General features: G+C 48.0%; 4 protein-coding genes across 4 annotated transcripts in view; all 4 read right to left on the reverse strand.

Moving 5' to 3' along the window:
* Window positions 1-10,956: 10,956 nt before the first annotated feature.
* Window positions 10,957-19,163, reverse strand: CEACAM16 (CEA cell adhesion molecule 16, tectorial membrane component). The gene is made up of 7 exons (XM_021003910.1): window positions 18,862-19,163; window positions 18,652-18,725; window positions 17,018-17,377; window positions 16,314-16,589; window positions 15,277-15,555; window positions 11,542-11,868; window positions 10,957-11,084 (listed from the first exon to the last, which is right to left on the reverse strand). The coding sequence occupies exons 1-7, from the start codon at window positions 19,161-19,163 to the stop codon at window positions 10,957-10,959; spliced, it is 1,746 nt and encodes a 581-aa protein (XP_020859569.1).
* Window positions 19,164-23,722: 4,559 nt separating this feature from the next.
* CEACAM19 (CEA cell adhesion molecule 19) lies at window positions 23,723-29,545 on the reverse strand. Its single transcript, XM_078146245.1, has 5 exons — window positions 29,494-29,545; window positions 27,849-28,265; window positions 25,750-25,995; window positions 24,832-24,929; window positions 23,723-23,776 (listed from the first exon to the last, which is right to left on the reverse strand). The coding sequence occupies exons 1-5, from the start codon at window positions 29,543-29,545 to the stop codon at window positions 23,723-23,725; spliced, it is 867 nt and encodes a 288-aa protein (XP_078002371.1).
* Window positions 29,546-39,951: 10,406 nt separating this feature from the next.
* LOC110219715 (nectin-2-like) lies at window positions 39,952-51,293 on the reverse strand. Its single transcript, XM_021003302.2, has 8 exons — window positions 51,040-51,293; window positions 49,118-49,495; window positions 48,117-48,413; window positions 45,313-45,430; window positions 44,514-44,662; window positions 44,066-44,182; window positions 42,845-42,876; window positions 39,952-42,363 (listed from the first exon to the last, which is right to left on the reverse strand). Exons 1-8 carry the CDS (start codon window positions 51,110-51,112, stop codon window positions 42,259-42,261), a joined length of 1,269 nt encoding a protein of 422 aa, XP_020858961.1. The 5' UTR covers window positions 51,113-51,293; the 3' UTR covers window positions 39,952-42,258.
* Window positions 51,294-66,281: 14,988 nt separating this feature from the next.
* Window positions 66,282-69,467, reverse strand: part of IGSF23 (immunoglobulin superfamily member 23) — a 10,233-nt gene continuing 7,047 nt past the window's right edge. Inside the window, 2 exon segments of the mRNA XM_078145892.1 lie at window positions 66,282-68,458; window positions 68,945-69,104. Of these exon segments, the coding sequence (XP_078002018.1) occupies window positions 68,425-68,458; window positions 68,945-69,104 (194 nt within the window). The 3' untranslated portion in view covers window positions 66,282-68,424.

Raw genomic sequence — 69,467 nt, forward strand, 5'->3', positions numbered from 1 at the left:
CAATTGGGGTTAAGTGACTTGCCCAGGGTCACACAGCTAGTAAGTGTCAAGTGTTTAGTCTGAGGCTGGATTTGAACTCAGGTCCTCCTGACTTCAGGGCCAGTGCTCTATCCACTGTGCCACCTAGCTTCTCCCTCCCATCTTCTCTTGAAGCAACATTTTCCTCTTCTGTAAAGTGGTTGACCTTCAAGGTCACTCCCAACCGTAAAATCTGTGCTCCTTGGGGCTTCTGTTTCCTTCTGGGCAAAATGAGAGTCAGCCTCGGTCTCTCAGTTTCAATGTTCTCTGACATTTGCTTGGGTTCAAGATGTGGGGTGTCAAGGGAGCAATGTGGATGGGGTGGTCTCTTCTACTGAGGCGCTCTCCAAGGTCCCTCTTGGATCACATGTTCTTTGGACTTGGGAGCTTTCCATTCTTGGCATTGTGTGTTCACAGAATCATGAAAGCTCAGAATAGGGAAGGACCTAAGTAGTTCTCATTCAATCCAGCCCTGGCTAAGAATCCACTCTGCTAAAGACCCAAGAACTGGGCCTCTAGCCTTTCCTGCAAGACTTCCTCTACCTCCAGACAAAATCCACTCCATTTCTGGCTAACTCCAGTTGTTACAAAGGTTCTTCATATATCTAGGTGGCACAGTGGATAGAGTGCCCAGCCTGGAGTCAGGAGTTCAAATCTGGTCTCAGATACTCACTATCTGTGTGATCCTGGGCAAGTCACTTCACCCTGTTTGCCTCAGTTTCCTCATTTGTCAGATAAGCTGGAGAAGGAAATGGCAAACTACTCCAGTATCTCTGTCAAGAAAACCCCACAAGGGGTCAGGAAGAGTTGGACAGGACTGAATAACAACAACAACAACAACCATATATTAGCTGAAATTGGTTTCTAGGCAACTTTCCTCCTTGTGGCTAGTTCTGCCTTCAAGGGCCAAGCAAACCAGGGCTGATCTTTCTTCTATTTCACAGCCCTTGAGATACTTTGAGGCAGCAATCAGCATGGAGAGGTGGCCTGGTGTGGAAGACAGGGAGCTGGCCTGAAAGCCAGGAAGACCTGTGTTCTGATACAGTCTGGTCTTGAGACCTTAGATATATCATTGGACTTCTTCATATTCTAGGAAACTCTAAGACTAGGTTTCAGAGAAGGTGCCAATCTGCGTTGGCAGAGAGAGTTTCCTCACTAGGGATTCCCTCTAGACACATGGTCTACACAGCCTTCTTCTAGTTCCTTCAACTAATACTAATATGATTTGGGTCTCGGTCCTTTCACCATGCCGGCTACCCTCCAGTTAATTAATGTCTGCATTTGAAGATGTGGTGCCCATGCCTGAACGCAGCATGGCAGCATGTCAGATTGGGGTTTGGCCAGGGTAAAACACAACAGGACTGTGGCCTGCAAAGTCCTGATTACCACCCTCCCTTTCAAGCTTGTGTTGACTTTCTTGATTGCCTTTCTCATGGTTGACTCATACTGATCTTGTGGTCTACTTAAATCCCCAGATCTTTTTCAGTCAAACAAATTGTTGTCTAGCAATACTTCTCCCATCTGGCCCTCTGTAAAATTTAAAGACTCAAGTCTAAGTCTTGCAATGGGGTTTTCTTGGCAAAGATATTGGAGCAGTTTGTATTTCCTTCTCCAATTTGTTTTACAGATGAAGAAACTGAGGCAAGCAGGGTGAAGTGACTTGTCCACGGTCACCCAGCTAATAAGAGTCGGAGACCAGATTTGAACTTAGGGAGATGAGTCTTGCTGACTCTAGGCCTTGGTGCTCTGTGCACTATGGCGCCCCCAGCTGCCCTAATTAAATCTTATCAGATTTGTTGTAGCCTTCTAGGCTGCAAAAATCTTTTGGGATTCTGACTATATAATCCACCTCTATCCCTTCTAGCTTTGTGAAAATTTCACATTTGATCAATATGCTTTCTAAGCCTTTATCCAAATCATGGATAAAGCTGTTAAGCTGAGGAATCATGGTGTAAGGATAGAGAGCTGACTTCAGTGTTAGGAAGCCCTGAGCCAAGGACACATATTAGCTTTCTTTCCCTCTCCTCTTTCTCCCCCTCCCTCCCTTCCCCCCTCCCTCTCCCTATTCTTTCTCCCTCCTCTCTCTCTCCCTTTTGTCTTCCTCTTCTTTCTCTCATCTCTCTCTTCTCCCTCTCACCTCTCTCTCTCCCCCTCTTCCTCTTCTCTTTCATCTCTCTGTCTCTATCTCTCTCTCTCTCCTCTCTCTTTCTGTCTCTCTTTCTGTCTCTCTTTCTCTCCCTTTTGTCTTCTTTCTCTCTTTTCTCTCTTTCTTCTCTCTCTCTCTCTCTCTCTCTCTCTCTCTCTCTCTCTCTCTCTCCTCTCTCTCTCCCCTTCTTCTTCTCTTCCTCTTCTCTCTCATCATCTCTCTGTCTCTCTCTCTCTCTCTCCTCTGTCTCTTCTCTCTCCTCTCTGTCTCTTCTCTCTCCTCTCTCTGTCTCTCTTCTCTCTCCTCTCTCTGTCTCTTTCTCTCCTCTCTCTTTCTACTCTCTCTCTCTCTCCCCTCCTTCTTCTCTTCCTCTTCTCTCTCATCATCTCTCTGTCTCTCTCCTCTCTGTCTCTTCTCTCTCCTCTCTCCATCTCTGTCTCTCTATCTTTCTTTCTGTGTCTCCCATATGTGTCACTCAATCTTTCTGTGTTCTATTTAACTTTCTAAAATCAAGTTGCCAGTCTTCATTAGTAAAGGGAGTTTCTTACTCGTAGCTCTCTGTATTGATGAACTCACTGGTTCTCTCCCGCCCTCCCAGGACAGATTCCTGGGGCACTGGAGACCTTTATATCTGACCTCTAGCCATTAATATGTACTCTTCGAGCCCTGCCATCCTCTCAGTTCCCAATCCACTTTCACTCTACTGTTGTCTAGCCCACAACTCTTCCTTTTGTCACACCAGTAGCACAATCTTTGCTAACATCTGGGGAAGCCATATCTACAGCTAAGTGGCACAGCGGGCAGAGTGCTAGGTCTGAAATTAGGAAGACCTGAATTCAAATCGAGCCTCAAGCACTTACTTTGTGACCCTGGGCAAGTTGCATAATAATAATACTAGTGAAATGATAACTGTGAAGTGCTTACTGCATGGTAACTGCTATATAAATATGAGCTTTTATTATTTTTACTTAATATCTGTCTGCCTCAGTTTCCTCAACTATAAAATGGGGATAATAACAGAACCCCTATCCCATTGAAATTTTAATTTCTCTCCTTAACATCTCTGGACCCAAAGGGATTGCTGGTTCACCTGTGATTGAATGGGCCATTTAACAACCTAATTTTGCCCTTAACACTTCAGGGGCAGCAGCCCCACCCCTCCTGGGGAGATCTGAAATCTCCTGCCCCCCAAAACTTGTTCTAGCCTTGGTGTTTCTTGGAGGTGTCCGAATGCCTTTGAGAGAACTGCTCTCCTGTACCTTACTTTCAAGGTATCACGAAGGAAGAAAGAAATTGTCTGGCCACCATGCCTCATAGAGTTGTGAGGATCAAATGAGGTAATTGTGAAGTATTTAGCATAGTGTCTGGTACATAGCAGGTGCTATGTAAATGCTTAACTTAAAAACAACCACAACAAAACCTGAAGAAAAACTACACAGTCCCTTTTATGCACATGTTACTACCGGTCTAGTAACCCTGGCACCGGAGGGAACGAGGTTAGTCTGGCTTGACCTGTTCTTCCTGAAGCCACCAGGGTGTTTTACAACCGTGGCTTCCTTCTGGAGGTATTCATGCATGGTCACTATAACAATGTTGCAATGCTGGGTTGCAGCAACTTTTTGGAAATCACAAGCGGCTGGTGCTTCCCCTTTCATTTGCAGTAGTCACCCAGGAAAGACAGAGGCAGGGGACTGCTATCTTAGCCACACTTCCCCCATCCTGTACCCGTGAAGCTGGTTTTTGAACACAAGACTGAGACTATATCTATCCCTAATAAATTTCATCCTAACAGATTTGGCCTAAGCTTCTGGGCTGTCAAGATCTTTCTGGTTCCTGCTTCTGGAATCCAGCTCTGGCCAAAAATATTAAGCCCAGAGGCAATGTGGTGTAGGGAGAGAGAAGTTGGGAAGACCTGAGTTCAAGTCCCACTTTGGACATATGGTGTCTATGTGACCTTGGGCAAGTCACTTAACCTCGAACTCTTGGGCATCTGAGAATCAGACTTGGCAGCATGGATCCTTTGCAGGTTGTTTGAGTGGCCTCTGGCAGGCTGCCTGGAAGGGATTCTGGAGAAACATGCTGGAAACCTGTGAGAGAAAATGCAAGATGATACCCGATGCCATTTTCTGGGGCCGATGGCAGAGTAGCCAAGCTTGTGGCTTGGAGTGGCATGGTGGCAGGACAATTTCTTCCTTCCTCTACGATACCTTGAAAGTAAGGTACTGGAGAATGGTTCCCTCAAAAGGAATTTATTTGGGCACCTCCAAGAAACATCTGGGCTGGAGCAAGCGCTGGGGAGCAGGAGATTTCAGACCTCCCTAGGAGCACCCCGTTAAGGGCAAGATAATTTAGTTAAACAGTTCATTCAGTCACAGGTGAACCAGCAATCCTTTTGGGTCCGGAGATGTTGGGGAGAGAAATTACAATCTCAGTGGGATAGAGGTAAACACAAGTCAAATGCATTTTGGGAAAATGATCGTATCCAAGAGCAGTGGACGGAGGCATTGGGAGCGAAAAGGCAGGTCCCATCCATTCATATACAGAAAGTCTGAAAGACAGCTGCACTGTGAGGACCAACTCTGGCCAAAATGGAGGCAGCGCGCCATCTGGTGGCTTTTGCAGAGATTGCACTCAGACGGACAATCCCTCACATGGAGCGTGTGTCTGGACTCATGTGCTTTATCTGACTTTTAACACAACTACCTTCTTAGTTTTTAGTGCCAATGGGAAGCAGATGCTTCCGCGGCTTGGTGCGCCCCCTCCTTCCCTGGCTTCCTTCAAGTCCCAGCTAAAATGCCCCTTCTACAGGAAGCCTTTCTTCGTCTCCCTTAATACTAGTGCTCTACCTGTGCTGATTATTTACAGTTTATCTTGTTTGTCCACAGCTGTCTGTGTGTTGACTCCCCCATTAGACTGTGAGGTTCTTGAGAAAAGGGAATTTTTTTAACCTTTCTCTGAATCCCTAGCGTTTAGCACAGCCTGGCACATAGTCGATGCCCGACAAATGCTTATTATTAATTTGACCATACTCTAGAGTTTTCCCAGGAACTGAAATCTAGCTTACTGGTCTGTAGTTTGTAACTCTCTTTTCTTCTCTTTTTGTAAATCCACCTAACATTTACTCTCCTACAATCCTTCAGGTCACTGATGCTGTCAGCAGTCTCATCTGCTAGTATCTTTGGTACCCTAGGATGAAGTTAATTTGAGCCTGGTGACTTGAACTAACCAGGGGCAGGTAGGTGCTTTCTTACTAGGGCCCCACTTGTCCTTGAGTATCAACTTCCTATTAGCAATTTTTCTTCTGCCCTTCCCCGTCCAAAGGTGAACTTTGGCAGAGAAAACAAGCAAAATAAAAGTTGAGTAATTCTGCTTTCATTCTTTCTCCTCCCATGCCCTTTCGGTCACTCCTGGTAGGGTTCCCTTTCTTTCTTTGAGCCTTTTCTTTTCCTCAGGAGTAGCCAGTCTCTTTTAGTATAGTCAAAACACTCTGTAGTGAATGGGGGAGGGAGGGATATGGAAGCTATTGGATTGACCTTTGGGATGCTGATAATCCTTGGATGTGGCCATCCAGAGTGTAGCACCGCCTGGTGGCCAAATTATATACTGCATTTCCTGTTAGTTGATTCATTATATGACAGCCTGCTCCTCTGTAGAAAGCAAAGGAACCAGTCAGCTGTAGTAACACCACCAAGGATACACCCAGTTCACACAGCTCCTGTCACCCATGTCTTTTCATTCCCTTCACCCTGTGGCAGTGCTAATGTTGTCCACAGCTGCAAGGTTGACTTGACCTATGAGGGGTGGTGGGGGGGCGGGTGCCTAGTCTCTCAGAAGCCTCTCCTCTCCCATCAAGACTTTGAGTGCATATGGGAAGAATCACAGGACTGGAAGTCTTTCCCAAGGGAGCAAAAACTAGAGAGAGACTTGTAGGCCTGTCTACATGCAAAGTCTTCCCCCGTCTTCTGATCTCTACCCTGGTCTTGAACTACAGACCCTTTATCCTCATCCTATCTCCCCTATTTCTTCCTTGATTCTCCTTCCCCCAATATAGACACCTTGTTTTTTCTTTTCTTGGCCAATCTCAGCTTGTTGTGAGCCTCAGCTCTCCTAGTTCTATTTTTACAGGGCTTTGCCATGCATTTGTACTCATCCTCCATCACCTGCCCTCATTTCTTTCTTTTGTATGTGTCTTTTAAAAGTCAAAGCTGGTGATACTGTGATTGTGGTGCATCCAAATTCATCTCTTTAGACAATTGCCCTTTCTTCTGCTTCATATAGTTTCCCCTCCATCTTCGCCTTCAGAATTTCACTCCTGAGAGTTTCTCGTTACAACTGGGTTGAGTTCTCCCGTGGGATGTGAGTGCATGCGATCCTATTCTCTAATTAGCCCTTCTAGCCTTGACATTCTGGGTGGGTGAGCCTCTGCCAGTCCTGCGAGTTTGCTTGACTTCCCAGGGCCTGAGATACTTGAGCTGCCTGGCTCTGGAGACATGGAATCTGGCTTAACCTAGAAAACTGATCTGCTCCCCTCCCCCTCAGCTCTCTGCCCTCGATTCCTAGCCACACCTTCTGCCTGTGTACCTGGAACAAGTGAAAACAGAAGGAGGTCTGCCAACATCTAACCTAAAAACCTTTGGGTATGGCTCCAGATCCCTTTGTTGGGGGTTTCAGGATAGGGATTAGTCAGTATTTCCCAGGGAGGGTCTTTGCACAGGAAAGGAGGTGAAAGGTGGAAAAGTCACCCATTTTGTTGATGGGGTGGGGATGAAAGGACCCCTGGACTTGGAGGTAGGGGCCTGGGGTCTAGAGCCAGTTCTGCCCCCCTCCCTCTTCCTGTGTGACCTTGGACAAGTCTCTTTCCCTCTCTGAGGCCAGATGAAGAGTCAGATTCCATATCTGTGAAATGAAGGATTTGGGCCAGATGGTATATCAGGTTCCTTCCAGCTTTGGATAATTCAGGACCCTTGGATGTGAAGGCAGTTTGTAACACACCTGGTGTGGTGAATTTTAAGGAAGGAAAGTCTTAACAAAGTCCTCAAGGGCTTTGTGAAGCTTCAAAATGCCGTCACCTCCTACAACTCTGAAAGGTGGGTGACCCGGGTGAGTCTGATTGGGGATCATCTCCTCTCCGGGGCCCCCAGGGAACTCACCAAGGCTGTTAAGTGACAGGTGCTGTTCTGCCTTGGTAGAGAAAATTCCACACTGGAGGCTCATTCCACATGGATGAAATCATAGAACAAATCCAAAAAATAAAACACCCCAAAACAAAACCAACTTTGGAAGACTAAAGCGTTTATGTGAAGGCACAGCTTTGTAAAGCTATTCTAAAAGCCTTGTAAAACTATACACACTTCTAAACTTCTAGGATGTGGTAATTTGGCTGATGTGAGAATGCCTTCCTCTGAGGCAGATTGCAACCCCTCAGCAAGTTAGTAAAAGTTGTAACAGTCAAAAAAAAACCTCGTCTCTCTCAGGCTGACTGGGTAATGAGTTCTTCTCAGCTTCAGGTAGGTCCATGAAAACCAGACATACAGGACATCTCTGAGCCCATCCTTGGAAATTTTCCACTCTTGGTAATTCGGGCTCACCTACTTTCCCCACAATAAGGCATAGGAAGATGACTCCAGTGTTGGGAAATGTCAAAGCTTAGTGGTTGCTTGAAAGTTTTACAAACTATGAAGTCCTGTCAAAAGCTTTGTGGATGGTTAGAAAGAGCTTGGCCAAACTGTTGAATGCTCTGCGAATGTGAGGAATCACTGACTCCCAATCAAACTGACTCACACTTTCCCTCGAGCTGGGGATTGAGGGAAGCAAAGTGTCTAAAAGACTTCTTATTGAGATCACAGAGAGAATGGGAGGGAAGATCCAGCCCTGGCTGCCTGTTGTCTATGCCACTGGATGACCATTTTGTCTCTACCATTTTGTGACGTCGACGCAGAAGAAAAACCACGGATGATCCACTGTGCAGATAACTGATATCAACTGTATTTTTAAAATCCTACCCGGCCTGGCCAGAGTTAGCTCTAAAACTAGGTTGTAAGCTCTGGGAGAACAGGAGATTCCAAAGGCTCAAAGCCTCCCTGAGGGCCTGGCCTATTCTGCCCTTTTCCTGGACTGAGGGCCAGAGGGAGGCTGGGGGTGCTGCTGCCAAGGATGGATGTGCTGACTGAAGCCGTCTTTCTTTTTCTGCCTCCTCCATCTCCTCTGGGCGACTTAGTCTTGGGTGGAATGAGGTGGGAGTGGGTGGGGGTATAGGGGGAGGAAAAAGGGTGATCAGACACACAGAAAGAGGGCCACTCATCCAGCCTTGAACTGCAGGCCTCTCCCCATGCCCTCCCCTCCCCTCCCCATTCCCCAGCACTCCTTCCCACCTAAGTTTCAGGTCTGGGAATTAGGGTTGGAGTATTTTATGGGCAGTGTGATGTGCCTGGAAGAGCTTGGGACTTGGAATCTGAGTACCTGGGTTCAAATCCTGACACCTTTTTTCCTAGCTGTGTGACCTCAGACTTTCCCTTTGCCGAGCCTCTGTCTCTCTATCTGTAAAATGAGGAGTCTGGTCTAGATGAGTCATTTTCAGGGAGCCCCTGGCCAGATGCGGGGAGAAGACTCAGTTCTTTCCACTTTGGTAGCCTCTAGTGGGATGGAGGAGACGTGGAATACATCTTAAAGAAACCCCAGGGTGGTTGGGACTGATAGGAGTCTCCTCCATGGGAGTCTTGACTGGGAAGGGCTTCTCTGAATCTGGGACCTGGGTTCAAATTCTGTCTCTGCTGCTTCTTTGCCTTGCAACTGTGGTCTAATATCTTCTCTCTGAGCCCTAGCTTCATGAGCTCATGGATTTTGAGAGGGAAAGGAGTCTGGAGGCCATTAAATCCAGTCCCCTCATTTCATAGCTCATCAGAGTCACAGAGAGGCCAGGTGATTTCCTCAAGGTCTCTCATACAGCTAGTTAAGTGTCTGAGGCAGAATTTGAACCCTCAGCTTCCTGACTCTAAGTCTAGACTTCTTACCCATTGTACAACCTAGTGGTGAAAATGCATATCTACCTACCTGGGGAGACAGGAAGAAAGTGCTTTGATAAACCTTAATAGCCCTGGAAAACTGTAATAGAATTAACTATAATATATTATATATATTATATATATGTATATATATATAATGTAACTGTAATAGAATTAAGGATTATTATTAATTATAACTCAACAATAATAATAGTAACTTGATACCTTGGATACTTTGACGAATCTATGATCTCATTGGCTCATCTGATAGATCCCACTGGCCTTGCTTTCTTCCTTCCTTTCTTCCTTCCTTCCTTCCTTCCTTCCTTTCTTCCTTCCTCTTTTTTCTTTTTTTCTTTCTTTCTTTCTTTCTTTCTTTCTTTCTTTCTTTCTTTCTTTCTTTCTTTCTTTCTTTCTTTCTTTCTTTCTTTCTTTCTGTCTTTCTTTCCATCTATCCATCCACATTTCTCTCTGTCTTCTCTCTCTCTCTCTCCCTCTCCTCTCCCTCCCTCCCTCCCTCCCTCCCTCCCTCCCTCTCTCTCTCTCTCTCTCTCTCCTCTCTCTCTCTCTCTCTCTCTCTCTCTCTTTGACTAGACTTGTGATTTCACTGATGTAGGAAGACTTTCCAGGGGCGCTAAGAGATTAAATGACTCGCCCAGGGTCAGATGGCAAGTAAATGCCATAGGGAGGTCTTGAGCTTGACTCTGAGGCCGGCTCTTTGTCTGATATATCATGCTGCTTTTGACATTTGTTAAGACTAGTATCTTCTGTTCTTCTCATCTTTTTAGATTATGATTATTGTGACCATTGTTTGTGGTAGTTGGCATTACCATCATCATCGAGGCATACAGTGTGAGGTGGTGGCAAGAGCTCTGGGCTTGTAGATGTGAGACCAGAGCTTGATGTTTGCTGTATGACCTTGTGTGAGTCACTTAGCTTCAGTTTGCTCATCTGTAAGATGGGGCCAATCATACTGTCTCATGGAGTAGTGTTGACAGGGAAGTGTGTGGAAATGTAAGTTCTGGAGAAATGAAGGTGATGGAGGCAGCATGCTGAAGTAGACACACCAATGATGATGAAGATGATAGTAATGAGATATATTACTAGAACAGAGGAAGGGAAATGGGCTCTGAAAAAAGAGATGGCCCAAGAATGTACCCAAAGCCTTGGGGGGCATAACCAGTTTTGTGTCCCTGGTCTTCTCCAGGGACAAGGGCAGCCAGATGTTTATGCTAGGTTCTAGGTTAGTCTGGAGAGATGATTTATAAGCAGGGGATTCCATTGACTCTAATTTATCCTTTTCTCTCTCCTTGTTCCCCCTATCCAATGGGAGAATCCATAGCTGCCAGTCTTGGGGATCCCTTGGTCTGAGTGGGGGAGACCCAGTTCCCAACTTCAGGGAGCTCTGATGGAGGAGACACGGTTCCCATTTTTTAGGGAGCTCCCTGGAGGATGGGAGTGACAGGGTGCCTGAACTCAGGGAGTGCCCAGTTGTTCTTTGATGAGTCTGATGGGGGAGACACAGCTCTGATCTTTGAGGGGGCTCTCAGCTGGAGAAAGGAGGCATGATCCTCAGCTTTAAGAAGCTTTCCATGGGATGGGGTGGACTCCCCAGTGTGGCAGGGGAGACACGGCCCCCTACCTTCAGAGTGCTCCCAGACTGATGGAGGAAACATGGTCCCCATCCCTCAGAGAGCCCCCAGTCTGATAGGGGAGACACAGCCTTCATCTTTAGGGAGCCCACAGCCTGATGGGGGGAGACACAGTTTTTCTCCCTTAGGCAGCTCCTAGTCAGATGGGGGAGACATAGTACAAATCTTCAAGGAACTCCTGTTTGGTTGGGGCTGATAGGATTCTCCCACATGGGCTCCTCCAGTCTGATGGGGGAGACACGGTCCCCATGGTCAGGGAGCTCCATTCTGATGGGAGAAGACATGGTCCCCAGCCCTCCAGGAGTTCTCAGTTCAAGGACAAAATATTGTTCCTGCCCACTGGGATTCTGCCAGTCTGATGGGGGAGAAACTGTACCTATCTCTGGGCCTATATAGCTATGATGGAAACTCAGCACCATGAGTTTAATAATGACTGAATGAGATACTTCCCTCGCGTGGGACCCTAGTCTGAGGGGGGAAGACATGGTCCCACCCTCAGGGAACTTTTAATATAGAGAGACACGCTTTTGCTCCCAGGAACCATTGTGGTGAAAAAGGAGACATAGTTTGTCCTCAGGGAACTTCTGATCTGAGGGAGCGTGACATGGTTTCAGCGCTCAGTCTGAGGGACAGCCGAGATCACCATTGTTGAAGACAGGACAGACAGACAGATGCACAGAACACACCCCCAATGCGTTTGGGAAGAACGAGGTCGGTAACTTACTTGAGACCTGCAGTTGGACGTCCAGTGTCTCTGTCTTGCCCTGCAGGGTGACAGTCTTCAGGGTGTAGCGGCCGGTGTCTGTGAGGTTTAACTTCTGGATGAGCAATGAGCAATTGGCAAAACCTATCTCCCTCCCGGTATGGGCTGGCCCTGCAATCCAATTTCCAGAGGGCAGCTGGCTGAGCAGGCGATTGGGCTCAGAGGCTGTCCCTCGGTACCAGGCATAGACCAGAAGATCCTTGGGATAGCCTTGGACAGACAGGATGACATCCTTTCCCTCGGTGGGCTTGGCAGGAACAGGCACTATCGTCATGGCTGAAGTGGCAACTGAAATGAGAGGGGCATTGTAAGCTACTGGAGGGACAGAGATATGGTTTGTTTATCTTGGTGTTACTGCAATGGAGCCCAGTGTGGGGCTGGGCATGTTGGAAGAGCTTGGCAAAAATTTGTGAAAGGAAGGAAAGAAATGAGAGGGAGAGAGAGAGAGAGAGAGAGAGAGAGAGAGAGAGAGAGAGAGAGAGAGAGAGAGAGAGAGAGAGACAAGAGAGAGAGAGAGAAAGAGAGAGAGAGAGAGAGAGAGAGAGAGAGAGAGAGAGAGAGAGAGAGAGAGAGAGAGAGAAAGAAAGAGAGAGAGAAAGAGAGAGAGAGGGGGGAAAAGTGGAGGAAAGAAGGAAGGAAGAAGGCAGGAAGGCAGGAAGGAAAGAACAAAAGGAATAAGGGGAGGCAGGAAGAAAGGAAGGAAACATGAAAAGAAAGAGAGGGAAAGAGAAAGGGGAAAGAGAAAAAAGAAGGAAAAGACTAAAGGAAGAAAGAAAGAGAGGCAGGAAGAAAGGAAGGAATGAAGAAAAGAAAGGAGAGGAAAAGAGAGAGGGGAAAGAAAGGAAGGAAGGAAAGGACAAAAGGAAGGAAGACCCAAAAGAAATAAAGAATGACTCACTGAATGAATGAATGAATGTCAACGATTCTATTGCCACTTGGCCAGTCCATCCATTTGTTGATGCCCTGGACTGAGTGCCCACCCCATAGGCTGAGCCCTGTACTGGGCATGTGGAGGAGAAATGGAGGAAAGAGGAGACAGGCTGAGGAAGGGATGGTGCATCCCCTCTTAGAGACTGAGTTTCCCAAAGATGAGTATATATCTTATTGTTAGACCAGGGGCTCCCTGAGGATGGGGGCCGTTTCTCCTCCATTGGTCTGAGGGCTCCCTGAGGATGGGGGCCGTGTCCCCCCTTCAGTCTGGGAGCTCTCTGTGGGTGGGGACTCTTTTGTTCATTGGTCTGAGGGCTTCCTGAGGACAAGGGGGTGTCTTCCCCATCAGTCTGGGAGCTCCCTGAGGATGGGGGCCGTGTCCCCCCTTCAGTCTGGGAGCCCTCTGAGGATAGGGTCTGTGTCTCCCCTATGAGAATGGAGTCTTTCTTTTTGAAATGGGGAGACTGGGTTAGGGTCAGTAGTAGACCGAGGTCCCTCAGAGAAGGGCACTGTTTCCTCTTTCCTCTGTCTTTCCTCCTCAGACCCAGCACAAAGGGTACTGAGGCTTTAGGGGTGGTGGGGAGCAGCAAATCTCACGAACTAGATGGCTTTCCATGTACCTTGAACTCAACCAGATGGATTTTTGCCCATCTCTGTCAAGTTCTGCCTTAGCCAGGAGGGGACCTTTTGAGGACACAGGATCACAGGATTTCAAGCTGGAAGGGACTTTAGAGATCATTTGTCCAACCCCCTTATTTTACAGAGGAGGAAGCTGAGGCCGAGAGAGATAAGTGACTTGTCCAAGGTCACCCAAGCAGTAAAAGCCAGGATTTGAACCCAAGACCTCTGACTCCAAATCCAGTGCTTTCCCCACTAACCACCATGCCCACGCCATTGCTTCCAGGCAGGGTGGCTCCTAAGAGTGCGTCTCCAACTCTTTGTAGGACCACTTACTTACCTCTGGGAACCCTGCCCCCATGTGGGGGAGAAACAGGATCCACCTTTGGGACAAGACCCCTCAATTTAAGTGAGACAGTCCTGGCAGGTTTCCGCCTATGGTATCGTCCGACACTTCACCAGAGAGGTTTTCTTGGGAAGGAACTGATGGTGAATTAATGAGGTCTTGAGGTGCCAAACCATAGTCCCTGGGGGCCGGCCACTGTCCCCAGGGAGCCTGGGAATCTCTGAACCACGCCCATTCTGTCTGTGCGGGCGCCCAAACTCTAGTGTATCAGGCCAGAAGGATTCTAGCCGGCAACAAAAGAGTCGCTACTTTAAATGGCTGCGCTCATGTTTTCACAAAATCACAGTCATAGGTCTGGGGGCAGCCTTCGACCTCATGAATGGGGAATTTCTGAGCTGAAATTGGCCTCAGAACACAGAATGTCAGAGCTGGACAGGAACTTAGGACATGAATTTTCATCATAAATTCTAGAGCTAAGAAGGACCTGAGAACATGGGACATCAAAGGTAGAAGAAGTCTGAGGACATAAAATGCCAGGCCTGGAAGAGGCCTTAGAACATGGAATACTAGGCCAGAGCTAAAGGGAAGCCTGGAACATAGAATACCAGAAGAAGAAAGGACCTTAGAACATGGAATGCCAGGCCTGGAAGGGACCCTTGGACAATGCCTGAGCTAAAGGGATGACTAGAACATAGAATACCAGAAGAAGAAGGGACCTTAGAACATGGAATGCCAGGCTTGGAAGGGACTCTTGGACAATGCCTGAGCTAAAGGGATGATTAGAACATAGAATACCAGAAGAGGAAGGGACCTTAAAACATGGAATGCCAGGCCTGAAAGGGACCCTTGGACAATGCCTGAGCTAAAGGGAAGACTAAAACACAGAATACCAGAAGAAGAAGGGACCTTAGAACATGGAATGCCAGGCCTGGAAGGGACCCTCAGACAATGCCTGAGCTAAAGAGAAAATAGAACATAGAGTACCAGAAGAGGAAGGGAGCTTAGAACGTGGAATACCAGGCCTGGAAGGGATCCTAGGACACAGAATGCCAGAACTAAAAGGAAGCCTAGAACATAGAGTACCAGAGGAAGAAGGGACCTTAGAACATGAAATACCAGGCCTGGAAGGGAACTTAGAACATGGAATGTCAGAACTCAAGAACATAGAATGTTTGGAAGTCAAGGGCCTAGAACATAAGAGGCAGAAGGGAGTCTTCGAGGCTGTTCGGTTCATCCCCTTTCTTTTGCAGAGGAACAGATGAGGTCCAGAGAGGGGGCCTGGTCTCCCTCCTGCATCCTCTGAATGAAAGGACCAGGCCTTTTTTCTGAGCTCTATCTAGCACTCTACATGCGCACTGCACCAGGCTGCCTGCCATCCTTTTGACTGTGAATTACTGACTGATAGGCTTTGTCCCCAGCTGCGTGGCCTGGGCCAGACTCCCGCCAGTCTCCCCACTTGTGAGCCCTGGAATAGGTCATTGGGCAGCTGGTTCACAGACACCGAGCAGGGAGGCCTGTCGGATGTCACCTCGTCTGAATCCCTGCTCTGCAGCAGCAGCAGGAACAGAGGCAAGCTGAGGCCCAGATGGACTGGCCAGCTGGTTGACCATCACTTTGGCTCATGGGTGGAAGCTGACCCTGGTGAGATCTCGAGTGTCCATTGACTCTACGGCTACATCCCCCTAGGGAAGGACTGGGATCCCTCCCTCTGTCAGGTGTCCCCACGGCCCGGTCAACCCCCCTCATGCTCTTACTTACCCAATGGGGCAGGGCTGTGCTCGAGAGGTGAAGGGGCAACTCACCCGACATCTTGACCAAGACTGACGCCGAGCCCGAGAGCTCGGTCATAGGGTTTTTGGCAATGCAGGTATAGGTCCCTTCCTTGTCCTTGGTCATTCCACTGATGCTGAGGTAGCTGGTGGTGCTGTCATGGGGCCGCCCATTGACAGACCACATGTACTCCGGGTCTGGGCAGGACCTGGTCACGCACCAAAGTGTTAGAGACGCGTTGAATTCAGCTTCCACGGTGCAGCCCATCCGGAAGGCAGATTCCTGGACAATCGTTACCCGATCCGGGCCATCTTGGGAGAGAGCACAGGGAGAGGCCCGAAGGAGAGCAATGGGGCTGGGGGGAGGGGAGTTGAGGGCTTCATCGCCCCGGCAGCCCCGGCTCCTGGTGGGCCTTTGGGTATACGCCTGCTAGGCATGTTTGCCTATCTATAAAATAGATCTGACATTCTTTGTTTTAAGGTCCCTCCCAGCTCTGTCATTCTCAGTTCTAAGGCCCTTATCAGCCCTGACCTTCTGTATTCTAAAGCCCCTCCCAGCCCTGACATCCCCTGTTCTGAGGGCCCTTCCAACTCTGACATTCCCTGTTCTGAGGCCCCTCCCAGCCCTAACATTCCCTGTTCTGAGGCCCCTCCCAGCCCTGACATTCCCTGTTCTGAGGGCCCTTCCAACTCTGACATTCCCTGTTCTGAGGCCCCTCCCAGCCCTGACATTCCCTGTTCTGAGGTCCCTCCAAACCCTGACATCCCCTGTTCTGAGGGCCCTTCCAACTCTGACATTCCCTGCTGTGAGGGCCCTTCCAACTCTGACATTCCCTGTTCTGAGGCCCCTCCCAGCCCTGACATTCCCTGTTCTGAGGCCCCTCCCAGCCCTGACATTCCCTGTTCTGAGGCCCCTACCAGCCCTGACATTCCCTGCTCTGAGGGCCCTTCCAACTCTGCCATTCCCTGACCTGTAATGATGGTTCTCTACCTCTTTCTCTGGCAGAGGAGGCCCAAGCGCAGGTGTGGCAGGGGCAGAGGGCAGGTGGAGGGTCTTGGGGAAGACTCACAGTACACCGTTAGGTTGACGGGGTCACTGCGGCTGACACTGACAGGGTTCCAGACCTCACACTGGTAGGCCCCGGCCTCTTCTCTGCGGACGTTGTGCCGGACCAGCACCCGGTTGTCTGGGGTGAGCCCCAGACGGCTGCCAATGGGGAGCGGCTCCCCATTAAAGAACCAGCGGACATCCCCCGTGCTGGGGGTACTGCACAGCAGATGAATGGCATCTCGCCGCTCCACCAGCTTGGTGCCGTTGGCCAGGAGGAGAGGTGGGGACAGGATCTCTGGGGGGAGAGGCAGAGGGGGAGGGGACTGGACACCACCTAGACGGTGACCCGCCCCCTGTCCCCCGGCCAAGTGACACTGTTCGAGATGGCAGGATGGGAGACCGTGAGAAATTCACATATCGCAAATCCAAACAAACCCTGGTGTCATGAAGAGAGCACTGGACCCGGAGTCAGAGAACCTGGGTTCAAATCCCGACCTAGCCACTTACGACCTGAGTGGACTTGGGAAAGTCACAACCTCTCTGGACCTCAGTTTCCTCACCTGTAACACGAAGGGGTTGGACCAGATGCCCTCTAAGGCCCTCCCGGTTCTTAAGCACGGAATGCTACGATCCTGGGGTGGGAGGGCATCACAGATTAAGAGAGAGGAGCGGGTGGAGAGGAGGAGGAAGCTGGCAGAGGGCCAGCCAGGGGGACACTCTCACCATAGACCAGCAGGTGCCCGTAGGCAATGTCGGTCTGGAACTGCTGGTTGAGGGTCTGCAGGATGTAGCTGCCCGAGTCCTCAGGGACCACGTCCCGGAGGTCCAGGCTCCCATCGGGGCGGACGGCTTCCCGGCCTGTGTAAGCAGGCCCGGGGGTCTCGTCCGCAGTAATGATGATATAGCTCAGGATGAGGTGGGCCTGGTCGAGGTTCGTCCCCCGGTACCAGTTGTAAGCCACGAGCTCCCCAGGGAGGCCTCTCACCAGCAGGGTGACATTCTCCCCCTGGGCCGGTTCTTCTGGGGTGGCTAAGATGTTCAGCAGGGCTGGGGCTGGTGGGATCCAGGCATTTAGGAGGAGAGCTGGGAGGAAGGGGAAAGGGAGAGTGAGAAGAAAAGTTGGATTATGTGAGACCTTGGGTAGGTCATTTCCTATGTTTGAACCTCAGTTGTCTTGTCTGACAAATGTGCTCAGTGATCTCTATGGTCTGTTCCAGCTCTGACATTCCCTATTCTAAGGCCCTTCCCAGCTCTGTCATTCCTTGTTCTCAGCCCTCCCAGTTCTGACATTCTATGTTCTAGGGACCCTTCTAGTTCTCACATTCCATGTGCTAAGATCCCTCCCAGTTTGGACATTTCCTGTTCTAACCACTTTTCCATCTTTAACATTCCATGTTCTAAGGTCCCTCCCAGCTCTGATATTCTGTGATCTGAGGGTCCTTCCAAGTTCTGACATTCTATGTTCTAGGGACCCTTCCAATTCTCACATTCCGTGTCCTAAGTTCCCTCCCAGCCTGAACATTCCTGCTTCTAAGTGTCCCTCTCAGCTCTGATATTCTATGTTCTAAGAGTCCTTCCAAGTTCTGACATTCTATGTTCTAGGGACCCATCCAGTTCTCACATTCCATGTCTTAAGGTCCCTCCCGGTTTGGACATTTCTTGTTCTAAGCACTTTTCCATCTCTAACATTCCATGTTATAAGGGTCCCTCCCAGTTCTGACATGCTATGTTCTAGGGACTCTTCCAATTCTCCCATTCCATGTCTTAAGGTCCCTCCCAGCCTGGACATTCCCTGTTCTAAGTGCCCTTCCCACTCTGATGCTCTGTGTTGAGACATTCTCAGAGTCTCCCCAGTGATGATATCTGATGCTCTCCCATTCTTCCAGCTCTGCCCCTCTGAATCTGTGACATCAGGGTCTCAGTTTTGGGGTTTTAGTGGTAGGTTAGGGGAGTAAAGGAAAAGAATCAATAGACAGAAGGACATTCCGATGGTATCTCTCCTAAAGTAGAATCCGAGAGCATAAGAGCTGAAAGGGACCGTGGTGAACCTTGAGCCCCAACCCCTGGGGTCTACCTGGTTTCCAAAGAAGGGGACGTGCCCTGCCTCAGGTTACACAGCAGTGAGTAGCAAAGGGAGAACAAGAATCTCGGCTTGTGGGTGCCCTCATTTCCGATAGCCTTTCCTTAACTCCTTATCGTCTTCATTCCCCTCGAGATGGAAAGGGAAGGAGCAGTGGAGAATCTGGACTTGGCTTGGGATGCCCTCCCTCTGCACAGGATGCCACTGGCCATTCTCAAGCATAGCCGGCCCTCTCCTCCACTCCCCAGCCCCAAACTTGCTCTAACCTTTGGCTTACACCTTCGCTGAGGATGTGGGAGACCCCTCTCCCTCAGCCTCTGTGCCCGTCTTGGAGCATCATGGGATTCAGAGCTGGAGGGACAAGACACCTTAGAGTCAAGTGCCTTCAATTTACGAGAGGAGAAACTGAAGTCTCCCCTCTAGCCCTTTGGGTGTGTATGTATGTGTGTTTGGGGAGTCACAGCAGGGCACTGCTGTTCTGTCTCACCTGTCAGGAGAAGCCCCTTGCAGGGCCAGCAGCCCCATTGGTGGGGGTCCCAGCTGCCCCAAGGTAGTGCCATTTGTCACTCCCAAATGGAGACCAGGAAGCCTGTTGTCTGTGCCTGGGGATCTTCTGGAGTCCCTGAGGTGAGCGCTCCTGGTCCTGACTCCTCTTGGGTCTGGGGCGGGATCTGGGAGGGAGTGGCGACTTGGAACGTGGGGGAGATCACCTGAATTTGGAGGGATCGAGTCACCAGAAATCTGGGTCTCGGTTGGGGCACCTGGCTGGTGTGTGCCAAGGGCAGCCATGGGGCCGTGACCTGCCCCAGTCCCTTCGGGGAGGGGAGGCTGTACCTTTCTCATTGTTCCTCAGGCACCAGGAGGACAAGCAGGCCAGAGGCCAGAGTGGATGGGGCAGTTGCAAGGGGCAGAAAGGGGAGGATTTCAGGACAGCTCTTACCGAATTACCAGAACCTGGCTTCCTCAGCCAGTCCCTTTATGTGCTTGGAGATCACTGAGGGACAAGAAACAAAGACTGTTGTACTAACTTGGGAGAGGGCAGGAGGTATGGAGTGATGGAATGAACTTTGGACTGGGAACCAGAAAGTGCAGTCAGGAGACCCGGCTGCCTCTGCCTCATGCTGTAACCCCAAGCCTTCTCTGTGCCTCAGTTTCCCCCCACCTAAAATGGTGGGGCTGGGCTGGAGGATCTCTTGGGTCCTTACAGCTCTAACATTCTGTCATTCTTAGACTCTAAGATGTATGTCCGGGGGCTGACTGCTGCCCACCTACCAGAAAGTCTCTGGAAGCAGTGGCTGCATTTTTCTGTTTGTAAAACAAAGACTCAGCTCCTCCCACCTGCCTACCCCATTTCCAGTCTTCTCATACCTTAAACCTCCTTTACTCCAGTGACCTCCTGGCTGTTCCACAAATTCGTTCCTTCATCTCCAGACTCCAAGCATTTTCCTTGGCTGTGCCCTATGCCTGGAACGCCTTCCCTGGTCATCTCTGCTTCTTGGCTTCCTTCCAGTCCCAGCTAAAGTCCCACCTTCCCCAGGAAGCCTTTCCCCATGTCCCTTAATGTTAGTGGCCGCCCTCTGTTGTCTGTCTCCAGTTTAGCCTGTCTGTGCCTCCTCTGTCTGTAGCTGTGTGCTTATTGTCTTCCCCATTAGTCGGAGAGCTTCCTGAGGTCAGGGACTGTCTTTTATCCTTCTCTGTGTCCTCAGCTCTTAGCACAATACCTGGAACAAAGTAGGGGACTAATAAACACTCATTGACTGACTGACTGACTGAAACAGCCTGGCTCCTGAAATGTGAAATGTCAGAGCTGGGAGGGCCCTGAGAACAGGGAATGTCAGAGCTGGGAGAGGCCTCAGAACAGGGAATGTCAGAGCTGGGAGAGGCCTCAGAACAGGGAATGTCAGAGCTGGGAGAGCCTTTAGAACAGGGAATGTCAGAGCTGGGAGAGCCTTTAGAACAGGGAATGTCAGAGCTGGGAGGGCCCTGAGGACAGGGAATGTCAGAGCTGGGAGAGGCCTCAGAACAGGGAATGTCAGAGCTGGGAGGGCCCTGAGAACAGGGAATTACCAAATCAGAGAATCTGAGAGTTGGGAAGGATCACCCAGTTCAACTGTAACCAGGAGTCTTGGCTAGGACATGCTCTATAACTGACATTCCAGCTTCTGCTTGAAGACCCCTTTGGAAGCCCTCCTTCCCCCCCGCAACCCCAGCCCTGGTCAGCTCCGGCACAGCTCGGATCATTGTTGGGAAGGCTTAGCTGCCCTCCAGCCTCAGTTTCCCCATCCCTCCCACTTCTCTGTCCCTGGCATTGGGGCCAAACAAAGCAGGTGTAATTGGTCCCGCACGTGACAATCCTTCAAGTACTTGACGCCAGCTATCATGTTCTCTCCTCCAGGCTCCTTCCGCCAGACCTCATATGACACGGGCCCACGATCCTTCCTTCCCCAGTCTGCTTCTCTTCCCCTGGATGCTCTCCAGCCTGCAGCTTATCGACATCCTTCTGAACACGGTGCCCAGAAGTGAACCTGATCCTCCAGGCGAGGTCTGGTGAGGGCAGAGGATGGGGGCTGCCACTTCCCTACGCCTGGCAGCTCAGCTGCTCAGTGCAGCCCAAGATTACATCAGCTGCCACATCCCATGACTGACTCCTGTGAACCTGACGGGGGTCTACTGAGACCCCCAGATCTTTTCCAGTATAATCACTGTCTAGCCATGATGACCCTTATATTATACTTATCAGGTTGGTTTTTTTGTTTGTTTGTGCCCAAGTCTAAGACTTTACACTTGTGCCTATGGAATAATTTCAGTTAACAAGATTCAGCCCAAGGTTCTAGCCATCAAGATCTTTTTTGGACCTTGACTCTATCATCCAGTGTACTAGCTCTCCCATGTAGCCTTATGTCATTAGCCTGACCTCTAGGCCTTTATCCAAGTCGTTGATAAGAGAGTGAACCAGTTTGGAGCCCAGCACAGATCCCTGGGGCACTCTGCTGCAGACCTCCAGCCAGGTTGACATTGCATCATTACTCACTACTCTTTGGGTCCAGCATATCCAAATAATTTTGAATCCCCCTAGTTGTGTTATTACCCAATTCATTTAACTCCATCTTTTCTACAAGCATGGTGGATCAGTTTTGCTGAGATCCAGGTAGCTTATATCTCCAACCCCCCCCAATCTACCACTTTAGTAGGGAACAGAGAGAGGTGCTAAATCGATAGTATAGTGAACCCCCTAAAGAGGAAACTCCAAATACAGTCATGAAGAGTTGGAGAATGGTTAGTCCTTTAGCTACAGGTAAGTTGTGGAGGGCAGCTAGGTGGCATGGTGGATACAGCACCGGAATCAGGAAGACCTGAGTTCAAATCCAGCCTCAGACACTTACTAGCTGTGTGACCCTGGGCAAGTCACTGTTGGCCTCAGTTTCCTCATCTGTAAATGAGTTAGAGAAGGAAATGGCAAACCACTCCAATATCTTTGCCAAGACAACCCTAAATGGAGTCACAAAGGGTCAGACGTGACTGAAAAATGACTGAGCAATAAAAAGTCATTGCATACGTTGGGTTTTTGTGACTCCATTGACCTCCCTCTATGTCAGTTAATGAAGATATTCCCAGGATTCTTCCAGCAGTCCCATTCCATTCCCTTCAGGGACCACAACGTGTTCAGCCATTCCCCCATCGATGGGCATTGACTCGGTTTCCACCTCTTGGCTACCGCAAAGAGTGCTCTTACCAATAATCTGGTGTGACTGAGGTCTCTTTCCCAGTGACCTCTCTCTACATGCCTAGCGTGGGATCTTTGCCAAAGGGGACGGTCCCTCTGGTCATCACCAATCACTTTCCATGATAGATGGAAGGTGGAGGTTCCAGCTCTACCCGTGGGGCAGTACGTGCCTGCCTGTCTTTCCACAATACCTCAGAATGTTGAGATTTTCCAGGGGGACTTTTAGTTGAAAGCCAGAAAAACAAGCCCAAGCCAAGTGAAGCCACTCAGAGGCATCATCAGTCTGTGTGGCTGGGCTGCCCCCTGGCGACCGCTCAGGCTCCCAAGCCACATTCAATTCACACAATCGCCTATTGTCCGGGCTGAAAGGGACCTCAGGTGCCCGCCTGCTTCACTCCTGCCTCATTGTACACAAGAAGACGGGGAGACAGATCCTTGTCCTTTCGGCACGAGAGAAGTAGAACACGATGACCTGGTGGCTGTCTGTCCCGTGGGATGCCTACATCTTGTGACCAGAGAAGGCAGGTAGAACTTTCCTTTCCTGAGGCAGAGGGCTGGATGACATGACCCCAGTGGAGGGACAGGTACGGCTTGTGGCCAGCGCTGTTACTGTCGTTGGGGAGGTGCGGACAGACAGAGCCCCACCCTGAGTGCCTCAGAGGCCATAGAACTCAGCGCCTCATTTTACAGATGTGAAAACTGAAGCTAATGGGGAAGCTAACTGCCTAGAACCACACTTGAATTTGAACCCAGGCTCCCCAACTTTGGAGTAGGCGTTCTTTCTACTATAGCAGGAAAGAAGGAAGTGAAACATTCCTGGGACAGCTAATAGGCCTCTATGTGGTGGTGGCATGGAGCAGTCCCCTGAGTTCCAATCCAGCCTCCCACACTTGCTACCTGGGTGACTCTGGACAAATTGCTTAACCCCCCCCCAAAAAAAAAGCCCTCAGTTTGCCTCAGTTTCCTCAACTGTAAAATGGGACTCATAATAGCATCTACCTCTCAAGGTTGTGAGCTTCAAAGGAGATCATGTTTCTAGATGTGTTTAGCACAGTGGCCAACACAGGGTAGGCACTTAATGAGTGCTCATTCCCTCCCCCCCCCCCCCGGCCATTTACTAGAGAACCAGGATCAGGAGATGATTTGCCAGATGGCAAACAATGAGGGAAGATGTAACACCATCCTACATTCCAGGGTGGCTGGTAGAGGACCATGAGGCTTGGGGACAGCAGTCCAGGGCAGGGAAGGCCCATTTGCTCTCAATGCCTTTGGCAGAGATTCTACACTTCCAACTCCCAGCTTCCTTCTGCGTGTCCCCTTCTTGCAGGGTCCAGAACCCCAGCCCCTGGCACCTGCCCTCTCAGGATCATCCTCAGGGACAAGCCTGGGCTAGGAGAAGTCCTGTTTAATGAGGACTGAGACACAAACAGGGGAGAGGTGAGTGGGGCCTAGGCCATGCCCTCCTTGCTGCCTCCCTCTGGGAACTCTGCCCAAGCTTGATCCTGTCCAGCAGCACCGGTGGCCCAGGCCGCCTTGGATCCCAGATCTTGAGCTATTTCTGGAAAGGTTTTGTTTCTCAGTGGTAGCCCTGGCTGCAGTGCTCCAGGAGGGAGGGGTTCTCAGGTCAGGCTGTGGGTGTGAGTTGGCAGTACGGAGCAGGGTCTGGGTCCTGCAGCTCCTGGGTGGAGAGCAAGAAAGTGAGTGTGGCTAAAGTCTGAGTAGCTGGACACCCAGAGAGATGGGGAGGGAGCCAGAGAGAGACCCACAGAGGGAGAGCAGTGTGGGGCGATGGGCAGAGTTGGAAGTATAGGATGAAGGACAGGTGGCGGGACAGCAGTTTGTCTGAAAAAGATCTGGGGGTCTTAGTGGACTTTGAGCTCATTAGGAGTCAATAATAAGCCCCTCCCAGCTCTGACATCCCCTGTTCTGTATTTTAAAGACCCTTCAAGATCTGATGTTTTATGTTGTATGGACCCTGCCAGTCTTAACACCCTGTCCTTCTGTGAGAGAAAGAAAAAGAGGCAGAGAGATTCAGAAAGTGGAGGAGACAGGGAGATCCAGAGATAGAAAGGAAGAGTTGGGCCCTCCCAGAGTCCATCTGCAGGCTCTCTTCCATCCCCCACCCTCCCTTGCTCCCTCCCCCTGCCCCTGCCCAGCACATCCACCTGCCTCCCCCCCCCCCATCTTGTGTTCTGATACCTGGTAGCACTGATCTTCCTCTTCATGGTTCCTGGCCTGGGGCTGGGCATGGATAGAGCACACATAACTACAGGTTATTCCCTGCTCCCCCATTCCCCACATTGATCTTTGGCTCCATGTATAACCCTAAAACCCGTAGGCAAATCCTTTAGCATGCTTTTGGTTTTCCCCAGCTAAAACCTTTGACTGGTAGCCTTATCCTTTCTCTTTAATCTTTGACCTTGGACCTCCTCTCCTGACCTATCCCCTCCCCAATTTCCCCAGGAAGGAGCTGAGGCCCTTGATGGGAAGAGAATGAGCTTCAGGCTGAGGCGTCCTGATCTCGCCCTTTGCCTGAGCCCAGCAAATGAGCAGATGGCTTCCTGTCTCCATCTGTAGAATGAGCATGATCAGTTCTGCCCCGCCTTCCTCTCTGGGCTGGCTCTTGTGGGCCGAGGTCTCATCTGGGAATGTGCTTGGGAAGTTACTGAGATCTCTGCAGAGCAGGGTGAGCCTTGGGACATGTGTAGGGAAGGAAGGGAGAGAGACTCTTACCACACTTGTGGTCAGGTTTGGACTGCCACTTCCTTTATCATTCGCTGGCGTGATCAGGATGCTGGGAGAATGGATCACCTCGTAGATATTACTGCTGTCTGGGGTGGGGGAGAAGTAGGGGGGCTGACTGACTGTCTGGGGACCCCCAGCCCCCTGCCCCCATTGGTCTCTGCTCTTACCAGCTTTGTGTTTGTGGCACATATGTCTTCCCAGGTCTGGTTTTGCGGTGGTGGCCCTGGAGGAAAATCAGAGGGTTCTGGTTGTCTTGGGCTGGGTTGTGTCCTCTTCTAGGGTGACCGAGGAGGAGTTTGAGGCCCAGAGAGGATAATAGACCCGCCTGGGGTTGCTCAGTGGCTCCTGGAGGGGTGAGGCATGGGTGTGCCAACCGCCTCCCCTAACACCCTGTGTGCTCTGAACAGGGATGACCCGTCTCTGTCCCTGATCCCTGCTGTGTTTGGACTCAGTTTTCCCTTCTGCAGCGTGGTGTCCAACTCTAGGCCCCTCAATGCTGACAAGCTGGAGAGGAAAGGGTCCTGAGGAAGGGATTGGAGGTCACATCAGGCAAGGAGCAGCCAGAGGAAGTGGGGATGCAGAGACGGGGAAGGAGAACACTGGGGAGGGGAGCATAATCATGGACTCTAAATGAGGGGAAGAAGTGTCATGGCCCCAGGAGGAAGAGATGGGAGGAAGAGAAAGTGCCAAGGTCCCGGAGGCAGATTTCCTCTTGATATAAAGAACTTGCTAGTGATCTGCTATGGGGTGGATTGCTCCAGGAAGGAGAGAGCTCCCTGTTCCTGAAGGTATCCAAGCAGAGTTGTATGATCACCTCTCATGGATGTGGCAGAGGAGATTTCTGTTCTTGCTGGAAGGTGAGCTCTAAGGGCAATCCAACTCAGTGTTTCATAGCCTAATCTGGACCCATGCTGCCAATCAGAGGGGCAGAGGGAAAGGAAAGGGAAAGTAGGAGGGCACTACTGTACCCAGGACTTTTGATCTTCCAGCTTCTAGTGACCAGCAGATAGACCAAGCCACTGCCCACAACAAGGACTCCCAAACCCAGGCAACCGATGACAATGGCGACTGTGATCCCCGAGTTCATGGGCGAGGAGCTGTCCACTGGATCTTGGTGCTTAGGAATGGGGCTGGTGGTGTTCACGCCTTTCTCTGAAAAAGAGCGAGAGGAGAACCTTGCTAGGCTGAGGGACGTCCTGGCTCGGGCTGGCGTGGGGGAGCCCCAGAATTCTCTGACTGTCTTGTGGGTCTGCTCTGATGGAGCTCCCCAGGTCTGGAGTGGACACCCCTCTCCTCTGCTGATGTAAGTGGAAGCCCTCTCCCTTCTGATGAAATCTTAATAAAACTGCCCCCAGCCCCAATATTCTGACTTCCTTAGGGGCCTCACTGAACAGCAGGCACGTCCTTTTTGGACCACACAATCTGGCTTTAGCCACATGACAGGGCCCCCTACTCAACATCCCAAATATTCCTCACTAGACCAGCAGGCGCGTGCGTGTGATGGGATCCCAGCCACTGCCTCCAGACCCAATTCTCATATTCCTCACAGGAACAGCTGGTGTGTCCGTATGCTCAACCACAACCACATCCATCTAGCCTCAGACAGGACCACAATAGCCAGCCAATAAGATCACCACCACCAGGATGCCCGAGCAGGATGTGGACTCCAAAACAATAGAGGGGACTTTCCCTAAGTAGGCACCTGCATAGTAGTAGTAAATGCTGTCCTTTAAGTGAATTTACAATGTAGAGAGGCTTAGTTTTTAAAGCTTATGACAAATTTGGCATATTACTTTCAAAAGTAGAGGCAGCTAGGTGGATAGAATGCTGAGACTGGGGTCAGGAAGCCTTGAATTCAAATCTAGCCTTCGATGCTTACAAACTGTGTGACCTTGGGCAAGTCACTTAACCTCATCTGTACAATGGGGATAACAATTGCACCTCCCTCCGATGGTGGTAGTGAGGATCAAATGAGGTGAGATCTATAAAGCACTTAGCTCCATGCCTGGCACATAGTAGGTGCTCTATAAATATGAGCTAATATCGTTAGGACCGAAACCGTCTTCCTTGTCTTTGTTTCCTCCTGAACTTTCTTCCCATGCTTTTCTGGGCAACGTCGACCCTCTCTCTTCTCCTCAGCAATTCTTTCCCACTCTCCATAAAAAGAGAACCACACAATTTTTGTGATGGATAAACATGGGCAAACCAAGCCAAATAAATCCGTACATTGTCTGGGTCCAAGAATATAAATGTTCTTCTCAGTCCTGAGTCCATTAGCCTTCTGTTAAGAGGTGAGTATAGCTGGCTTCAGCATCCTTGGTATTCCAAGTTCTACAGCCCCTCCCAGCCCTGACATTCCCTGTTCTAAGGGCCCTCCCAGCCCTGACATTCCCTGTTCTAGGGGCCCTCCCAACTCCAACATTCCTGTTCTAAGCCCCTTCCCAACCCTGATATTCCCTGATCTAAGGGCCCTCCCAGCCCTGACATTCCCTGTTCTAGGGGCCCTCCCAACTCCAACATTCCCATTCTAAGCCCCTTCCCAACTCCAACATTCCCTGTTCTAAGGGCACTCATAGCTCTGACATTCTATGTTTTCAGTTCTAAGGTCCTTCTCAGCTCTGAGATGAGGTCCCACATTCTGTGTTCTAAGGTTCTGAGGTTCAGAAGTATATGTAGTGGGCAGAACCCTGGTCTGCAAGTCAGGGGCCCTGGCTGTAGGAGATGGTGCAAATCCCATCCCCTCCCTGTGCCTTAGTTTCCCCTTATGTCAGATGGGGGAGGTAAGCTGAAAGGCTCTGACATTCTAATTTAATTGGAAGGTTTTCCTTGTAGGTCTCTGGGTAACCTTTCCAGGGGCTGGACTTCAGGTTCAAGGGCAGGCATGTTTCTCCCCTCAGGCCAGGGGCTGCCCTCAGGCAGAGCTGCATCCCCCTCTTGGACTGGGCACTTTCCACCAGAAGGCATGAGCCTCCTCTTAGCCCTTTCCCCCCTGAAGTTCCCCTCACCTGTGACTCGTAGCTCAGTCTTGACCCTCATGATCCAGGCTGGATTGATGGTGATGCCCACTTGGTAGGTACCGCTATCCTTGGGCTTGGCTTGGCGGAGGAGGAGGGAGCCGTTGGGAAATCCAATGATGTTCCTGCCCTTCATGGCATTTCCGTCCCTCTGAGGCCTTTGCAGGCCTGGGATGTAGGAGAAGATCATTGTGCCCCCATCAGTCTCCTCACCCTGGTACCAGTTGAAATCCTGGATGGCCCCTGGGACACCATGAACAGACAGAAGGATGTCTTGGCCCTCCTGCGGCACCTCGGGAATCTTCTCGATGAGGAGAGCGGCCCAGGCCTGATGGGCGGTCCACCAGGCCAACAGGGAGGCTGTGAGAGAGGCAGAGGGAAGATCCTGAAGGCGATAGTCCCACCCTCCTCAACTGGAGTGGAGTGGGCCCTGAGGACAACCAGGGAGGGGTGGGTGGGTGGGTGGGTGCATGGGAAATGGGCTAACAGTGATCCCTGGACCTTAGGCCTAGCTAGTTGGAGAAGCTTTTTCTTGACCCTTTAAATTATAGAGTAATTGAAAGTCAGAGTAGGAAGGGCTCTTAGAGTGTGGAATGTCAGAGGTGGGAGGAACCTTAGAACATGGAATGTCAGAACTGGGAGGAACCTTAGAACAGGGAATGTCAGAGCTGAGAGGGATCTTAGAACAGAGACTGTCAGAGACAGGAGAGCCTTTAGAACATGGAATGTCGGAGGTGGGAGGGCCTTTAGAACACAGAAGTTCAGAGCTGGGAAGGGCCTGAGAAAAGGGAATATCAGAGCTGTGATGGGTCTTAGAATAGGGAAAGTCAGAGGTAAAAGGCCCTTAGAACAGAGGATGTTAGAGCTGAATGAGTTTAGAACATACATTGTTAGTAATAGAAGGGAGCTTGCCATCCATTCTGCCCAATGAAATTCAGTTGGCATTTGCCAAGGTCTTACTGTATGTAAGGCAATGTGGACACAAAGATGAACAATGAAACATTCCCTGCCCTCGTGGAACTTACGTTTTCCCAGGGCATAGCACAGCATGTTCACAAATAAATATAATGGAAAGTAGAGGGTGAGCAGAGCAAAACACCTATTCAGACAAGAGCTCATCTGATCCCTTAGTGCACTTTATCTTTGTTTTCAAGATGAGGAAACTGAGGCCCAGAGGATTTTCATCTCTGGCTGCCCATCTGGGGCTCCCAAGGCCTCTTCCTCTTCCTCTTCCCCTTCCACTGGTAGGGGGTCTTGGCTCTATCTGGGGAGGGGACTCTTCTCCTTCTCTCAGGGAGGCAATGGTCCTATTTACCTAAAATGGGGACGTGTGTCCCAGCCCCTTGTTACTTTTATTGCCTGCCTCTCCAACACAGGTACACACACACACACACACACACACACACACACACACATGCACACACGCACACTATCTTCTTGACTTGTCTTACTCAGTGGGGATCACACAGTGTCCATCTATCTCTGTGTGGCCTTGGGCAACCCTTCCCCTCTCTGAGTCTCAGTTTACCCCTCTGTGAAATGGGAGAGCTGGGCTAGACTCCTTCTAAAGTTCCTTCTTGCTTAAAGCCTTATGATCAGGCCCTCCCCCATCAGCCCCGGGGGAGCCCTCTCTCACCTGTGAACACAAACTCTTTCCAGACACAGCCTCCCCCGTGGGGCTGGGACATAGCTGTTGCTGCTCCTCCAAGAGGCCACCACTTCCCTGTGTGGCCAGGGTCTTCCAGACCCTGGAGAGAAGGGTTCCCTGGAGAGTCTGTTTCTCAGCTGTCTCCCAGCTGGTCCAGGTACAAAGTGAGATGATAGCGTCAGGGTGGGCACTAGGCAGGGGTCAAGACCAGTGTGTCTGGCTGGCTTTGGCCTGACGCTGGTCCCTCTCGCCCTCTCCTTCAGCCTTCCCACAAACAAGCAGGGAGGGGACCAGTGAGCCAGGCCTCCACTCCTGTGGGCTGGCCTGGCTCTTCAGATACCAGCCCGACCTGTTCCCCTAGCCTGCTGCTGACTGGAGTGACTAGGGAACTTTCTGGGGCTTCCCCAGTCCCTCCTAGCCCAGATCTTGCCACAAGAGAGGGCCCAAGGGGTTACCTCATCTTTTCTCCCTCCTCCGGGTGTCCAGGCAAGGCCTTAAGGGACAACTGCCCCTATCTGGAGATCTTCCTGGGATCCCAAGCTCCCAGATCTGGAGCTCAGAGGGACCTTCTAGTGTAATCCCCTCATTCTACAGAGGAGGAAACTGAGGCCCCTCGGAGAGAAGTGACTTGTCCAAGGTCACACAGCCAGTACGCACCAGAGCTGGAATATGACTCTAACGTGCTAACCCTGTAATGCCATGCATCACATTTATTTGTGTTGGTGGAGGTTTTTTTGGGGGGGAGGGGAGAGGGTCCTTCTTTGTATTGCTAGTGCTTAGCACAGTGCCTGGCACACAGCAGGTGCTTAATAAATGCTTGTTGACTAATTGTCTGGTGTCATTTCTTTTATAAACTCTGAACTCTGTGAGGGCAGGAAGTAGATTTTGTCTCAGTTTCGTACCCCTTCCAGAGCCTGGTGATGAACCATTGGACACATTTGGCATTTAACAAAGACAGAGAGAACAGTGGGTTATTGAATGAATGGATGAATGAGTAAATGAATGGTCAGATGAATGAATGGATGAATGAATGAATAGATGGTTTAATTTTGGCTACGTAGTAATGGAGGGAGGTGAAAAGGTTTAAATCAGAGAACCTAACCTTGGGCAGGTAGGGGAGGAAAAAACTCAGGGTCACTGAGGCTGGGGGATATAGGGGTGGTTCCCCTATGCTTCTGGGGTAGCATGAACTCAGGATATGGTGTTGAGGAGTGTGTGAGGGGTCAGTGGTACTTGGTGGGAGAATCCCTTGGAGTCTGATGGGATGTTGGGAGACAGAAGTGAGGGACGGCAGGATGGGTACCTGCCCTGAGTCTGGTGACTCGGGATTGAGTCATATTCATGGGGTGGAGACATGTACAGAAATATGTCATATTTTATGTGTGGTAGGTCTATACTGCCGTGGCATGCACGCATGTGTGTGTATGTATGTATGTGTTTGTGTGTTGCTGGAAGTTGAATCCTTGTGGGTAGACGGTGTCCTTCCAGGTCGGGAAGTTCAGGAGTAGCCAACTTCTCCTCCTTGACCTAGGTGTCATGGGGTGTGGAGTAGCCTAGGCCAGCCTTGGAGAGATGGTGTCTTCAGGAGAAAACTAGGTCATAGTACTCTTTGAGAATGAAGGACAAATCAACAGATCTCAGAGTCCCAGGAGATAGCAGGAATTTGAGAAAAAACCAGGCATTGCACCCTTAGAGCTGGAAGGGACCTTCAAGATAAATCATGAAAATACTTTAAAATATCATTTTACTGATAATGGAACTGAGGTCCCAGAGAGCTTAAGTGACTTGCCCAAAGGCCACTCAGACAGTATCCAGGTAGCGCTAGGACTCAAGCTCAGAGCCTATCTCTATCCGGTGGTCTTTGCACACAGTAAGAGAGAGGTCCAAGGGATAGAAGAGTATGGGGAGCAGAGAGAGAGATGGAGGTGATTGGTACAGTGGCTGTCTTCCTCTTTTAATGTAGATAATTCAATTTAACCCAACCATGTCTGGAGGCCAGTGAGTAGAGCGGCTTGCCAATGTAGAGTGTGCGAAGGGCAGCTGGAGAAGCCAGCCTGGAAAGCTAGGCAGGAGCCACAGGGCTGTTGGGAAAAGAGCACTTCGTAAATGTTAAAGCCCTAGAGAAATAGGGAATCACATCACTGCCCAGTCCCCAAAATACAGCTTTCTCCATTCTTTGTGTATGAAGAATGAAAGAGTGTTAGTGCTGGAAGGAGTCTGAAAAGATTAGAACCATTCAAAAGTAGAATGGGCTGCCTCTGGTGGGAGTGAATGCTGCTTCTCTTACTGCAGAAAATAGGAAGAAGGAAATCAGCATTTATTAAGTGCCTGCTATGTACCAGGCACAGCGCTAGGTGCTTCACAAATAGTGTCTCCTTGAATCCTTACAACCCAGTGAGTTAAGTAGTATCATCCCATTTTACAGTTGAGGAGACTGAGACAGACAGAGGTGAAGTGATCTACCCAGGGTCACATAGCCATTAAGGGTTGAGGCTGGATTTGTATAGATTCCATGCCCGTACTCTGTGCACTATGGTGCCACCTAGTGGCCTCTAGGTTGTTAGTCTGGTCCTTCTGAGAGCTGAGACCTCTGGTTCTTCCCCATCTAGCTCAAATTCTTAGTATATTGACGAGGAAAGTGAGGCCTCAAGACTGAAATCATTTCCCTAGGGTCACAGAGAGGGAGTGGTGGCCTGTGGTCTCCTCTGAAACCTCGGCCACTGCTCTTGCTGTCTCTTAAAACAGCTAAACTCATGCATTTTTAAATTTCTCCTAATAAAAAATGAGGGTACTTGGTAAAGTGGCTAGAGGGATGGCTTTGGAGGCAGGAAGACCTACTTTCAAATCCTGCCTCTGGCACACACTGGCTGTCACTTAACCTCTTAGTGACTCGAGACAATTCTCTAAGACTACCAATTGCAGAACAGTTGCTGATGGGTATTGGTGGGGGGAGTTTCCATACTGGAAGCTCCATTAAAAAAATCTTAGATCTATGCCCCAAAATGTCCAATCTCTCTCCCAGACAACCCCCAAAAAAACCTGAAATTAATAAAGATTTGTTGATCTTTGAGATTAATCTTGTTTAACAAACAGGATTAATAAAAATAGGCTCTTTCAGAAATATTTTATGTGAGCCTCTTTCTACACCGGTATTGCCACTTTCATCCTACAGTCAGGTTTCTTTTGAAAAAACAAACATTCATTGTGAGTTTGCAAAGACATAAAAAAGGTCCAGGAAGGGACATTTCCTATGAAGTGAAACTTGTATTATCATAGGAAATTGACCTCATTCCTCTAAAAAGGAAATGAGAAAGCTTTCCAAGGTGTATGAACCAGTGATGTGTCTCCTACTGGGGATGATTTTATCTTGCATTTTGCTTCCTGGCCCCCCCCTGCCCCAAACTAAACCAAACCAAACCAAAAATGATCTATATGGAAAAAAAGCAGTTTTCTAGTCCTTCTTTCTGTCATTCTTTCCCTTCTTCCTTTCTCTTTCTCTTCCCTTGCTTGACTTTTTCTTCTCTAACTTCTCCCTGAAGTTTCTCTATGCTCATGCTGTGTCATGGCCTCAGAGATCTTTCAGCCAATCAAGAGTGAGATCTGGCACTTACGCAGCATTCAATATCACAGGGTGGTCTTTCAGGTCACCACCCCAAACTGTCTTCATTATTGAAAACTGCAATGATTCCCCTATGTGCCCTGCCCCCCACCACACCAGAGAACCCTTCTTAATAACAAACAGTCAAAATTGATCAATATAGCAAGCATGTCTGACAGCGTGTATAACGTTCTGCACTTATAGTCCCCCACTTCTCTATGGAGAGCAGGTAACAGCTGTCCTCTGAGACCCAGCCTAGCTGATAGCACTCAGTCCAACTTCAGTTGTTTGTTAGTGTCATTTTTGCTTACATCATTTTAGTCATCATGTGGGTTGTTTTTCTAGCTCTCCTGGCTTTGCTCTGCATCTGTTCTTAAGTTGTTCTGAATCCTCCACATTCATTGCTTGTTATAGTACATTCCATCACTCATACACCATGATTTGTATAGCCATCCTATAGTTAACAGGCACTCACTTTGTAGTTCTTGGATGAATACATGGAGAAACTTTTATTAAGTGTTTAGTATGTGGTCAGCCAGCTGTGTGATTTTGGGCAAATCACTTAACCCTGTCTGCCTGTTTCCTCATCTGTAAAATGAGGGGAAAGGGAAATGGCAAACCACTCCAGGATCTTTGCCAAGAAAACTCCGAATGGAGTCCCTGAGAGTTAGACATGACTGAAACATTATGTGGTAGGTGCTGTCCTAGGTGCTGGGAACAGGAAGGCAAAAGGGAGATCCTGTTCTCAAAGAGCTTACATTCTGTTGATTAAGTCATAACCCACATCCTGGAGCAGTGATCTGGAAGGGGAATTTTACTGAGTTAAGATAATACAAATATCAGCATCATCATTTCTTTCCTCATTTATTAATAAAATAATATTTATAAATTAATATAAACTACTATACAATAAATAACAAGATACTAGAAACAACAGAATAAAAATAAATACATGCAGAAATAAATCAGTGCATTTTTAGCTTGATGCACTGTTTTCAAAGGAGCACTGAGAGCCAGTTGGAACCTGCCAGAGAGAGCTGGTTGTTAAATTTCCTTGGAAACTAGCAAATGCTACAAATCAAGGCTTGATTTACAGTTTTTGTTGATTTTCTGAACTTAAGAAAGTGATGGATAAAATGTTAATAATGCAAATTAAATTTAAAAGTGTGACATGGGTATATGTTCCATCCTTCCATCGCCCCTGCTCCCAGAACCAGGTGCTAAACACTTAAGAGCACAGCACTGCCTGTTTCCCTGTCCCAGAAGGCACCTTTGACCCCAGTCAGTTCTTTCACAAATGGGTATCTCAGGGGAGATCAATTGGGAATGGTTCCGCAAGGTCAGCCTTCCATGCTACGGGAAGAATATCAAGGAATGGCATGTCTGTGGATGAATGGTTAGATGCATTGACTCAATCCCAGCCCCATTTTGTAAAAATGTTTTCTGAATGATTTCACCGACCACTTATATGTAAGGCATTGGGCTTGGTGCTGGAGGTGCAGGTATGAAAAATAAATAGTACCTACCCATAAGCTGCTACTAGAGTGAGGGGGGGAAGGGTATCTTACTACTTCTGTTGGAGTAGGAGAAGGGTATCTTGCATAATATGAAGTCTAATATGACAGCACAGTCAGAGCAAAGGAGAGATTCAGCTAAAGTGCTTCAGGAAATTCTGAGAAGATTTCCAGTTGGGGGGGAGGTGTACTGTGTCACCCAGGAGCTAGGCTTTGAGGTTGAAGGATTATGAAAGTTGCAGTCTTGGAGGATGGCACGGAGGTGGGATATGACCAAATGGGTTTGGAAGATGGACAACTATCCCACGTGACTGGAATTTAGAAGGTGTGAAAGGGAACGATGTGAAATGAGGTTGGGAAGGTAGAATGAGGCCAGATTGGGGAGGATGTGGAATACCAGGCTGAAGGGTTTGCATTTCACCCTATCAGCAATATGGATCCCTTCTGGAGATGGCAGCATGAAGAATAGAAAGAGTGATGGATTTGGAAGTGGAGATTTTGCTGCTGTCCTTCAGTTATTCAGTCATTTCAGCTCTTCATGAACCCATGGATTCCAGGCCCTTCTATCTTCCACTCTCTCTCAGAGTCTGCCCAAGTTCATGTTCATTGTTTCCATGACACCATCTATTCATCTCATCCTCTGCTTCCCCCTTTTCCTTTTGCTTTCAGTCTTTCCCAGCGTCAGAGTCTTTTCCATTGACTCCCATATTTTCATTATGTAGCCAAAGTGTTTAAGCTTCAGCTTCAGTTATTTGACCTTCCAGTGAATAACCAGAGTTAATGTCTATAAGTATTGACTGACTTCACCTCCTTGCTGTCCAAGGGACTCTCAAAAGTCTTCTCCAGCACCACAGTTCAAAAGCATCAGTTCTGCAGCACTCAGCTTTCCTTATAGTCCAACTCTCACAGCCATATATCGCTACTGGAAAACCATTGCTTTGACTATACAGACCTTTCTCAGCAAGATTATGGCTCTGCTTTTTACTATGCTGTCCAGATCTGCCATGGCTTTCCTTCTAAGGAGCAAGAGTCTTAATTTCATGGCTGCAGTTGCTGTCTGCAGTGATCTTTGAACCTGAGAATACAAAATCTGACATTGCTTCCATTTCTTCTCCATTTGCCAGGAAGTGATGGGACCAGTTACTAAGATCTTAGTTTTTTATGTTAAACTTCAAGCCAGCTCTAACACTCTCTCTTTCACCCTCATCAAGAGCTTCTTAATTCTTCTTCACTTTATTCCATCAGAGTGGTATTGTGACCAGAGTGGTAAATATCTGAGATTGTTGATATTTCTCCTGGCAACCTTAATTCTGGCTTTTGATGCATTCAGCCTGGCATTTTATTTGATGCACTCTGGATCTGGGCTCAAATCCTAACGCTGCCACTTATTCCCTGTGAGACCTTGAGCAAGTCACTTATATTTTCTGAGCCTCAGTTCACTAATTTTTAAAATAAAGGGTTGGACTTAATGGCCTGAGGTTCCTTCCAGTTTTAAATAGATGGAGATGATGGTGATGAGCCATTGAAAAAGTTTTTTTGGGGGGGGTTAGGCAATGGGTTAAGTGACTTGCCCAGGGTCACACAGCTAGTAAGTGTTACGTGTCTGAGGCCGGATTTGAACTCAGGTCCTCCTGAATCCAGGGCTAATGCTCTATCCACTGCACCACCTAGTTGCTCCACATTGAAAAAGTTCTTGAGCAGGACAATGACAAGGTTAGTGGGGTGTATTAGGATGGATTGAACATCATGATCTGGGTCCTGGCCAGACCTGATATTGAGCTTCCTGGATTACTGAATCCCTTACTAGTTATGTGACCGTGGACAAGTAATTCAACATCTTGGAATCTTATGGCATCATAGATAGAGGAAAGGAAGAGGGACCTTAGAGGTTCTCTAGTCCAGATAAGGAAACTTAGACATAGAGGAGTTAAGTGACTTGACCAAGGTTATATAAGTAGTAAACTTCAGAGGCAGGATTTGAACCTACAACATCTCCCTCCAGACCCAGCACTCTTCCTACTACACCATGCTGCCTTCGTTTCCTCATCTATAAAAAGGGGATAATGATGGTACCTGATTCACAGGTTGTTGTTAGGATCAAATCAGATAATGTATGTTTGGAAATTTTGGAAATTGTAAAGGACTTACCAGTGTTATTATTGTCTAAAGGTCATTCTTCTCATCTTGTTTTTTGGGATTTGGTTAGAAACAGTCCTAGGACAAGCCAAGATCTTGTTTATATTTAATGTTCTATGGATAGAATAAATGCCTTTTGTAGTCGAATAAAAGAGTGAGGATATGAGCTCACCAGTAAGTTCCTGGGAGTATCCTGGGTATTACTTCAGTAGAAGTGTGATGTTTATAAAGTTTGAGAGATGTAATTTCTGTATAATTTAATCATTTCACTAATAATGCCAGCGTATTTATTAATAAAAGCATGGCCATTTGGCTGTCTCTCTCTTAGACCAAAGACCATCATGGTGGTGGGCTCACAGCTTATATGCCCTTTGGAAGAGGGTGGTAATCTACTCTGATTAGTTATGTTACAAAGAGAAGTGAGCTCACTCCAATGAAGAGCTGAGAGTGACATCATGTCACTCTTGGCCAGAGAGACTATCCTTATACTCAGACAAACCTCAGCCTTGGGCAATCTTGACAAAGAATCTATATCCTCCACCCAAGCCTGAGCTGGTTGGGTGGAGTAGCAATACCCAGAATGAGGAGAATGTCAATCCTATCTTCCATCAGCCCTGTAGCCCTTGAGAGAATGGACAAGGAAACAGGATAGGAAAAAAAAAAAAAGCTTGGGCTTCCCCAGTTTTAATAATTGGATATTAATATGAGACAAAAATAATTATTTTTCTCAGGAGACAGGACAGCCTCCTGTGGGAACTTCTCTCCATGCCCCCCACCCCCAATCCCTTTTCATTGGCCTTTTTTTTTTGTATGGGGGCAGCTGGTGTCACAGCAGATACATCACTGGGCCTGGAGTCAAGAAGACCTGAATTCAAGTCCAGCCTTAGTGTGTAGTCCTGGGCAAGCCTCAATTTCCTCATCTGTAAAAATGGGGATAATAATAGCATCTGCCTTCCAGGATTGTTGTGAGGACCAGATGCGGTAATAACTATGAAGTGCTTAGCACAATGTCTGGCATACAGTAAGCACTACATAAATGTTTATTATTATTATTATTGTCTTCCCCATGAGAAAGTTAGCTCCTTTGAGGGCAGAGACTATTTTATTTTTTGTCGTATTTGAATCTCCAGTGATGAGCACACGGCAAATGCTTAATAAATGCCTAACGGATCAAACCACTAAGGTACATCTCCTCCTATTAAATAGTCTTGTGGGGTTCACCCACCATGCTGGAAGCCTTCCTTGGTATCTCAACATATTCTGAAGGTAGTGCTAGAGCCCTCTGACTGTACCCCTGCCATCCTTTACCTTCTCCGTGGGAGGTAGATGCTACTATCATTTCCATTATCCAGATGAAGAAACTGAGGCTGGCCAGAGGGAGCAAGACTTCCCCAGGAATTAGGTCTTTCTGACACTAGGTCCAGCTCTCTGTCCACTGCGCCACCTAGCGGCCTAGGTTATAGCCTGCTCCCTGATTGCCGCGCCCCTCCTCCCACCTTGCCCTCTCCCCTGGACACCCCAAGGTGCCTTTAAATGCCCTCTAGGTGATGTACTGATGTATTGAATGGCAGATCAACCTTGGATTCAAGAAGACCTGGGTTCAACCCCTGCCTCCCAGGCATACCGGCTGAGTACTGACAGTTCAGTACCCTGGACAGCTCTTTGAGAGTGGGAGAATTTCCAGACTTGGAGTTCCCTCTATTGAAGTAATCACTAACTCAGATAAAAGAATCGGTATTATTTAAGAAGTATTTAGTGAGCACACACCATATGCAGTGCTTATGTTATGTATCCTCTGTGCTAACTGCCATAGAATTTAGCGCCAGCCTCTTTTTTTAAAGATGAGGAAAACTGAAGGCCAGAGACATAACATGATTTGCCTAAGGTCACATAGGTGGTAAGCACTGTCAGTGGACAGAGCGCTGGGCCTGGAGTCAGGAAGACTTGTGTTCAAATCCAGCCTTAGACACTTAATGGGCAAGTCTTAACCTCTGGCTGCCTTAGTTTGCTCATCTGTAAAATGGGGATAATCATGGCAGGATTACCTGCCTCTCAGTAGTGTTGTGAGGATCAAATGGGATAATATAGTGAGTGTTAATGAGATGCCATTTGTAGAGAGCTTTGAAAACTTGAAAGTTTGGGTTGTTTCTTGTTGCTATCATCGTCATCATCATCATTCCCCTTCCAGTGTACCCTGTCGTGATCAGGAGAGGGCAAGCTGCTTAGTGAGCTGGTGTGGCAGCGTGCACCCCTGTGAGATGAGGCTGAAAAGGCAGGATGGGGGCAGATTTCAGAGGATCTCAAATGCCAGGCTAGGGAACCTGGACTTTGGAGGCAGGCAAAGGGAGGGCAGGGGAGGAGCCTGATAAGAACTGACCATTTAAAGAGCAACTTGGGCAGCAGAGTAGGAAGGATTGAAGTAGGGGAAACCAGCAAGGAACCTGGGGGCTTATTCCCCACCTATGCCAAGGCTCCCAGCATCCTTTATAGTCAGAGATGGACATGCTATGTGACTCTTTTTTGTTTGTGGAGGCCATTGGGGTTAAGTGACTTGCCCAAGGTCACACAGCTGGTAAGTGTCTGTGGCTGGATTTGAACTCAGGTCTTCCTAACTCCAGGGCTGGTGCTCTATCCACTGCACCATCTAGCTGCACAGGTTTCAATCTAAACGGTTGGAGGGACTGCTCGCTAAAGATATATTTGGGGGGAGGGGAAATGGAGACAGAGAAGAGAAGGGAGGGCTTAGCAACTGGGAGACATCAAGGTGGTGGAGGTGGAGGCCTCCAGTTAAACAGGCCCCTTTAAAGTTGTGGCCCTATAATCACAGAATCACATGCACAGATCTGGTCTGGGAAGGGTCTCATCATGCCTCAACTGACAATTTGACCAGAAGATTGTAGATTCTGGGCTGGAAGGGATCTCAGAGGCCACTCACCCCAACTCTACACTTTACAAGTAAGGACATTGAAGCCCAGGAAGGTCAGTGACCCTGCCCAAGGTCACACAAGCAGTAAGCATCAGAGGTGGTGGGATCTGAACCCAGGATCATTAGCTCCTGAGCTGGGGTTACTCCACAGCATTATGCTCCAAGCAGGTGTCTTTGGGTGGCTTCTATGCTGCCCCTGGCCTTTCCGCTCTAGGGTGAGAGCTGCCTCTCACCTACATCCTGTCTTCAGCTCTCCACACTGGGGACCCAGATGGATGGCAGGAAAATTTTAATAATAAATTAAATTATAAATTAATAATAATAATTACAAAAATAAAAATATTACAAGTCCTGGGTGAGGGGGAGTCAGGAACTGAAGACCGTCAGCTGGTTGTTATCCTTCATTTTTTTTTTTCTTTTTGTTGAGGCAATCAGGGTTAAGTGACTTGCTCAGGGTCACACAGCTAGTAAGCGTCAAGTGTCTGAGGCTGGGCTATCCTTCATTCTTGGAAGGACCAAAATGACATCACTATGTCAGGGTCATAGTGTGCCCTTCTGTGTGTCCTGACTGTGGTTGCTCAGACCAGTATGAGCCCAGAAGGCCGTACCACAGGTCAGACACAAATAATCCATGTGAACATTTGGGGCAGATTCTCAAATGTGCTCATTTCGCGTTTCTTTTGAGCTGCTGCAATTCTGCTTTGCTCATACCACCCAGCATCTTCTCTGATGAGGGGTGGCATGCTTAGTGGTCCTGTGCCAGCGTCTCCTGGGTTATACAATCAACTCCAAAGTTCTTCAGAGAGACCTTGAGAGTGTCCTTTATTGCTTCTTCTGACCACCATGTGAGCACTTACCCTGTGTGAATGGTCCATAAAATAGTCTTTTTGGCAAGTGCACATTTGGCATTTGAACAACATGGCCAGCCCGTGGAAGTTGTGCTCTCTGTAGCAGAGTCTGAATGCTTGTCAGTTTAGTTCGAAAAAGGACCTCAGTGTCTGGTGCCTTCTCCCGCCAGGTGAGCTTCAGAATCTTCCTAAGACAATTCAAATGGAAGCGATTCAGTTTGCTGGCATGGCGCCAGTATGCTGGCCAGGTTTCACAGGCATGCAATAATGAGGTCAGCACAATGGCTCTGTAGATCTTCAGTTTGGTAGGCAGTCTAATACCTCTTCTCTCCCACACTTTCCTTTGGAGCCTCCCAAACACTGAGCTAGCTCTGGTAACGTGTGCATCGACCTCATCATCTGTGTGTACATTCCTGAAAGGTACACTGCCAAGGTAAGTGAATTTATCCACAGCATCCAAGACTTCTCCATTTGTTGTAACCAATGGTTCCACACATGGATGGTGTGGTGCTGGCTGATGGAGAGCCTGTGTCTTCTTGGCGTTAATTGTTAGGTCAAAATTAGCACAAGCAGCAGAGAATTGATCCATGCTTTGTTGCATCTCAGCTTCAGAGGCTGCACTGAGTGCACAATCATCTGCAAACAAAAAGTCGAGCACCAACTCTCCTTCCACTTTATTGTTGGCTTGTAGCCTTTTCAAGTTAAATAATTTACTACCAGTGCAGTAGCTGACCTTAATGCCATGTTCATCCTCATTGAAAGTATTTGACAATATGGCTGAGAACAAGCTATGTGCCAGGTGAACAATTGTTGATTGAGAAAGGCATAAGCACCCTGAAATTGCCCACATAAAATCCTCATTCTCTCTAGCAAGGCTCTGTCATGTAATGGAAATCTGGAGCCAGAAGGCCTTGTTTGACTCTTGGCCTAGGCACACATTAACTATGTGAACTCTGGAAAGTTCCTCTTTCTCTCTCAGCCTCAGTTTCCTTTTCTGTCAGAGGGGGCTAAGAATATTTGCCCTGCTTAACCTCCAGGAGATCAGGATAGGGAAGGAACAGTACAAATTCTCTTTTCTTCACTGGCTTAAAGTTTGCCAGATTTCTGTTCTTTCATCTTTAAGAATAAGGTTGGCCTCCCTCTCTGCTTTGGGACATGGAGAGCTCTTTAGATTGGGGGGTTGCGATTATCATTATAAATACTGGAGCTGGCAGGGACCCCCTGGAGTCTAGGACCTAGACCATAGGGGAGGAAAGTGAGGCCCAGACAGAAGTGAACTGACTTGCCCAGGGTCACACAGATTGTAAGTACCTGAGGGAGGACTTGAACCTAGGTTTTCCTGGCTCCAGGTCTACAACATGTTGTCTCTCCATTAGGAGAAGAGAGAAAAGAATCGATTTTTTTTTAAGAGCTGGAAGGGACTTTAGGGAACACCTAGTTGAGAACTGAGGGCAATCCCCGGTACATAGAGTAGGTGCTTAACAGATGCTTGTGGATTGGCCCCTTCTTTCTTCTGGATGGGGAAGCTGAGGCAGGAGAGAGGAAGGGTCTTGTTCATGGTCCTGCAGTCCTGCCAGAGGGCAGCAGGGGCAAAGAGTCAAGTCTCCTGATGCCCAGGCTGAGCTCTTCCCAACGGGCTGTCCTTCCCTGGGCACCAGTCAGAGGAGAGGAGAGCCTTGGTAGGGATGTCAGGGTAGGGAGGAGACTTGTCTGGAGCCTGGGAGGGATCTGTCACTGGGGTAGAGCCTGTCTGTCATTTTGGTTGACATCATCTGCTGTAGTATTCTGGGTTGGCCTGGGTAGACTGGTAGTGCAGGCCACTGAGGTGTAGACTTGCTGCAAAAAACCAATGTGGTGTCATTCATTTATAGGGCTCCTGGCCCTGCCCCCCCCATGGGGGTCCTTTGTAGTCCTATAGCCCATAGTGCCACATCCCTACCCCCGACACACACACACACAGACACATAGACACACACAGACACAAGACACAGACACATAGACACACACAGATACACACAGACACACAGACACACAGACACATAGAAACAGACACATACAGACACAGACACACACACAGACACACGCAGACACACGCAGACACACAGACACAGACACACACAGACACAAGCTTTTGACTGACCAGTGAAGGGGAGCCATGAGGTAATTACTTTCTACATACGAACATCCCTTCCTTCTTCTTCCCTGAGCCACTACCCTCCCAACTTCCCTGCATGGGCCTGGGGCTGCAGCCAGACCCTCTGCAGAGTGCCCTCTGTCCTCTTCCTGCATCCAAGGAGGAAAAGCAGCTCCTTCTTACCCTATTAGGTGAATAGTTCTGGCGGCCTTGACCTGGAGGAGCAGAGGCAGTAATGAATATATGACTATTTAGTTCAGAGGGCAGAACACCGGCTGGGGAGTCGAGAGACCAGCTTAGGTTCTCCTGCCAGCACTGCCGCTGACAGATGACACTGGGCAAATGGTGGGGGTTGGGGGGGTGTTGGGTAGGTGATCTTTAAGGCTCCTCTCATCTCTGACATCTTCTCTTCCAAGGTCCCTCCCAGCTCTGACATCCCCCGTTCTCAGGGCTCTCCCAGCTCTCACATTTGCTGCTCTCAGGGCCCTCCCAGCTCCGACATCCCCTGTTCTCAGGGCTCTCCCAGCTCTCACATTTGCTGCTCTCAGGGCCCTCCCAGCTCTGACATGCCCCGTTCTCAGGGCCCTTCCACCTCTGACATCCCCCGTTCTCAGGGCCCTCCCAGCTCTGACATTCCCTGTTCTCAGGCCCCTCCCAGCTCTTTACGCTGTCTATTCTCAGGCTCCTCTGGTCTTTGCTCCCCTGAGTTTGGCCTCAGGAGACCTCAGTCTGAATCATAGTCTAGCCACTTGCTAATTGTTTGACTTTGGATGTCAATGAAACTCCCTTAAGCCTCAGTTTCCTCATTTGTAAAATGAGGAACTTGGCTTCTAGGATTCCTTCCTGCTGCTGATCTCGGTGAATCCCCTGTCCTAGCGGTATGACTGTGGGCCAGTCCCTGGAACCCTTCTGAGTTTCAAGCTCTGTAAACTGGGGGAGAATGATCCCAATTTTTGGAGGGTGTTTAAAGGATCTTTCAGTGCCAGAGAGGGCAAGTTTGTACTGGGGTGTTTGTTTACAGTGGCCTCACCCGGCATTTCAGGGTGTGGCTCCTGGATCTGCTGGCTTGTTACTTCAGCCATTCTCTCCACAAGACTGATTTCACCTCCATTTCTCTGATGGTCCCTGGACCCACCCCCTCCCCCAGGTATGTCCCTGCAGCCTGCCTCTCCCTTCCTGTTTCACCCGGCCTGGTTTCCTCGCCACATTCTGCTCTGTGCTCCCTTCCCTACCTCCATGAGGGGCCGGAGGATCCCAGTCCTGTCCCACCCCATCCTCTGTTCTGTTCTCAGACTTCAGCTATACTTGTCACACCCTCACTGGGGCTTTGGTTTCAGGAACTGTGGGCAGCTGGGGCCAAACCCTGAGAAGGGAACTTGCTGGGAAGGAGACTGGGTGACTCACCCGGGCACCTCCTGGTGAGCACGCAATACAGGATGCTGCCAAGTCCAATCAGACCTACCACGATGGCCACCACGGTGCCCACCAATTTTTCTCTGGATTCTTTGGAAGACAGTGTCTCTGGAAGAGAAGGAAGGGGGTGTGTGTTAATCCCTCAACATTCCTGGGCTTCAATTTCCTCTTATGGAAAATGAAGAGACTGGATTACATGGCCTCTGAGTCCCTTCTGGTTTGGTATCTGTGATTTTGTGATCCTATGTACTGTGACCCAGTCCCTGAAGAGCTTCTGGGCAAGAATCCTCTTAATGTCAGAGGGTGCTGGGAGGGGAATGCACTGGCTGTGTATGGGTCCACAGCACTGCTGAGTATATTCAGAGGGATGTATCCCAGAAGCTCCCCACCTGTTTTCTGAGGATCTCTCCCACCCGCCTCCCCTGTGTCTCCCCCTCACCTTTGACATGGATGGTTCGATTAGCCCATCCTGTGCCCACAGCGTTAGTGACCTGGCAGATGAAGGTGGTGTTGACTGACCAGTCCACGGGGTGGATGACGAGCTTGGGCCCATCAGACAGAGCTGTAGGAGGGAGGAAGCCGGAAGCCCTGAGAGAGAGAATGGTTGGTGAAGCATCTTGCTTCTTCCTTCAGACCTGTTATATAAGACCTCCCATCCCCCTGTCAACCTCAGAGACCCAGGAAGGCAGCCCCAAGCTCCTGTTGCTTTGCAGAGCCCACTGTAATGCTGACCCAGGCTGGCATAGCCAGGAGGGAGCTGCATCTGGGCTTGGAGACCCGGGTTGGTATCTCCACTATGGCTATTTGGTATTTTTCTGACCACAGGCAAAGCATTACCCTGCCCGAGCCTCAGTCTCCTCCTCTGTAAAGTGGCTATGTGCAAACTAGATGGTAGGGTCATAGATTTAGAGCCAGAGGTGCCCATGGAAAGCCTCAAAGCCAATGCCCTCGTGTTCCAGGTTAGCAAACTCAGGCCCAGAGAAGTTGCCTGACATCATACAAATAGTAAAACAAAGAGCTAGGATTTGAACCCAGTACCCCTGACTCTAAATCCATTGCCCTCTCTGGCCTCTCTTCGATTGTTGCTAAAATCCTGTACAGGTCTAAATTCCATGATCTTTTCCCCTTTACTTAGGGACCCAGGTGTTCCCTCAGGGTCTCAGACAGTTGACCCCACCACCCCTGTGCCCAGCCCAGCCAGGGACCCAGGTGTCCAGCTGTCCATGCCCAGGACTCACGTGCTCCAGTTGTAGGCTGTGGGCTTGGGGTTGCTTTGAGCATCACAGCTCAGGGAGGCTTTCTCTCGCCCAACATACCAGTCTTCATCATGGCTTGAGATGGAGACCTTAGGGGAGTCTGGAGAGAGAGAGGAAGGGAGGGGAGGCCAGGCCTGCATCAGAGGGGCAGGAAGTTGTGCTTGTAGAACTGTGGGGTCCTAGGGACTCAGATCTGGACCCAGAAGAGACCTCAGAGGTCACATCGCCCAATCCCCTCACTTTACAGATAGAGAGACTGAGGCTTACTGACCCACAGTGTCCCCTGCAACCACATGTAATGATAGCCGACATTTACACGGCATTTTAAGAGTTGCCAGATCCTTGACATTTTTCCTGTCATTTGAGATCCCAGCAACCCTGGGAGGCCAGGCCCATCTGTACTGCCCATCTAATGCTCCAATGGGCCTCTGACCTCATCCTTGCAGATTAATAATAATAATAATATAAAAACATGCTAATAATGAACATTAATATAGGGCTTTAAAGTCGACAAGCACTATTTCATCGGATGTTCAAAACAGTCCTGTGAGATGGGTTGTTATTATCTCCATTTACAGAAGAGAAAGCTGAGGTCCAGAGAGATTCAAATTCCCAGAGTCACACGGCTAGAAAGTGCCTGAGGCAGGATTGGAACTCAGGTCTAGCATGACTCCAGGTCCACCATTCTGTCCGCTGCGTGACTCCCTGCCCATCCAGACCCCCCATCCTGGGACCCTCTCGTTCACATCCTCCTCAGCATTCAGCTGCCGTGGCTCTGCCTAAGGTGACCAGCGCTATCGCTTTTCTTCTTCAACAAGGCACAGTAAGGGGCGGGTGGTCCATCCGTTAGCCCTTCATCTCACGACGTGACCCAACCTCTGGTATTTTCATAAGGCGCAGAAGCTGAAGTCAGCCTCGGAGCTGACCTTTAAGTCCGAGCTTTTCCTGGGTGTCAGTCCAATGCTCCTCCCACTGCCCCCTCAGCTGACCCCCCAAAACCATTGTAGGGGTGGGAGAGGGTTTTTCTAGGGCCAAGGTTGGACTGTTCTGTCCTTGCTTATCATTCTGAGGTGCTCAGTCCCTGGAGGAGGGCACTTACATCATCCCTGGCTTTGTTCTTCCTGGCTCCGGTCCCAAGGCCTGCCTGGGGATTCCCAAGTGAGTGTGGGAAACCACATACTTTACTCCTGAAAACCCAGCCTGACCCTTTAAAGAAGCCAGCGGTGCTCAGACTATAGGGTCACTTCCTACAAATTCCCCAGGCTCTTTCAGAATCCCAGAAGGCAAAGATGTTGCCTCGTCATGTTTCTGCCTGGCTCATTCAGAAAGAGACGTGACTACTACCTACTGCTGGGTGGGGGGTGGAGATGGGGGCTTGAGGGCTGGGTTTGAATGCCATCTCTGGGACTTGCTCACTGAATGGCCTTGGAAAGAGCACTGGACCTGGAGGCAGGAAGACCTGAGTTCTAATCCAGCCTTAGACACGTAGTAGCTGTGTGAGCCTGGGCGTCACTTACCCCAGGTTTGCCTCAGTTTCCTCATCTGTAAAATGGGGATAATAATAGTACCTCCTTTCCAGGGTAGTTGTAAGCACCAAATGAGATGAAAACAAAATCAATCCTCCATCTTCAAGGCATCTCCAGGACCTTCGGCTGGAGGAAATAGGATTCACAGCCAGAAGCACTGTGCGGAGGAGCGGTATGTGCGGGCATCTAGGGGAACATCCGCGTTCTAGGGCTTTTGTACTGGTTCAAAGGGTGGGCCCAGGGTGTGGTGTGGGTGGTGCTTGGGCCAAAGGAGAGTGAGCGTGGGCGACTCATTTGGTGTAGACAACACATGCACACGCACACCCACATGCACCCATACACAATGCACACACATCAACTCCCCCACACAAACACCTCACATGCACACGCATGCAAACGCATGTAAATGCACATCTACACATGCACACGCACACACATGCACACAATCCACTCACCATATAGAAACACCACACACCACACACACACACACGATGCAAACATACGCACACACATGCACACATACATACACACACACACAATCCACTCACCATATACAAACACCACACACATGTACACACATGCAAACGCACGTAAATGCACGTATACACGTGCACACGCACACACATGCATGCAATCCAGTTCCCACATACACACACATACCACACAAAGCTGGAGAGGTCCTGGTCTAGGCTGAGCCGGTGTACATGGTGTTTTGGGGGTCAGTGTGAGCAACAGTTTGTGAATATTGTCAAAGGCAACATTTAGGGGAACACTCAGTGTTTGTGGTGCTCCAGAGGATCAGCTTGGACCATCCCTGGGGGTGCTGTTGTAGACAGATACTGGCCTGGAGGCAGTCACCAATGGTGTCTAGGGAGCTAAAGCATATGGGATACAGAGTGTGTATTAGTGTAGATGGTACCCACAGGCAGCTAGTATAGATTCTGTCCAAGGGGAGGAGTCAGTACAGACAGCGCCCCAAGTCAGGATAGACAGGGGGAGGTGGTGCAGAGTATGTGTGTGTGTGTGTGTGTGTGTGTGTGTGTGTGTGTGTGTGTGTGTGTGTGTGTGAATCAGTGCAGATGCTGCCTGGGAAATGTTGAGGGTAGGGTCAGTGTGGACCACTGGGGGGGGGAACTGGTTAGACAGCACGCTTGGAGATGCCAGTGGGGGCAAGGATAGGCCACCCCACAGGGGAGCAGGTGCAGATAGACTTGGGGCTCACAACTGAGACAGCGTCCATGGGAGGAGAGGGTCACTCACATCTCACGACCAGGGTGATGGACAGCAGGGCAGGCTCACTGAGGGTCTCATGCTCCACCTTACAGATGACCTCCTTCTCATTCATTTGGGCTGTAGGAATGAGGGTCAAGCGGCTGGTAACAGTGAAGGTGTCAGAGGCCAGTCCTGCTGTCCTGGTCTCATTGCTCTGGCCAGCTGGTGGAGAGGACCAGTAGATTCGAGCAGGTGGACGGCCCCCACTGGAGACACAGGTGGCCATGGTCATGGAGCCTGGGCCCAAGGTCACCTCATGGGCCTCTATGTGGTTTTTAGGTTCAGCTGGGGAGAGATGAGAAGCTGAATAAGCCAAGAGATATTGTGGGGCTTGGGAGTGAATTAACCCCTTTCTTTGTATCACAGTTTCTACACCCATAAAATGGGGAGGTGAGACTAGCCCTCTTCCAATCCTAAGATTCCATATTCTTAGCTTATGTTCTAAGGTTCCAGCTAGTCTGAGCAGTCTGTATTCTATGTTCTAACATTCTAAGTTCTAAGAGCCCTTCTCCATCCCAGTTTGGAATTCTGTGTTGTGTGCTGTGGGAAACTCCCCGTCCCCAACTCTGATGTTCAGTGTTCTATGTTCTAAGATCCCTCTTAGCTTAGAACATTCTATATTCTAAGGTTCCTTTCCTAACTGACATTTTATGTTCTGAGGTTCCCCTCAGCACTAGTGTTATAAATTCTAAGGTACCTTCTAGCTCTGACAGTCTGTGTCCCATGTTCTAAGTTTCCAGCTAGTTCTGACATGAATTTGCCATGTAAGTAAGAGGAGAAGATTGAACTTGGAGGCTTCTAAGCCCCCTTTCAGCTCTAGGTTTGGGGTCTTAGGGTGTCCTGAGAGGTCAGCAGAGCCAGTGAAGTCCCCTCTTCAGACCCAGGCATCCTCTGCCCTCCAGTCTCCTCCCAGAGTCTAGTGACTGCCTTCCAGGTGCCCTAGGTCCTCACTTGCCCCCTGTCTTTCTTTCCCCTGGATTCTTACTTACCCAGCACTCTAAGCCATGTGGTGCCTTTGCTGTTCCCCCCAGGGAAGGTGGCAAACTCGCAGGTATAATTGGCCTCATCCTCCACCCTCAGATCCTGAAGGACCAGGGTAGCATCCTGGAACTCCGAACCCAGACCCTGGCTCTGGGAGACGAATGCCAGGCGTTCCTCACCAGGCCCTGTGCTGGGGAAGCCAGCACCATGGATTGGGTGGAAGACGGCTATGCTCACGCTGCCACCAGTCTGATCATGGCGTAGCCACGTCACCTGGGACACCTGGACTTCTACTTCCCCAGGCACCAGGTGGCATGGGAGCCGCACCTCTGCCCCCAGGAGACCACGAGCCACTGAAGACACATTCACCTGCACTGTTTGAGGGGCTGAGCGGGAGGAGGGGTGGAGGTTGGGAAGAAAAGAGAGGAAAAGTGTATTACAGGCTGAGATTGTCATTGATGGGGGGAAGGGGGAGGGACCAGGGACCAAAATGGTGGAGAGAAGACACAACTTTGAAATTCAATGCTTTGAGGTCCAACCTGACTCTAGTATTCCATGTTCTAAGCACCCACCCATCCCTGATGTTCTATATTCTAAGGTCCCTCTTGGTTCCACATTCTATGTTCTAAGGTCCCTCCCACTTCTGCATTCCATGTTCTAAGGTCCTTTCCAACATTCTATGTCCCAAGACTCCTTCCAACCCTGACATTCTATATTCTAAGGTCCCTCCCACTTCCACATTCCATGTTCTAAGGTCCTTCCCAACATTCTATGTCCCAAGGCTCCTCCTACCTACCTCTGACATTCTATGTTCTAAGGTTCCTCCCAGTTCCACATTCAATGTTCTGAGGTTCCTCCCAGCACTGTCATTTTATATTCTAAGGTCCCACCTAGTTCTGATGTTCTACATTCTAAGCTCTGAGGTTCCTCTTAGCTCTGATGTCCTGTGTTCCAAAGTCTCTTCTGGCTTTGACATTCTCTTTTCTATGTCCTGAGGGCCTGTGGCATTCTATGGTAGTTAATGGCAGGGACACTGGGGAGGATTAAATGCTGAGGAGGGGGGTCCAAAGGAGGCCAGGAGGTTATCAAGGCATGAGAGGTCAGAGAGAAAGAGGAGGAAAAGCTGGTGTAGACACGGAGGGGGACAGGAGTCAAATAGGAATGGAGAGGTCCTGAGGGGGGGAGTCACGGTGCCTGAGGCCCAAGAAAGAAGGTGGTGCTGACATAGAATTGTCTGGGAAGGGGGGGAGGTGAGAGAGAAGCTCCTCTGGGCCCTCCCCGCAGAAAGGCAGAGCATTGAATGAAGAGGCTGTGGACTACATGGCCACTGGGGACCCTTCTCCTCGGTCTATGATCTTAAGAATGATGGTGCTGAGAAAGGAAGACTGCATGAGCGTTCCTGGGGGGGTGGGGTGGGCGCGCAGACACAGGTGTGTATGTCTGTGGGGTCAAGAGCCTTAGGTCTGCCTTGGGGAAGGGAAGGATGGGGGAGGGACCGTCTCAGCAGAGGGGGTGAGTCAGGGGTAAGCTGAGACAGGTCACTTCTCAGGACACACATTTTGTCACCAGGTTATTCTGGGAAAGTGAAACTGATTCTGAAACTCCACCTTGCTGGGAATGCTCGCTCTTTCCCTGACCTAGGAGCCCCGGCTCCTTGCTCCCCTGCAGTAGGACAGGAGGGCTCAGGGGGTGTGTGTGTCTCATCTCTCTACTCCTGGGAAGCATGGGGGGGGACCCTGGAGTGGAGCGGGGTGTGGGAGGGGATCTGACTCCTCTCTCCTCCTGCCCCTTTAAGGGTATGCTGACCTGGAGGGAGCAGACTCTTTTCAGTCCCCGGTGGGTGGGATCGGGGCAGGGGGAGCGGGACAGGTGGGGTAGGCCAGGGTGGGTTTGACTAGTTGACTTCTGAGGCCCTCTGGGGTTGACTTACCGGCTCCTAGGTGTGGAGGAAGCAGCAGCAGCAGCAGCAGCTTGGGGAGGGGCAGGGGGCTGGCCTGGGCCATCGGGTCTCTTGTGAGCCCCACCAAGTCCCTGACCGGTCAGTCGCTGTCTGTCCCGGGCTGGATGTCACGCTCCGATTGGAGTCTCAGGCGCTTTGCCCCTTGGCGTCGCTTTCTTCCCCCGGGCTCAGGCTCCACCCCAAGGAAATTCTTCTGACTGTGTGGTCTGCCTGTCCAGGAAGCCCCGCCTCCAGCGCCGCTCCCACCTCCCTCTGGCTCTGACACCTTCTTGGTTTTCCTGTTTCTGTCTACTCTCCCCTAATCTTTCTGAGAATCAGAGCATTTAAAAATCTGTAAAGACTCATGGGAAAACACTCGGGTTCAAATCTCACCTCAGATAGTAGTACATCGATGACTTTGGACAAGTCACCTCACTTGCCTGTGCCTCAGTTTCCTCATCTGCAAAATGAAGGTTGGGAGGGACTGGCTGGTCTGTGAGGTCCTATCCAGCTCCAAATACGGGATTCTCTGGTCTATTTCTGCCTCCAATCTCATGCAGGAATCTCTGTTAGTACTTTCCTGACAGCTGGTGATCAGGTGCCGCTGAACATCTCTGGTGACAGAGTCCACTGGCTCCCATGGTAGTCTAATTTCACATTTTTAAATAGCTCTGATTAGAAAAATTTCCCTAGTTTCTCTAGGAAACTCCTTTCTGGCGTTCTAACCCACTTTGGTCCTCATTCTTCCCTCCTGGGGCTTCCACAGCATGAAGTCAGTTTTGTTTACAGACTCCAATGAGCCAGAGAGAGGGGTTTCCCCTGAGACATTCCAGGGGTGGCGGGGATCAAAAAGAGGAAATACTTTACATTTATTTTTATTCATTGGAGTCCCGGCCATCAGAACCAGAGGCAATAAGGGGAAGTTACCAAGAGGCAGATTTAATATCTATAAAAGGAAATAACTTCATACTTTGATAGCACTTTAAGGTTTGCAGAATACATTCTCTCAGTATCCTGGGAGACATCTTATTTACTCTTATTTATAGATAAGGAAACTGAGGCCCAGAGTGCTTAGGTAATTTAGTCAAGGTCATATTTCAATAGTGCTCAAAGGTCTGCAAAGCATTTTCTACCTAACCCCTTTGTAAGCCCCATGATGCAGGCAGAGTCACTCCCATATTACAGGTGAGGAAACAGAAGTTCAGAGTCTAAATGACTTGAACAGGGTCATGCAGCTAATAAGGGTTTTTGGAGGTGCATTTGAACTGAAATCTCTCAATTACAAATCCAATGCCATCTTTCCTGTGTTCAAGTGCTGTGGTAGACAGAGAAACTGGTTCTGAAGTCAGAGGACCTGGGTTCAACTCTCACCTGTGTGACTCGGGCAGCTGGTCATGCTATGGATAGAGCTCTGGGCCCAGATTCAGAAAGACCTGAGTTTAACTCCAGCTTCAAATACTTAGGAGCTATGTGACCTTGGACAAGTCACTTAACCTGTTTGTCTCTGTTTCCTCAACTGTAAAATAGAGGTAATAACAGCACCTACTCAGTCATTGTGAGGATCAAATGAGATTTTTTTAAAAAAAGCATCTGACACATAGTAGGTGCCTAATAAATGCTTATTACCTTCTTCTTCCCTTCCCTTACAGCTCTCCATCTATGGCCACTGCTTACTGCTCATTTCTATCAATGAGAATTGCCCTAAAGTGGAAAACCCATCCTCTGGAGGTAGAGAGCTCCCCATCCCTGGAGGTATTCAAGGGGAGAGACTGGATGATCACTTGAAGGAGACATCTTAGAAGGGACTAACAATAAACATGAGAGCTGAAACATAGAAGGCTTCGAAGTTTGCCAAGCACTTTACAGACATTAGCTCACTTAGGTCTCATAATAGTTCTACATAAGGAGGATCACCAGGTTTTGTTACCTCCATTTTTACAGATGAGGAAACTGAGACCTGGAGGTGGAGTGACTTGCCTGAAGTTACACAGCTAGTGTCATAGGCAGGATGTGAATTCAGGTCTTCCTGACCCCAAGTCCATCCAGGCACGGGTTGGACCACTTCAGAGACCTTAGGATTCTCTCAGCCCTCCTCAGGGGCTTCACTGGTCATGGGAATGTTCCTGGGCTCTCAGGCCCTCAGATGACGGAGTTCAAGCTCTGGCAGGTCCTGCCAAGCTGGAAAGGGTTTGAGAACAGTCCAGCAGCAGACTATATATATATCTACGATCAAAGAGCAGCTAGACAGTATAGTGGGTGGAGCTCTGGGCTTGGAATCAGGAAGAAGTGAGTTCAAATTCTGTCTTAGACGTGAGTTGTGTGATCCTGGGTAAGTCACGACCTCTGTCAGCCTCAGTTTCTGCCTTTGTAAAATGGGAATAATAATAGCACCTGAACTCACTTCCCTGTGTTGTTGTGAGAATCAAATGAGATAATGAATGTGAAGTGCTTTAAGAATGTTGTGATGATGTTAATGTTGCCACGGCCTCCAAAAGAGTTGTTCTGGCATTACTTGATATTAGATCAGAGGATATCAGAGAATTTATATTAAAAAGATGAGTCTTTGTTCCAGGGAGAAGTATGGGGTCATGAAAGCAGATTTGTATTTTCCCAAAGAAAATTCAACCTACATTCTTCCTCTTCTTGAGTTCTGGGCCCAACTCATTGTTCATTGGTAATATCTATCCCAGCTACATACAGACAAGTCCATATTGATGACATATTCTACATGTTCAAATCTGAAAGCTAGACATTTTTATCCATTTGGTTTTTTTTGGTTTTAAATTTTAAAAATTTTGTTTTTTCAATTACCTGTAAAACCAATCTTTAGCATTCATTTTAAAAATATTTTATTTTTTCTAATTCCATGTAAAGACAATTTTAATATTACTTAAAAAAATTGAGTTCCAAATTCTCTCCCTTCCTTCTTTACTTTCACCCTCCCTGAGGTGGTAAGCAATTTGATATCAGTTATACATATGTAATCATGTGAAGCATATTTCCGTATTAGTTATGATGTGAAAGAAGACACAGATAAAAGAACTCCTGAGAAAAATAAAAAAAGTGAAAAGTAGTATGCTTTGATTTGCGTTTGGGCTCCGTCAGCTCTTTCTCTGGAGGCAGATGGCATCTTCTATCATATTTCCTTCAGAATCGCCTTGCATCATGGTACTGTTGAGGACAGGTAAGTCACACACAGTTGATTATCATACAATGTTGCTTTTACTGTGTACAGTGTTCTGGTTCTGCTCACTTCACTTTGCTTCAGTTCATGTAAATCTTTCCAGGTTTTTCTGAAATCAGCCTGCTTGTCATTTCTTATAGCATAATAATATTCCATTCCATTCATATACCATAACTTATTCAGCCATTCCCCAATTGCTAGGTATCCCTTCAATTTCCAATTTTTTGCCACCACAAAAAGAGTTGCTATAAATATTTTTATATAAATAGGTCCTTTTCAACTGTTCTATCTCTTTGGGATACAGATCTAGTACTGAAATTGCTGGATGAAAGAGTATGCATACTTTTATAGCCCTTTGGGCATAGTTCCAAATCGCTCTCCAGAATGGTTGGATCAGTTCACAATGGCACCAACAATGCATTAGTGTCCCAATTCCTCTGCATCTTCTCCAACATTTGTCATTTTCCCCTTCTATCATTTCAGCAAATCTGATAGGTGTGAGATGATACCTCAAAGCTGTTTTAATATGCATTTTTCTAATCAATAACGATTTACAGAATTTTTCATGTGGCTATCTTATCTATCTATCTATCTATCTATCTATCTATCTATCTATCTATCTATCCCTCTATGTTTTCTTCTTCCAAAAACTGCCTGTCATATCTTTTGATTTGATATTTATCAATTGGAGAATGATATATATTCTTATGAATTTGACTCAGTTCTCTATATATTTGAGATAGAAGGCCTTTTTCTGGGAAATTGTCCATAAAGTGCCCCCCTCCCCAATTTTCTGCTTTCCTTCTAATTTTGGCTACATCAATTTTATTTGTACAACCCCCTTTTTTAATAATGTAATCAAAATATCCATTTTACATCCTACAATGCTCTCTGTCTCTTATTTATTCACAAATTCTTCTCCTATTCATGAATCTGATAGGAACTATGTTCCATGTTCTTCTAATTTACTTATTGTGTTTCTCTTTGTGTCTAGGTCATTTGACCTTGTGTAAGACATTGGTCTGTAGCTAGTTTCTGCCAGACTGCTTTCTAGTTTTCCTAGCATTTTTTCTAACTAAATAATGAGTTCTTACCCCCAAAGCTTAGATCTTTATGTTTACCAAACATGAAGTTACTATAATCATTTACTACTGTGTGTTGTATACCTACTCTATTCCACTGATCCACCACTCTATTTCTTAGTCAGTACCAGATAGTTTTGATAATTATCACCTTATAGTACCGTTGTAAGATCTGGTACTGCTAGACCATCTTCCTTTATATTTTTCATTAATTCCTTTGCTATTCTTGACCTTTTGTTCTTCCAAATGATTTTGTTATCATTTTTTTTCTAGTTCAATAAAATATTTTGGGGTAGTTTAATTGGGATGGTATTGAACAAGTAGATTAGTTCAGGTAGAACAGTAGTTTTATTATATTGGCTCAGCCCACTCTTTTTTTTTTTTTGGTTAGGCAATGGGGTTAAGTGACTCGCCCAGGGTCACATAGCTAGTAAATGTTATATGTCTGAGGCCAGATTTGAACTCAGGTTCTCCTGAATCCAGGGCAGGTGCTCTATCCACTGTGCCACCTAGCTGCCCCTATGACTTTTTTTTGTTTTTTTTTTTTTGTCAGCCCACTCTTGAATAATTAATATTTTCCTGATTATTTAAATCTGACTTTATTTGTATGAAAAGCATTTTGTAATTATGTGTATATAGTTCTTGCGTTTGTCTTAGAAAGTATTCTCCCAGGTACTTTATACAGTAACATAGTTATTTTAAATGAAATATCTCTTATTATCTTTTCTTGCAAGGCAGGGATTTTTAATCTAGGGTCCGTAAACCCCCAGGCATCCATGGATAGATTTCAGGTGGTCCATGTAGATGGGAAAAATTACATCTTTATTTTCACTAACCTCTAGTTGATATTTAATATTTCCTTAAATTATTAAAAAAATTCTGAGAAGGGGTACAAAAACTTCACCAGACTTTTTTTAATATAAATTTATTTATTTTTAGTTTTCAATATTCACTTCCACAAGTTTTTGAGTTCCAAATTTCTCACCCCTCCCCCCACCCCAAGATGGCATGAATTCTGAATACCCCTTCCCCTGGTCTGCCTTCTCTTCTATCTCTCCCCCCTCCCTTCTTTTATCCCCTTCCCCTTCTATTTTCCTGTAGAGCAGGATAGACTTCTGTACCCCATTTCCTGTATTTCTCATTTCCCAGTTGCATGTGAAAACATTTTTTTAAAAACACGTGTTTTTAAAACTTTGAGTTCCAAATTTTCTCCCTTCCTCCCTCCCCACTCACCCTCATTGAAAAGGCAAGCAACTCAATATAGGTTGTACATGTGCAGTTATGCAAAACACTTCCTTAGCAGACATGTTGTGAAAAACTAACTCTATTTCCCTTAATCCTACCCTGCCCTCCCATTTATTCTTTCTTTCTTTTGACCCTGTCCCTCCTCAGAAGTATTTGCTTCTGATTACCCTCTTTCCCAATCTGCCCTCCTCTCTATCACCCCCTGCTCTCTTGTCCCCTTCTCCCCCTATTTTCCTGTAGGGTAAGACAGATTTCCATACCCAATTGAATGTGTATGTTATTCTCTCCTTAAGCCAAATCCTATGAGAATAAGATTCACTCATTCCCTCTCACCTTCCCCTGTTTCCCCTCCACTGTGAGAGACTTTTCTTTTCTGTTTTTTTTTGTGAGATAATTTACCCCATTCTACCTCTCCCTTTCTTCTTCTCGAGTATCATCCTCTCTCATCCCTTAATTTTATTCTCCAGATATGACCCCTTAATCTTCAACTCACCCTGTGCCCTCTATCTATCTATATATACATACATACAATTTTTTTCCTTCAACTACCCTAATACTGACAAAGTTCTCATGAGTTACAAATATCATCTTTCCATGCAGGAATGTAAACAGTTCAATCTTAATAAGTCTCTTATGATTTCTCTTTCCTGTTTACCTCTTCATGTTCCACTGGAGTCCTGTATTTGAAAGTCAAATTTTCTGTTTAGCTCTGGTCTTTTCATCAGGAATGCTTGAAAGTCCTCTATTTCACTGAATGACCCTTTTTCCCCCTGAAGGATTATACTCAGTTTTGCTGGATAGGTGATTCTTGGTTGTAATCCTATCTCCTTTGCCTTCTGGAATATTATGTTCCATGCCCTGCGGTCCTTTAATGTAGAAGCTACTAAATCTTGTGTTATCCTGATTGTGTTTCCACAGTACTTGAATTTTTTCCTTCTGGCAGCTTGTAATATTTTCTCCTTGACCTGGGAACTCTGGAATTTGGCTACAATATTCCTAGGAGTTTTCCTTTGGGGATCTCTTTCAGGAGGAGATCTGTGGATTCCTTCAATTTCTATTTTGCCCTCTGGTTCTAAAATATCAGGGCAGTTTTAAACTTCACCGGACTTACAGAGGGGTCCGACACACAAAAAAAGGTGAATTAACCCTCATCTGAGGTAGTTTAATGGGCAGTTAAGGAGCATGCCACCTGGTGGCCAACTCAGCCATTGCAATGTCCTTCAAGTTAATATCATGAGGGATGTGCTGACTTTCTGTAGGCTGGAGGCTTAGGGAAGGTAGATGATTTGGGCTGCTTACAATGTAGGTTGTTACTGCTGCAGAGCTATAAGTATCCACCTCTACCTTCTCCTCTTCTCTGTCTATACTACTTCACTTGGTGATCTTATCAGCTTCCATCTTTAACATTGATGATTCTCAAATCTACCTTCCCTGCCCCAAACTTTGCCAAATGCCCATCTTGCATCTCCAATCACCTTTTAGAGATTCTGAACTGGATGCCCCATGGACGTTTTAAACTCAATGTATCCCAGACATAACTCCTACCTTTCCCCCTTCTATCTTCCCTGTTATTGTAGAGGGTAACATTTTCCTCCCAGTCCCTCAGGCTCACAGCCTGGGAGCCGTCCTGGCCTCCTCACCATCTCCCCCACCCTCACAGCCTGTCTGTAGCCAAGGCCTGTAGATTTCATCTTTGCCATCTCTGGGACACACCCTCAACCTGGGGCAGGCCCACGTTACCTCACGCCTGATCAATGCCTTTCCTTGTGTCCTATGCCCATTGCTAGTGCCTTCCTAATTATTTTCCTTTAGGGAAATCACTTTAGTGGCTGAAAGGAGGATGGGCTGGGGGTGGAGAGAGATGGGAGGCAAGCAGACCCACCAGCAGCTACTGCAATAGTCCAGGGGTGAGGTGATAAAGGGCAGCATCAATGGGGTAGCTGTGTCAGAGAAGAGAGAAAGTTCAATAGTGCACCATCTAAGCTAAAAAAGCAAGTGTGAGCCTGAGCTTCCTTTAGAGAAACATTGTATCTGTAACTTGTGCCTTGTCACTGCAGCTCTGAGCTCTGTGGATTAGGTTCAGTGCCAGGTTTTTTCCCCCCTGGGAATGTAAGGGCTTGTCTCAGTTCTAGGTTTCCACCTAAAAAGAGAAAAAAGATCATTTGCTCTCATTCAAGCACCCAGGCTAAGAAAATGTCAGATATAGGACAGGCTTTATTTGACCGATGAAAAACGCACAAAGGACTCATGCTACAAACCACAAAAACATCTCTCCCTACTCTTCCCCTTTCCCTAGGGATCTTCATGACCTTTTAGGCCTATAATATCACCTAAGGAGGGCCTCTGTACCAGGGACAGTGGGAGGAATCATGGCACAGTGGAGTGCTCATTGATTATGGAGTCTGGGGAGATGGGTTCAAATCCTACCTCTGACATTTACTCCCTGTGTGACCTTGGTCAAGTCTCTTAACATCTCTGAGCTTCAACTTCCTCATCTCTAGAATGAGGGGGATGGACGAGCGGGCCTCTCATGCATCTTCCAGCTGTAGAGCTATAATCCTGTAATGTCTTCTGCTTCCAAAGGACCTTCACAGTCTACATGACTCACACATAGACATGGGTTGTCTTCCTCCATTAGACTGTAAGCTCCCTGAAGGCAAGGACTGTCTTTGTTTTCTTATACTTGTATTTGTGTTCTCAGTGTTAAATATTTGTTGACTTGACTTGGTTTGACTTCATTCTGTCTTGGGTTGGCAACTTGGTTCCGTGGGGGGACCACACATCTAGAGGTGTGGACCTCCTTCCAAGGAACTGAGAGCTGGTCTTTGTGGGGAGGTCCCTCTTCTCTCTGTTCCATCTGTCTCTTACTGGGTCTCTACGCTCTGGCCTTTGGTAAAAGCCTGACCTTTAAAGACCCAGCTGAAGAGATATGAATTAACTTAGAATTTTATCATCAATTTGGTGTCAATGGAGTTGTAGGGACCCAGGTCTGGTGGGCTCATGCCTGGTCAGAATTGTGCAGAGAATTATTCAGGAGAAAGAAGGGGCAGGAAGGATTCTTCTTGGGGCAAATTAAAAACATTAGTAAGTCAGTTTCACTGTATTCTGCCCTAGTCACACTTTGTTTGGGGTATCATGTTTAGTTCTGGGTGCCACATTTCAAGGAAGACATCAACAGATTAGCTGAGTGAGAGCCATTGGGATGCTGAAGGGCCTTGAATCTATGCCATATCAGGTATTCATAACTAGGTGTTAGTCTAAAGAGAGGACTTAAGAAATACATAGTTGCTGCCTTCAGCCAGGCCATCAATCAGCATTTATTAGGCATTTATAGGTGCTGGGCACTGTGCTAGTACAAAAATTGGCAAAACCCAGTTCCTGACCTTGAGGAGGTCATATTCTAATGGTGGGGGGAGCAACATGTAAATAATTAGGTACCTGCTATATATATGTATTGACATTAGCAAGATTGAGGATGGCCTCCTGTAGAAGATCACCATATTGACCTGAGTCTTGAAGGAAATTGGCGTAACTAAGGCTCCAAGATGAAAGGACAAAACATTCCAGGCATAGAGGACAGCCAGGACAAAGACACAGAGATGAGAGGGTGGAATGACATGTGTTAAGGAATGGAGGTAAATGATTTTTAAATAATGAATTGTTGGGGAGATCCAGGGATTTTCCTCTTCCTATATCCTCATTCTCTACTAGGTCAAGCCAGCATCTGAAGGACATTGCTGATGATGAGATTGGATTAATTTTCTCCTTAATCTTGCTCAGATCTCACCCAACTGGGGAAGCCCATTGAGTTCTACTCAGGATTGGGGGGGGTAGACTTTTTTGGTCTAGATTGCCTGAGGCTGGGGGGTAGTCTAAGAGCAAGAGTGATCAGAGTCATGTCCCCCAGCCCCTCATTAGAATAGGGCCACCTCTCACTATAATATTCATTCTCCCTCATTACTTGATAAGCAATCAGAGTCAATTGCCACCCTCAGGAACACCTACTCTCCCATGGACAAGTAAGTATTGAGTGGGTTCCATGAGGGGTCACTGACCCCTTTTATTGATTATCTGCTAGCATGATTAATAAAATAATTAATTACCTGGAAACAGTAATTAGACCTGAGAAGCTGGATTCTAGAGAGTGCAGAATAAAGAATAAGCAGACTGAGAAGGCAGGAAGGGGCCACCTTATGAAGAGCTTTCAATGCCCAATGGAGGAGCTTGTATTTGATTCTGGGGCTTCTTGAGCATGGGGTGGCATGGCCAGAGCCATGCTTTAGAAAAATCACATTGGCAGCTGTGTGGAAGATTGGGGTGGGGAGAGATTTGAGGAAGAGAGACTAGTTAGAAGGCCTTCTAACGTAAGATGAAGAGGGCCTGTGCCAGAGTGGTGGCTGTGTGGGTGGAGAGAAAGGGATGTATGCAAAAGATGTTGTGAAGGTAGAAATGACATGATTTGACGATGAGATAGCTATGTGGGGGGAAGGAGAGGGGAAAACTGAGAATGACACCAAGGTTGTAAGTCTGGGTACTGGGAGGATGTGGTGACCTCAACAGTAAACAGGGATGGGGAAGATGGGAGGTTGTGGGGGGAAGATAATGAGTTCTGTTTTGGATATGTTGAATTTGAGATGTTTATAGGACCATTTGAAATGTCTGCAGGACAATTAGAGATGTCCAAGAGACAGGTGGAGAGGCATGAATGTTTCTCAGAAGAGAGACCAGGGCTGGGTATAGACGTCTAGAAATCATCTGCTTAGAAATGGTAACTGAACACGAGGGAGGTGCTGAGACCACCAGATGAGAGAGCATGGAGGGAAAAGAGAAAACAGCTTCATGATGGCATCTTAGTGGATCCTCAAGGTAGGGAGTGGGGCACAGACGTAGAAAGAGCAAGGGAGTCTTAGGAGGAGCAGTCAGATAGGAAAGAGAAGGACCAGGAAAGAGCAGAACCACAAAAACCCAGAGAGGAGAGAGAACAGCTAGGAGAAAAGCAGAGTCAACAGTGGTACGCTGGAGTCCTCAGGAAGCAGAGCACAGAAGCAAGCCTACAAGAGAACAAGAAAAGCTCGGCTTTTTTGAAATGGAAATTTATTGTTTTACAGAATCCTCTGATGTTCTGCTGTGTACATGGCAATGCTCCCCGCCCCCTTCTCGTTTTTGTATTTAAATTTAAATTTTTTGGGGGGTGAAGCAAGTGAGGTTAAGTGACTTGCCCAGGGTCACACAGCCAGTAAGTATCAAGTGTCTGAGATTGGATTTGAGCTCAGGTCCTCCTGACTCCAAGGCTGGAGCTCTATCCATTGTGCCACCTAGCTGCCCTTTAAATTTAAAATAAAAAAAAATTGGTTAATAATAATAATAATAAAGGATGAGAATGCCACAAGATTTGGTAATTAAGAAATTGTTATAACTTTAGAGGCAGAAGTTTCAGTTGAATAATGAGGTCACAAGCCAGATTATGGAAGCTTTAGAAGAGAGTGAGAGGGGGGCAGTTAGGTGGCGCAGTGGATAGAGCTCTGGCCTTGGAGTCAGGAGGACCTGAGCTCAAATCCAGCTTCAGACACTTGACACTTACTAGCTGTGTGACCCTGGGCAAGTCACTTAACCCTGATTGCCTCACCAAAAAGAAAAAAAAAAGAGAGAATGAAAGGAGAGGAAGAGGAGGCACTGAATATTGATGACTTTCTCAAATGGTTTAACCACAAAGGAGAGAAGAGATATAGGATGGATGGATCAAATGAGGATTTTTTTTTAAGGATGGGGAGACATGGACATATTTATAGGCAACAAGGGAAGAGCCAGTAGGCTAGGGGAGAGTGAAGATTAGTGAGAGGAGATAGTGAGGCCAATTTACAGGAAAAGTTGGGGCAATGAGATCGAAGATACATGTAAGAAGGGTTTTCTTTGGCAAGGAGACAATCCATTCCTTCATGAGAGAGATAAGATCTTATGGGTATGCCTGATTCAGCCTGACACCCTGTTAATTCACATCTGATTCTGGGACAGAATGAAGCATTCATGGGTCACTCAACAGTTAATGAGATGTTGGCTTCCTCATAGCACAGAAATGATATTCAACCAGACGCTTCAGCACTTATCTGGGTAGACTGGGAGCCCTCCTTGTCTCCAGATTCCAGTCAGGGCAGGGTGCGGTGACTCACAGGGTCTTGTTGGATATTTGCCAGTTCTGAAGGGCCTAATGCCCACATGAAGGGGCCTTTTTATGCCCTTAGGGACAAAGAAGCCACTTCAATTTGACTGGAACAACCAGGAAATTGCATCAAGGGAAATGCATTTCCAGACCAGTCAAGTTTTAGAGACAATTCTATTGCCTTTTAGAGGAAAAAAAGAGCCTAACTTGTATGGGGAATAGGTGGGGACCATGATAGAAACTGGTCCTGTCACAGGGGTAAAGGAGGAGACAGTAGAAGTGATATGAGATGAGGGAAAGGCAAGGAGTTCTTCAAAGTTCTTCAAAAACTTCTTCAAGTTTTTTTTTTTAGTGACATGAGGTGAGGTCCTCAGTGGAGAGTGTGGGAGGAGGTGGGGTTCAGTGGGAGCCTTGAGAAGAGATGAGAAGATTTGGAAAAGCCATTTTAGAGAGTAGAATAGCGAATGAATTAGAGAGGAATAGAATGTTTGTCTTGGCCCAGTTGAGATGGAATGACATCAGTGTGCGGTGTGCCCAGTCAGGATGGTTTTGGGACTTCCTTCAGTCCGTTCAGCAGAATGGGAATTGGAGCGAAGAAGGCAGATGGTGGGGCTAATCCAGCGTTAGGGTTTGGGGGTCTGAATTGGCCACAGAATAAAGAGGCAAAGGATTTGAAACTATATGTTGGTGTAGAGTTCAGCTGGTTCCACCAAGGGGTTGAGATAGGGAAACAAAGAGAGTGTAGGCAGGGCAAGGATGAGGGCCTGAGAAAGAACCAGGAAAATGGGCCTTTTTGTTGTTCCTCTCACATGACACTCCACTTCCCATTACCACACCTTTGCGTTGGCCTGGAAGGTGCTCCCACCACACCTCTGTCTCTCGAAATCCATTCTTTTCTTCAAAACTGCTCAAATATCACTTTCTGCATGTGATCTTTTCTGATTGAATTAACAATATTTGTGATGAGCTTTGTATAGTGCCTGGCACATAGTAGGTGCTTAATAAATGTGTGTTTCCTTCCCTTTCCCTGCTTTCCCCTTGGTCCCCCCCCGCCCCCCCTATACTGCTTGGGCCTTCCTTCCAAAACTGACCTTCTGTTGTTTTTGTAGGTATTTATCTGTGCAGGTATTGTTCTCCCATAAAACATGAGGAGCTGTTTCCCTTTTAATAATAATAATAGCCAGCATTTGTATAAGGCCTACTATGTGTCAGGCATGGTGCTAAGCATTTTGCAAACACGAACTCCTTTTATCCTCACAACAACCCTGGAACTTGTGTTATTATTGTCCTTATGGACAGAGAAGGAAATGGAGGCAGGCAGAGGTAAAGTGCCTTGCCTAGGGCTGCACATCTAGTTAGTGTCTGAGGCTGGATTTGAACTCGGGTCTAGCCTGACTCCTGGCCAGTGCTCTATCTATGGTGCACCCGTAGAGGCCTTTTGTTTTCATATCCTCAGAACTGCCCACGGTGCTCGACTCATGGTGGGTGCATACTAAATGCTTGCTTGCTGGATTAGGTTGGGTTGGCTGGCCTTTAGAGGAAGAAGATTCACAGGACTTTCAGAAGCCCAGTGACACACGGAAGACACGTAAAATGCTTCAGCAGCCCATGATCCCTTAGAAGGCATCATAGTCGAGGCTGCTGAACATGCCGAGCCCTTCCCATTGGACCTTCGCCATCAGAATCACTCCCTGTAATGGGGGAAGGGGAGCATGGTGGTAGAGTAAGATCCAGTAAGACCCTTGTTTTTCCAAGTCACGAGGTCCTGTCCTTGCTCCTCCAGGCTTTGCAGTCACATGGGAGTTTCTCCAAGGACTTTTGCTGTTCAGGAAATCCCCTTCTGGGAGGCCAGGTCTCTGAACTCTTGGACCTGTGGTTATCTGTGAAGCAAAAACTAGGATTGGCCCCACCCAGGATTGTGCTGTTTGGGAGACACAAACTCTCAGTTTCCTCAGCTGTAAAATGGGAATAATATTAGCACTCACCTCCCAGGATTGAGGTGAGAATTGAATGAGATCATAACTGTAAAGTGCCCAGCATATAGTAGGTGCTTAATAAATGCCTATTTTCTCCCTTTCCTCTCACTTAAATGGCTCCCACCTTAGCTCAGGCCTTCCTTACCTCTAGCCTGGACTGTTGCAATAGGCTTCTAATTGGCTTTCTTACCTCCAGTCTATGCTCCCTCTGATATATGCTCCACACAGCTGCCAGAATGGTTTTTCCAAAGGCTCAGGCCTGACCATGTCATTCCCCTACTCAGTAAACTCCAATGGCTCCCCATTGTCCCCATCATCACCTCCTCCAGTTCCTCTGTTTGGCATTTAAAGCTCTTTACAACTTGGCTCCAGCTAACCTTTCCAGGCAAAATTGACATCTTATATTTATATTTTTGAAATTGATTTTTTGAACCCAAAGGTAGGACTTTGCGTTCGTCCTCATTACATTTTGTCTTATTAGATCTTGCCCAATGTTCTAGCCTGACGTGATCTTTTTGGATTTTGCCTCTGTTGTACGATATATTAACATTCCCTCCTGGCTCCATACCATTTGGTAATTTGATGAGCCTGCAATATATGTGACCACTGATGAAAAATGTTGACCAACACAGAACTGAGGACAGACACTGGACAAGTCCTTACAGATTGATATCAACCCATGAATCTCCATTCTTTGGGCTTTGTAATTGCTATTGGGTGTGTTTATTTCTAGATCATTCAGTCTAACCCTTGTTTTTCAGCTCATAGAGGGAAGAAACCTTAGTGATCCAAAGTCCTCATGTTACATCAGGGAAACAACAACAGAGGGATTAAGTGACTCCTGGTATTACCCCAGTAGTAAAGAGCAGAGCCAGGATTCAAACCCAGGCCCTCCAAATTGTGCATCGAGGAGGCTGAGTTCTGTAGTCCACGATGCCGTGCTGTGTTTCCTGAAACAGATATTCTAAGGCAAATCACACCTAGCCCACTCAGGGCCCCATTCACCCTCCCTTCTATTTCCCAGAAAGGGAAAGGGAAAGGGCTGGGTTTGGGTGAGTTGGACAGAGATAGCTAGAACTAGCAGCTTGCTGGCAGGGTAAGACATCTGTCGAGCTGAATTCTGTAACTCTACGTGTACCTAGAGGGACTCACCCATTTATGGTATGGGCTGCAATGAGTTCTGGTGCCTGAAGTCTTGGCCTTTGGGCCACACTCAGGGGAGCCAGTCAAAAAGTGTGTGATTGTGGATGGATGGCCAGAGACAAGGAGGGGGAAGGGAACTCTCTGTGTGTGTGTGTGTGTGTGTGTGTGTGTGTGTGTGTGTGTGTGTATACAGCCAGTTTCTGCAGGGATAGACCAAACCTTCAGAGTGTACTAGACCAGGGCTTCTTAAGCTTTTTCCACTCACAACCCCTTTTTGTCCGAGAAATTTTTACGCAACCCTGGGTATCTAGGTATATGAAATAGGTATACAAATCAAACATTTACTGATAACAAATAATAAAGAAATTTATTTTGAAACAATTCTTTGGCATACATATAATTTTACCATTTATTAAAGATGGAAGCAAATTTGCATACTCATGAGATAGATGTGTTTGTTTATTTCTACATAAAGAGCTAAATCTTGGTGGAGTATTTGATACTGCAGGACCAGAGCATCTTCAACGTTTTCCAGAGTTTATCAATATTTTGATTTTATAACCGTCAGTGCTGTGCTCAGACCCAAGGCTACAGAAAAGTTGCGTGATGCAAAACAGATCAAGTGCTGCCAGAAACACCTCAGATTCATTACATGTTTGATTTGGAATTAATTTTTGATCATTGCTTGTTCAGAAACCTTTTACTGTTGCCAAATTTTTCATGCCCCTGAATTCAGTTATGCAACCCTCTGTGGGGTCCTGATTCACAGTTTAAGAAGTGCTGTAAAACAGGCTGCATCTACAGGGTCCCTAGGAATCACTGAGTATAATCCTCTCATTTTACAAATGAGGAAACCAAGGCTCAGAGAAATAGAATGACTTGCCCAAGGTCACACATCTAGGTAGGAGAGTAGAACTTGAACCCAGGTCTTCTGACCCCCTAGTCAGGGTTTTTCCTATGATGCCACACTGGCTGGTTCACTGCTTTTCATTGAGGGGGCCTGAGGCTGGCCATTGTGTTCCTACCTTGCCTCCCTGCTCTCACTTGGCCCAGACCTTCAGGGACAGAAGAGGGCCGGTGTTAGTATCATGTCAGGAGGAGAGATGTCCTGCCTACAGCCACAGTCTGTCTCTGCTGGCCTGCTTCCCCAGCAGCCTGATGCTCCAGGCTCTTGGAGAAGCCTAGAACTATAGAATGTTCAAACTCCTCAGCCTGGCATTTAAGGCTCTTCCTGGTCTTCTCTTGTCTTATCACAGATGCTCAATACTCTAGACCTTAACAGGACCTGTACTCTCCCACCGCTGAGCCTTTGCTAACACAGTTCCTGGGAGTGACCTTCCTTTCCATCTTCAGCAGCAACATTGCTACCCAGCCGCCCCTGATCTCATGCAGCACTTTGTACCTCTCTGATGAACTTAGTAGGCCACTAAGTGGCGCCATAGTGCTCGGAGTGCTGAGCCTGGAGTCCGGACTCATCTTCCTCAGTTCAAATCTGGCCTCTGACACCCATTAGCTGTGTGACCCTAGGCAAGTCACTTCACCCTGTCTGCCTCAGTTTCCTCATCTATAAAATGAGCTGGAGGAGGAAATGACCAACTGTTCCAGTATCTCTGCCAAGAAAACCCCAAATGAGATCACAGAGAGTTGGACGTGACTGAAGAGTAACAGTGGAAATGCCCTCAGCGTGTTATACTGTATATTACAGTTCTGTCCGCATTTCTTGGTCCCTGATTAGACTGTGAGCCCCGCAGGGACAGAGAAAAACTCTTCTGCAAATTGTCTCTAGTGCCTCGTGCACTGTAGGTTCTGGAAAATTGCTTGTTGAATTGAATTGAACTGAATTGAATTTCAGAGTGAAGAGGAATCTTGGAGATCACCTAGACTGACCTGCTTAGAGAGGGCAAGCAATTTATCCGAGGGAGTACAGCAAGTTGATGCAGGATCAGGTTCCTGATGGCTCTGTGTTCTATACTTCTAAGAGTTTGTGTTCTAAGGATCCTCCTGGCCCTGACATTCCCTGTTCTAAGGGCCCTCCCAGCTCTGACATTCCCTGTTCTAAGGGCCCTCCCAGCTCTGACATTCCCTGTTCTAAGGCTCCTCCCAGCTCTGACATTGTATTTATGCTTTTGGCTCCTCATGCCATCAGTGCTATCACATCTCATATCAATGGGCCCCAGGGAGGGCTCTTTCCTGTTCTAAGGGCCCTCCCAGCTCTGACATTCTCTGTTCTAAGGGTCCTCCCAGCTCTGACATTCTTTATTCTAAGGCCCTTCCCAGCTCTGACATTCCTTGTTCTAAGGCCCCTCACAGCTCTAACCTTCCCTGTTCTAAGGGTCCTCCAAGCCCTGACATTCCCTGTTCTAAGGGCCCTCCCAGCTCTGACATTCCCTGTTCTAAGGGCCCTCCCAGCTCTGACATTCCCTGTTCTCAGGGTCCTCCAAGCCCTGACACTCCTTGTTCTAAGGCCTGACATTCCATGGTCTAAGGTCTCCCCAGGCAGGACATCTTATGCTCCATGTCTCTTTTCAGGCTTCCCTCCATTCCATCTTTGCTTTTACCTCCTAGGCTGAAGGGATGGGTCTTCCAGGCTCAGAAACACCCACATTTACTGTTTCTTCCTTTCCTGCAAAGGAGAGAGGAGAGGGAAGTTGGAGAGATGGAGAAACAGGAGAGGGCTCCCCTCCTCAGTCCCTAATTGGGATTGAGCAAGGAGAGGAGGTGTTTGGGGCCCAGTAGGTGATGGGGGAATGCTGTCTTTTTCATGGCAGGGCAGAGAGCTGTCCTCTTGGTAGAAGACACGGGCTGGGCCAATGGGATCTATAAGCAGTGCGTGTTGCTACTTAGATTCCCTCAGAGACGGAACTAGGATGCAGCAATGGGGCTTGGCCTCAAGGCAGCAAAATTCATAGGGGCTATGTTATAAAAAGCTGAGTTATTCTATGACAATGACATTGGCCATTAAGCACAAGGTCCTGGCTTGCCCCCACAAGGGATGGGTTACAGAATTTTACATGGCTCGCCTAGTGCCATGCCACCCCAGGAGGAGGGCTGCTTTGGCACGCCCCAGGAATGCCCACCAATTACCCGAGGAAGGGGAGGTCTTCCTTACATCAATGCCTTTCTGTTGATCACAGAGTACATTATGCCCCCGATGAAGGTGACTATCCCTGAAGTTCCTGCCATGGTCAGAACGATGGTGGGAGCTCCAGAGAGGGCGTAGATGGAATTGGGCTCGATGTGCCCTGTGTCAGTGTCCTCTGAAGGGGGCTCTAGGAATGAAGAGACCGATGGAGGGAGGGCCCGGGGACTCTGGTCAAACTCCTGGCCCTCCTCCCCCAGCAGCCACAAAGTGGACGAGAGCCATGGGAATGTCATGGGAATGTGTGTCCAGACCTTCTATGTTGGCCTCAGTTCATTAATCTGTAACCATTTAATTCAATCTGATGAGCACTGACTGAAACCCTACCGTGGTGCTTAGCACTGGAGCTAGGCACTGGGCATACGAAGACAAAAAAGAATCTGTCCCTGCCCTCTAGGAGCTTACATTCTACTAGAGGGTGAGGTACAGTGTCAGGACATCTGGGGTTGACACAGGGAGCTCCCAGATCAGGAAACCCCCTCCACCAATGCTG

This window comes from Phascolarctos cinereus, unplaced genomic scaffold (assembly GCF_003287225.1).
Source record: "Phascolarctos cinereus isolate Bilbo 61053 unplaced genomic scaffold, phaCin_HiC Scaffold_726;HRSCAF=1367, whole genome shotgun sequence".
NCBI lineage: Eukaryota > Metazoa > Chordata > Mammalia > Diprotodontia > Phascolarctidae > Phascolarctos > Phascolarctos cinereus.

What these genes read in the sequence shown, in the direction of transcription:
- CEACAM16 (XM_021003910.1), bottom strand. Translation starts at nt 19,163, where the DNA reads ATGGCTGCCCTTGGCACACACCAGCCAGGTGCCCCAACCGAGACCCAG. An exon ending in CCCACATCCTCAGCGAAGGT is followed by an intron (nt 17,378 to 18,651) that starts GTAAGCCAAAGG and finishes CCTTCCTCCCAG; the next exon opens with CTCTCCTCCTAAATGCCTGG. An exon ending in CGGGCACCTGCTGGTCTATG is followed by an intron (nt 16,590 to 17,017) that starts GTGAGAGTGTCC and finishes CTCTCCCCCCAG; the next exon opens with AGATCCTGTCCCCACCTCTC.
- CEACAM19 (XM_078146245.1), bottom strand. Translation starts at nt 29,545, where the DNA reads ATGTCCCAGCCCCACGGGGGAGGCTGTGTCTGGAAAGAGTTTGTGTTC. An exon ending in GAAAGAGTTTGTGTTCACAG is followed by an intron (nt 28,266 to 29,493) that starts GTGAGAGAGGGC and finishes ACTCCAGTTGAG; the next exon opens with GAGGGTGGGACTATCGCCTT. An exon ending in GACTGAGCTACGAGTCACAG is followed by an intron (nt 25,996 to 27,848) that starts GTGAGGGGAACT and finishes GCTCTTTTTCAG; the next exon opens with AGAAAGGCGTGAACACCACC.
- LOC110219715 (XM_021003302.2), bottom strand. Translation starts at nt 51,112, where the DNA reads ATGGCCCAGGCCAGCCCCCTGCCCCTCCCCAAGCTGCTGCTGCTGCTG. An exon ending in CACATGGCTTAGAGTGCTGG is followed by an intron (nt 48,414 to 49,117) that starts GTAAGTAAGAAT and finishes ATCTCTCCCCAG; the next exon opens with CTGAACCTAAAAACCACATA. An exon ending in CATCACCCTGGTCGTGAGAT is followed by an intron (nt 45,431 to 48,116) that starts GTGAGTGACCCT and finishes CTCTCTCTCCAG; the next exon opens with ACTCCCCTAAGGTCTCCATC.